Below are 72,089 nucleotides of genomic sequence, written 5' to 3' on the forward strand. Positions count from 1 at the left end.
ACCAGCTTCCACCAAATATTGATTGAGGCCTGCGATACACCAGATTCCACTAAATATTGATTAAGGGGTGTGATATACCGGCTTCCAGCAAATGCTCATTATTGGTTTCTATATACTTGTTTCCACAATATACTGATACAGGGTATTGATATACCGGCTTCCACAAAATATTGATTGAGGCCTGTGATACACCAGCTTCCCACGAATATTGATTAGGGGTTTGATAAGCCATCTTCCAGCAAATACTCATTATTGGGTTCTATTTACCTGCTTCCACAAAATACTTATAGAGGGGATTGATATACCGGCTTCCACAAAATATTGAATGAGGCCTGTGATACACCAGCTTCCACAAAATATTGATTAAGGGGTTTGATTTACTGGCTTCCAGCAAATACTCATTATTGGGTTTTATTTGCCTGCTTCCACAAAATACTGATTAAGGGGATTGATATACCAGCTTCCACAAAATATTGATTGAGGCCTGTGATACACCAGCTTACCACAAATCTTGATTAAGGGGTTTGATTTACTATCTTCCAGAAAATAGTCATTATTGGATTCTATATACCTGTTTCCACAAAATACTAACAGAGTGGATTGATATACAAGCTTCCACAAAATATTGATTGAGGACTGCGATATACCTTCTTCCATAAACACTGCTCTTCTATAGGGACTTTGTCACAGGGTCATTTTAAAAATGACAGGCAGAGGAAGAGGCAGGCCATTCCACAGGGGTGGTAGGGGTCGGGCAGATGCACCAGGTCGAAGCCTAACTGCGAAGTTGGAGAAGGTGATTGCGATTACGTCACAGGACGCACAAGAGTTGGTTGAGTGGCTCACTCAGCCTTCCGCTTCTGTACCATCTTCATCCTCTGTATCAGCACCCTCCTCACTCTCCGCTGTGTGCACCCCCAAAGACACCACCACCACCACCACCATAGCCCCTCCACTTGAGTCAGACTAATTATTTTCCATTCCCAGACCTTACTGATGCGCAGCCATTCTTGACATCGGATCAGGAAGATGAGGTAGCAACGGCCGCCACCCAGCGGTCTGACGACGGTACCCAGATCAGCCCAAGGAGGGTGGTCCCCGCTGTTGCTGCCTACTCCGAGATCTCTATAGTCAGTGGTGGTGAAGGTGATGATGATGACGTGTTGATGGACGTCACGTGGGTGCCCACAAAAGAGGAAGAGGAGAGGAGTTCAGAGGGAGAGATGGAGCAGCAGATAGGGAGGAGAAGGAGGAGAAGCAGGAATAACTCATAGTGCACAGAAGGCAGACAGCAGACGGCAAATTAATCTGGACTGAGCCATCCCCCATGCACGGTCACTTCTGGCTCCGCAGTGTGGGCTTTTTTTACGTGTCAACTGCTGACAATAGTGTTGCCATCTGCAGCCTGTGCTGTCAACGCATAAGTCACAGTAAGCCCAACACTCACCTAAAGATGACTGCCTTAAGAAGGCACCTGGCCTCCCATCACTGAGCCCAGTGGGAGCAACACCATCAGAACCCACAACGCTTCACGTTCTGCCTCTTCTCCTTCTCCTCTCTCCTCCCATTTGTCCTCCAGTCCAACTTCCACCATGCCGTCGTCGCATTCATCTGGCAAATGGTATTCTTCCATGGCCCAAATGTTCGAATGTAAAAAGTTGATGACGCCGGATAACCCTTTTGCCCAACGGCTGACCGCCTGCTTGTCGGAACTGCTAGCCCGTCAACTACTGCCATATAAACTGGTGGACTCGGAGGCTTTTAGAAAATTTGTGGCTATTTGCACACCACAATGGAAGGTCCCCGGAAGGAAATATTTTTCCCAGAAGGGCATCCCAGAGCTATATGGCCATGTTCAGCGGCAAGTGAATGTATATCTGGCACACAGTGTCGGTGCCAAGATATATCTGACCACAGATACGTGGTCTAGCAAACACTGGCAGGGAAGGTACATAACTTTTACTGCCCACTGGGTAAACCTTCTGAGGGCTGTAAAGCATGCAACCCGTGGCACCCATGTGGATTTGTGATTGCATGCAGGCCTGCCTCTTTTTCTCCTCCTTCTACTCCATCCTCCGTCTCCTCCTTGGCTGACTCCTCCTTTTCCACTGCTACCGCCTCTTCCGCTGCACCCCCCCAAGCTCCCCAGAACCTATTCAACGTGCCAGGTGAGATGTTGCCATGCTGTGCTGCGACTGTTGTGTCTGGAAGCCAAGAGCCACACCGGTCCTGAACTCCTTTCAGCTCTGCGGTCACAGGCCGATCAGTGGCTAACCCCTCTCAATTTGACAGTTGGCAAAGTGGTGTGCGACAATGGTGCCAATCTGCTGAGCGTGCTGAAACAGGGCAAAATGACACACGTGCCGTGCATGGCACACGTCCTGAACTTAGTCGTGCAGCGATTCGTTGCCAAGTACCCTGGGTCCAGGACATCGTGCGGCAGGCCAGGAAAATCTCTGGCCATTTTAGAAGATCTTACACGGCCATGGATCGCCTTGCTGACATTCACCACTAGACATCTGCTTTGTGACTGCCAGACGCGCTGGAACTCCACCTTGTATATGCTTGATAGGCTGCTCCAGCAGAAACGTGCCGTTAACGACTTCCTATACAAACTGTGCTGCAGGACAGGTTCTAGGGAGCTTCTTTTTTTTTTCACCGCACCAGTGGATGCTCATGCGCGACGCATGCAGACTTCTGCAGCCATTTGATGAGATCACCAAACTGGTCAGTCGCAGTCAGGGAACAATCAGTGACATCGTACCTTACGCCTTCTTTCTGGAGCGTGCATTGCGTCGTGTCATTGATCAAGCCGTCGAGGAGCAGGAACAGGAAGATGAGGAAGTTGCAATGCTGAATGAAGTCCCAGGGGGGGCTAATCCATCTTAGACAAGTCAGCAGGAGTCTGAAGAGGAGTCAGAGGAGGATGGTGCCTGGGGGGAGGAGGAGGAGGAGCAAGAAGAGCAGGCTTTAAACATTTCTGGGATCCCTGGTGTTGTCCGTGGATGCGGGAAGGAGACAGAGGACGACATTCTCCTGGGCGATGAGCAGGAGCCAGGGTGCTCCACCGCTTCCAATTTAGTGCAAATGGGGGCCTTCATGCTCCAGTGTTTGAAGAGGGACCCCCATATAAAAAGCATAAAGGGCAAGGACCAGTACTGGGTGGCAACTTACTTAGACCCCCTTTACAAGCACAAAATGGTGGACATGTTACCAGCATCACAGAGGGCTGTCATAATGCAGCATTTCCAGGCCTTGCTTCGAGAGATGCTGCATTTTGCTGTTGCAGGCGCTGGCAGAGGAATTTCCACCCACAGAGAAACAGTCGCGGGTACCAATCCTACAGCGCATACAAGAGGGCATTTTGAAGATGTGTTGGTCACTTCTGATATGAGACCATACTTGCAGCCAACCCATCGACAGCCGCCCTCCGGATCCAGCCTCAGGAAATGCCTAGACCGACAGGTGTCCGACTACATCGGGTTAATGGCTGATGTGGATGCTCTAAGAAGCGAAGAACCCCTTGACTACTGGGTGTGCAGGCTTGACCTGTGGCCAGAGCTGGCACAATTTTCCATGGAACTGTTGGCTTGCCCCTTGTCGAGTGTCCTGTCCAAAAGGATGTTCAGCGCAGCAGGTGGGATCGTGACCGATAAGCGCACTCGCCTAGCTCACGACAGTGTGGACTACCTCACATTTCTAAAAATGAATAAGGAATGAATCTCTGAGGAATTCAACACCTGTGACGACCACGTTTAATTGAATTTCCTAATGCCAGCCCACACATGTCCGCCACCACCCAGAACAAATAATGGTCAATGTCTGATGTAAATACAGCTGCATAAAATGCCTTTTCTGTCCGGTGAATGCCTAATATTTGGGGAACTGGAGGAATTCAACACCTGTGACGACCACGTGTAATTGAATTTCAACTATTATCATTTGTTTTTTTTTCCAAAAGGGGGCATTTCTTTAGGCATGTTTTTAATCTAATTTAATATTATTTGTTATTTGAAACATATGTATTTGTACTGGCCTGCAGTAAAATTGATATCCAATGTCTAATATACCTCCAGCCACATAATAACTTTTCTGTACATTAAATTAATAATTTTTGGGGCCTGTACTCCACTGGCCTGCATTAAAATTGTTTTCCAATGACCGTCTAATATACCTCCAGTCACATAATTTCTTGATGTTTTCTGTCTGGTGAATGAATAATTTTTGATGCCTGTAGTCAACTGACTGGCAGTAAAATTTATATCCATCGACCGTCTAATATACCTCCAGCCACATAATCACTTGATCTTTTATTCAACCCCCAATGTTGTAAAGGGTTTTAGGGAATTTAGTGTACATTTGTAATTGTGTTCAGAATGAAATCTTACAAGGACTTTTTAAAGAACCAAATGCAACTAAAATGACATCAATTGTTTTTGTAATACAGTATTAAATGTTTTTTTTTTGTGATTTCTTCATTGACACAATTATTCAACCCCTTAAAGACTACCACTCTTAAGAACAGAGGTTCATTCAAGTGTTTTCGATCAGGTATTGAAAACACCTGTGGATGTAAAGGAGCAGCAATCAAGCATAATAAGCACCAATTAGGCAGATTTAAAAGGACTGTGATACTCAGCTCCTTCTAGACATTTACTGGTGTGTTTACAAACATGGTGAAGTCAAGAGAATGGTCCTGGAAGACAAGAGAAGAGGTGATTTCTCTTCACAGGAAGGGCAATGGCTATAAGAAGATTGCAAAGATGTTAAACATACCAAGAGACACCATAGGAAGCATCATTCGCAAATTCAAGGCAAAGGGCACTGTTAAAACGCTACCTGGTCGTGGCAGAAAGAAGATGCTGATTTCGACTGCTGTGCGCTACCTGAAGCGCAAAGTGGAGAAAAGTCCCCGTGTGACTGCTGAGGAACTGAAAAAAGATTTGTCAGATGTGGGTACTGAAGTTTCAGCTCAGACAATAAGGCGCACACTGCGTAATGAAGGCCTTCATGCCAGAACTGCCAGGCGCACCCCCTTGCTGTCTCCAAAGAATAAGAAGAGTCGACTGCAGTATGCCAAAAGTCATGTGGACAAACCACAAAAGTTTTCTGTGGACTGATGAAACAAAATTAGAACTGTTTGGGCCCATGGATCAACGCTATGTTTGGAGGAGGAAGAACAAGGCCTATGAAGAAAAGAACACCTTGCCTACTGTGAAGCATGGCGGGGGGTCAATCATATTTTGGGGCTGTTTTGCTTCTACAGGTACAGGGAAGCTTCAGCGTGTGCAAGGTACCATGAATTCTCTTCAGTACCAGGAGATATTGGATGAAAATGTGATGCAGTCCATCACAAACCTGAGGCTTGGGAGACATTGGACCTTTTAAATCACAGAAAAAATGCACCAAACGGATATACCACTGACTATACTGGCTAGTCATAAATGCAGATATTAAAAGCTGAGACTTTCGCCAATATATTCCTGTCAGGAAAATATCGGAGCCCATCATTGCACCACGTCACGGTCACTCAGCATGGCAAAGGGTCCTACCACTACGCTACCTATGGTGTGTGTCGGCGCGGTCCACATGCACCACAAGGACATCCATTTTTTGCTGGGGATATCTGCATTTATGACTAGCCAGTATAGTCAGTGGCATATCCGTTTGGTGCATTTTTTCTGTGATTTATATGATTGTATTTACATTCGCACAATGCTCCGTTTTGTGTAGGATGCCCTTGTGGTGCATGTGGACCGCGCCGACATCCTCCACCGTATGCATTTTTTGCTGGGGATAGTCGTTTGCTGCGGTCCACATGCGGTGGGGCTGCTCCCCCAATGTAAAACACGCTACAGTGTTAGGGGTTGAGCCGCTCCTCCAGTATTGCCACTATATTTCTGTGTTTGTGTCTTGTTTTATATGTAGTGTATGTGCCGTTACCTGGCATTCAAACACTCTTTTGCACCTGGTGACCTCCATCACATTGTCTGATATGGGCGTGGCTTGCAGTCTTGGCTTTGTTCACATTGCACTAGTTGTCCTGCTAGGCGTTTGTGTGGAAGCTTGGCTGCGAGCTGGATTACATCACCTTCAGACCCTGTTCACACCATAGGTAGCGTAGTGGTAGGACCCTTTGCCATGCTGAGTGACCGTGACGTGGTGCAATGATGGGCTCCGATATTTTCCTGACAGGAATATATTGGCGAAAGTCTCAGCTTTTAATATCTGCATTTATGACTAGCCAGTATAGTCAGTGGCATATCCGTTTGGTGCATTTTTTCTGTGATTTATATGATTGTATTTACATCCGCACAATGCTCCGTTTTGTGTAGGATGCCCTTGTGGTGCATGTGGACCGCGCCGACATCCTCCACCGTATGCATTTTTTGCTGGGGATAGTCGTTTGCTGCGGTCCACATGCGGTGGGGCTGCTCCCCCAATGTAAAACACGCTACAGTGTTAGGGGTTGAGCCGCTCCTCCAGTATTGCCACTATAATCTGTGTTTTAGACATTGGACCTTTCAACAGGACAATGATCCCAAGCATACCTCCAAGTCCACTAGAGCATGGTTGCAAATTAAAGGCTGGAACATTTTGAAGTGGCCATCGCAGTCACCAGACTTAAATCCGATTGAGAACCTCTGGTGGGACTTAAAGAAAGCAGTTGCAGCGCGCAAGCCTAAGAATGTGACTGAACTGAAGGCTTTTGCCAATGAAGAATGGGCGAAGATACCCGTAGATCGCTGCAAGACACTTGTGTCAAGAATTGATCTCTCTCTGACATTGGAGTTCTGGCAATCTCTGTGTTGGGATCTGAGCCTTGTGCCAGGCTGGAGGCCTAAATCCGGGAGGACTGCTCTGTTCTGAGCTATGCCCTTCGGGTGTGGATTAACACCCAGGACAAAAGGAGACTGTTTTGCTTTTTTTTAGCTATCTGGGTGTGAACTAACATCAATACTGCAAATGAACTGTCGTACTGTATACTTGCAACAAGTGTGAATAAACACGGACGTTTTTGAGTTATAAACTGGTCTTTGCCTTTATACTGCATCCGCTTGTCCTGACTACCAGAGCGAGTCCCCACAGTGTTCTTCTAGGATCATAGCCTTCAGCTCCCCTATTTTTCTAGCTAGACTTCTGGCATTTGTGAAAATACATTTTAAATGACTATTACTTGTAAAGTGAATATCCGGGATTTTTGGGTTACCTTCGTTGATGTTTGTATGTAACAGGTTCTTGTTACCAGCAGCTCTATTTTTCATTGGTGCAGAGTTCCACCCAGTCTTCTCCCTGCTTTTCTCACTAACTTCAGCCCCCACTAAATCCCCACTGTCCCATCCTATATCCCACTTTCCATCTACACTAACTACCCCCTTATTAGTATGACCCCCCCACCCGCCCCCAGATCCTAGTTTAAAAGCTCCTCCAGCCATCTAACGATTTTTCCCCCAGAGCAATTGCATGCTCCCCATTAAGGTGCAGCCTGTCGGCCCAGTTCTCCATGGACCCAAACCCTTCCTTCCTGCACCAGCTTCTGAGCCACTTATATAACTCCCTAATCTCCCGTTGTCACTCTGGTGACGCCCGTGGCACTGGTAGTATTTCTGAAAACACTACCTTGTAGGTCCTGGACTTGAGCTTCTCTCCTACTTCCCTAAAATTATTTTTAAGGACCTTCTATCTCCCCCTGATCTTATTATGACCCATATTATGATCTGTGGATGACGCACTGTTATTGGGGGATCTGTGGATGATGCACTGTTATGGGGGGATCTGTGGATGACGCGCTGTTATGGGGGGGATCTGTGGATGACGCACGGTTATGGGGGGATCTGTGGATGACGCACTGTTATGGGGAGATCTGTGGATGACGCACGGTTGTAGGGGGGGATCTGTGGATGACGCACTGTTATGGGGGGGATCTGTGGATGACGCACTGTTATGGAGGGGATCTGTGGATGACACTTATGTCATCCACAGATCCCCATAAGTGTCATCTACAGATCCCCCATCAGATGCATCAGTGTGGAGGGAGGATGCGGAGACACTCATGGTGGGGCCTGGTGCAGTGATTCTACTCTAATACCCCGGGCCCCGCCGCAGCTGTTAAGTACATTGAATCCGAATGGGTCCGCAATTACTGTACTTACTGTAATACCTTATGTATAGCATTAAGACGGCGCAGACCAGCAGCTCCCTCGGGCATGCGCCGCCTGCCGCAGCTCCCTCCTCATGCGCCGCCTGCCTGCTTATCTCACTTTATGAATGAACAGGCAGATGGGCAGGCGGCGCATGAGAAGGGAGCTGCGTCAGGCGGCGCATGACCGAGGGAGCTGCCGGTCTGCGCTATCTTAATGCTATACATAAGGTACTACAGTAAGTACAGTAATTGCGGACCCATTCGGATTGAATGTACTTAACAGCTGCGTGGCCTGGCGTATTAGAGTAGAGTCACTGCACCGGGCCCCACCATGAGTGTCCCACGCTCCTCCCTCCACACTGATACTTCGCTGGCCGCGCTGTGCAGCATAGCAGCCAGCGAAGTATCCGCAATCTGCTTTATAAGACGCACGGCCATTTTCCCCCCACTCTTGGCGGGAGAAAAGTGCGTCTTATAAGGCAAAAAATACAGTAAATAATAAACATATTGCATTGTCTACTGACTACTTACCACCAGGACAATAAGATGAGCTGGTCTATGGCTGCAGTCTGGCTCTTGGTCTGGCTCTGGGGACTGGAGACAAACATGGTACTTACACGGCACCATTCACCAATGTCGTCCTGGGGAAGAAGAAAGCAGCTGCACCTGCAGGCTGCACTCCAATCCAGGTAGGAGCCCACTTCTGTTCTTTCCCAGAAGGAGAAGGCACTGCGGCTGCTGCCGCACTGGGGGTCGGGGGAGGCAAATTGCTGGTCCAGAGACTGTCTCTCTGGTCCGTCTGCTGCTCCGGTGCACCCCCGCCCCACCCCACGGCTTCACTGAGGCAGGCGGCAGTGGCTCAGCCTCTGCCCCCAGTGCCCCGATTCTCCGACATGTCAGACAGCTGCACAGAGCAGACACAGACAGCAGGCGCAGCGCAGGCAGGCTGCGCAGCACTGAGCCGGCGGCCGGAGATTCTTTAGAGCGCTCAGCCTCAGCCGCTCATGCGGCGCAGCCGCAGCATGAGGGGCGCCGCCGGCCGGCCGCCACTAAAGTTAACTTATATAACCAACATTTTTTTTGGTTTTTTTTAACCGCAACGGGCGCCCCCTGCTAAATGGCGCCCTAGGCGACTGTCTAGGTCGCCTTACTGGTGGCGCCAGCCCTGCCTTTACCCTGAGTTTATTTAGCAAGGCAGTGGTCGTCCTGGAGGTGTTTTTGGGGTCATTAACATGTTGGAATACTGCCCTGGTGTCAATTTCCAAAGGGAGGGGATCATGCTCTGCCTCAGTATGTCACAATACATATTGGCATTCATAGTTTCTTTAATGGACTGTAGCTCCCCACAGCCGGCAGTACTTATGCAGCCCCAAACTATGAGACTCCCACCACCACGCTTGACTGCAGGCAAGAGAAACTTGTCTTTTTACTCCTCACTTTGTTGTCGCCACACATGCTTGACACCATCTGAATCAAATAAGTTTATCTTAGTCTCATCAGACCACAGGACATGGTTCCAATAATCCATGTTTTCTTAGTCTGCTTGTCTTCAGCAAACAGTTTGCGGCCTTTCTTGTGCATCATTTTTAGAAGAGGCTTCTCTTTGGGACGGCAGCCATACAGACCAATTTCACGCAGTGTGCAGCATATGGTTTGAGCACGGACAGACTGACCCCCCACCACTTTAATCTCTGATGCAGCACTCATACATCTATTTTGAAAAGACAACCTCTGGAAATGACAGACAACGTGCACTCAACTTCTTTGGTGGACCATGGTGAGGCTTGTTCTTAGTTGAATCTGTCTTGTTAAACCACTGTATGGTCTTGCCACCGTGCTGCAGCTCAGTTTCAGGGTGTTGGCATTTTCTTATAGCCTAGGTCATCTTTATGTAGAGCAACAATTCTTTTTTTCAGGTCCTCAGAGAGTTATTTGCCATGAGGTGCCAGGTTGAACTTCCAGTGACCAATATGAGAGAGTGTGAGAGCGATAACAGCAAATTGAATACACCTGCCCACCATTTACACCTGAGACCTTGTAACACGAATGAGTCATATGACACTAGGGAGAGAAAATGGCTAATTGGGCACAATTTGGCCATTTTCACTTAGGGGTGTACTCACTTTATTTGTCAACGGTTTAGACATCAATGGCTTTGTGTTGAGTTATTTTGAGGGCACACCAAATGTACACTGTTTTATACAGGCTGTACACTGACTACTTTACATTGTATCAAATTGTCATATCTTCAGTGTTGTCCCATGAAAAGATATAATCAAATATTTACAAAAATGTGGTGGCTGTACTAACTTTTGTGTGATACTGTATATGGCAACACCAGTCTTCATAAGTCTCCTTCATTTTGCCATTGCTGTAAGACACATACAGTATAAAACAGTTATTAGTTGCAATGCGGTAAAAGGCATAGGTCTCTTAAAGAAACAGTCTGAACCCAAACTAAGCTGCTCCACTATTAGCGAGTCAGCATGAAATGCTTTCTGGTAAGATACTAATCAGTCAGTGTAATGAAGATTTCGCCAGCATACCATAGCTATCTCATTTTAAATCATGATTAGGTGTGCATTCTTTTTTGTACAGTCTGTTTTCCTTTGCATATGTAGACTATAGATTTCCTTTTTCTCTGCTCCAAACTTACAATGATGTTATGTTAAACTGTCTCTTACTGTCTAGCGTGAATTAGTTTTACATGCTTATCCAACCAGTGGCGGATCCAGAGCCTGGTCTCGGGAGGGGCACTTCCAGATGATTTCCTGTCCGCCGCCACAAAACAATGGAGCTTATAGAACAGATTACACAGTGTAGAGGTATACTGGATATTGTGTGGCACAGTGTATGCTATATGTGTATAACATAAACATATTTCACATGAAAACTTACAATTACTTGGCTTGGCCCTTGGGGATCTCGGACGTCACTTCAACACTTTGGCTGGGGGCTCGGTGGAGCTGATGTTGTGTTTCATCCTAATAAGAAAGATTTGATAATAAGGATTTGGAGAAGGGGCAGAGGGATAGCAGAGCATGGAGAGGCTGGTGCTGCTACTAGGGGACTCATACCATGGGGGAGTAATAAAGCCCACCATAATGCCCCCCCCAGTAGAAATAATTCTCCTTATAATGTGACAGTGCAAAAAACACCCCCTTGTAATCCCCCCAGTTGAGCTAATGTCCCCATAATGTGCCAGTATAAAATACCCCTATATAGTGTCCCCAGTAAATTCCCCCATAGTGCTCCTCTCCCCCTTCCTCCTAGTGCCCCCCATAATGTACCAGTATAAAATGCCCCATATATAGTTCCCCAGTAGATGCCCTCAGTGTCCCCCATAATTTGCAAGTATAAAATACCCCTTCTTAGTGCCCCCCGTAGATGACCCCATAGTACTCCTCTCCCACCTTCCCCATATTACCCACCATAATGTGTCCCAGTATAAAATGCTACTGTACAAAGCCCCCCATATAAAATACCCCTTCTTTGTGGCCTCAGTAGATGCCCCTATAGTGCCCACCAAAAATGTGCCAGTAAGAAGTGTTCCCAATAATGTGCCAGTAATAAGTGCCCCCAAAAATGTGCCAGTAATAAGTGCCCCCACAGATGCCCCAATCATGTGCCAGTAAAATGTGCCCTCATAGATTCCCCCCAATCATGTGCCAGTAGCAAGAGCGCCCCAATCATGTGCCAGTAACAAGAGCCCCCCAATTTATGTGCCAGTAAAATGTGCCCCCATAAATGCCCCCAATCATGTGCCAGTAATAAGAGCCCCCCATCATGTGCCAGTTATAAGAGCCCCCCATCATGTGCCAGTAATAAGAGCACCCCATCATGTGCCAGTAATAAGAGCACCCCATCATGTGCCAGTAATAAGAGCCCCCCATCATGTGTCAGTAATAAGAGCCCCCCATCATGTGCCAGTAATAAGAGCCCCCTATCATGTGTGTTGAAGGAAGTGTTATATTTAAATATATATGTATATATGCCCTGACATATATACATGTATATTGGCCCTTGACTGTGGGCCCGTCCAGGTGGGACCAGGGGATATACATGGAAATGTATGTAGGCCTCCTTGACAGGCATACATCTCTATGTATATATATATATATATATATATGTATGGATGGGCTTATTGTCACGTGTGGGTGTATGCATATTTGTGGATGTGCCCCAAACATCCATGATTGTGCATATACTTATAATATAACTGTATTTATGTATATATATGTGTATGGATGTGCCCCAAGCATCCATACACATATAGTATAGGAACCAGACGTGCCGCCCCCCCCCCTCATGCATCCCTGCAGGGGATGAGAAGGTCTCCAGATGGCTGGACAATTATGTCCAGCCTCTGGTGACCTCAAAAGGCATGGGATCAATAGAGATCCGATGCCTTTTGGTATTTAACTATCCCCAACCGTTGGGGATAGTTAACATAACAGAGAGAGGAACAAACGTCCCTCCCTCTGTTATCTGCACACCTCCGGCGCGATAATTATCGCACCGCATGGTATGCAGATGCGCTACAGGCGGAGGATCAAAGGAACCCTCCGCCTGGAAGCGCGCTCCGGGATGCGCGGGCCGGCGCGGTGACGTCATATCACCGCGCCGGCCCACGTGTTCTGGCCGGCGGCGCGCACGTGCACGTCCGGACGTGCTGCCTCGGGAGCGAGCGCCGCCAAACTTAAATAGTCAGGCGGCGCTACGCTGAGGCACTTCTGTACAGAGCCCCAGCCGGAGAGGATCATCCCTGGACGAACGAGCAACCCCTGGACAACGAGCATTATACCTAAGTACCCCTCTGATACCCCCTATTACTATATACCCCATTACTCCTTATATACCCCACTACGCTCACCCTCACTGTATACCCCATTACTCTCACTCCCTATATACCCCACTATATACCCCACTACTCTCACTCCCTATATACCCCACTATATACCCCACTACTCTCACTCCCTATATACCCCACTACTCTATATACCCCACTACTCTCACTCCCTATATACCCCACTATATACCCCCCTACTATATACCCCACTACTCTCACTCACTATAACCCTACCCTATATACCCCTGGTATATACCCCTGGTAACCTTACCCTATATACCCCTGGTAACCCTAACCCTACCCTATATACCCCTGGTAACCCTATCCTATATACCCCTGGTACCCTACCCCTTATTACCCCTGATAATCCAACACCCCTAGTAATCCCTTCCCTGATTTACCCTAATCACCTCCCGCGGTATATTTATGCTTTATGGTTGGCTTACACTCTAGTAAGACCACCGTCAACCTTCGTCTACCCCATAGGGATAGTTTATAGTACTAGGTGGGTGGGCTGTTAATATTGAATGTGTGTATCGTATAGTTAGTTTGTGGGTGGAATTGGGACTGTGTAGTGTAGTTGAGTACTGTATATCTAGTGCTGTATTGTAAATGTATTGCGTAGTGTATTGTTAATAAATACTGTTATATTTGTATCCGTCGGTAACGTGTAGTTATTGGCGATAGTTAGTTAGTAAGGCGCATGCAGCTAGTGTAGCGATCAGTGTAAGGCATAGTGAAGGTATTGTTATTATTATATAAAGGTATAAATAGGCGGAGTTATCAATAGACGGCTCCTCCTATTTATGAATATTAAGTATCAATATTTGCATAAATATTGGTGAGTAATATTCCCCCTTTTACATTGGCGAGCCAGGCCCACTGCTAAGAATTTGTTTTCTGTGTTTGGTTTTGGCGAAAAGAATCGCTTACGCTGTGAACTAGTCAGGCGGGAGGGACGCGGTCAGTGGATTCTGAGCGTCCATTGCCTGATAGTTCGTATAGGTAAAGCGGTTTGTTCAATCAGAACCAGACACAGAGCAATCTCTACAGCAGAGAATCTAAAATCTTTTCTGATTTTTCTGTATTAATATTTTCTGATTCCCTTACACGCCCACTGGAGAGAAGTCATCACCTACACCACTGAAGAGAGAACCGTCGTCATTGAAGTCGAACATAAGTCGTCTGGCTGGTCGGGAGAAGGCGTTCCGAATATTGAAGGACCTCCTCCACGCAGCAACACAGCACAACAAACGACACCAATGAAGATGGCCTCTCGTCAAAAAGTAAGTATGAACTTCGCCACACTGCAACACCTCAGCAAACATAGCACATACAACCCCATCATTCCCACCACCTACAAATCCACTGAGCTGCTATGGTCCACTTTATTGGACCAGGCATACGCTCATGACAAACTCTGCATTAATCGCAGCATGTTTAAAAAAAACCAAAAAACGGCTCCAAATGTTAGCCAAATTGGTTCACACCTTTGAGGATATCATTTGGAAGCCGGAACATCTGGAAACACTTAACAGCACGGCAAAGGCAGAGGAAGTTTCCAACACTGCAAACTTCCACTGCAATTGTTGTGTTGAGAACATTAAACAGTTACACACATTACAAACACAACTACAAGAGAAATCCCAGTGTACGGTCGAGAGGGGCAGGGAAATTTGCGTGTTAGAGTCTAGACTCTCGGACAAGGAGAGTTTCTACTCTGACATGGATAAGGAACTGCTCAGACTGTACACTGAGATAAACCAGTTCAGGAACAATACGGTATCTATGGATAACATGATTGTTCAACTTCGAGAGGACCTGGCTGCAAAAACGCAAACCATTGCGGATTTGCAGCAGGTCATCTCGAATCTGTCACGGCCTGGTGCTAACAGTATGGTGCCCACGAAACAGGTTTGTGTTTCGGAAACGGCACAGGGGGAGATAGCGGCGACAGCGCCAAGATCTTCCACGGATCAAACATCCGATACAGTAGACACTAGGGGACAGGTGGAACGGACGCTACAATTCACCCACACACCCAGGGAGAATAGTAGCAACCGATCCCAGGAACAGGGCAACGATTGGAGAGAGGAAAGTGGTTGGCCATTTACCACTTCCAATCCGCCAACGCGTCCGGAAAGACAGGAAGATTTTTATCCTAACCATTCCAGTATGGAAAGGATAAACTTCCTGTTACGGATCTGCAAGGAGATCCCAAAATACGATCCCAGTGTAGATCCGTTTACTTCATGTGATATCTTCGAGGGTCACTGTAACAAGTATTCAGTGGCTCACGAATATCGCATGGAGTTATTCAAGTTATGGTTACCTACACACCTAAACCAAAGGTATGAGGTAACGGGGAGGACGCAACCCATGAATGGACAGTTTTATGACAAGGAGGAACGTCTCTCCATACTCATGAGACTGGCAACGGGCCATTGGGACGTCACTCCGGATATCCTGTCCAAGTTCAAACCCACTATACATGACGAACCTCTGTCTATGTGTAGTCGGTTTGAAGCAATGTACAGAAGGGTTACGAAAGATCACGGTATTGGAATTCCACAGGGTATGATACGTATGTTTGTGGAAAAATTTCCATACCTTGACACTGCAATCCGGTTGAGTGCAGCTAGGGAGCCATCCCTCACGGATGCTGCTATGATTATTGAGCAGTGCAGACAGGATACACTGCTCAATAAGAAATCCGTCAAAGTGACGGAGCGTGCGCCTGTACACGATACATCTCAAGATGAACGGGTACAGCACACAAAAGGGAACTCGGCTATTCGCCCCACAGCCCCGCCATTGGAAAGGATGGGAGGCATTCGATGCTTCCTATGTTTACAATACGGGCACATAAAGAGGAATTGTCCACAATGGTCACGTAACAACCGGACAAATCCTGAGAGAACAGGCAATAATAACGGTTTCAAGATGAAACCTAATTATGCCAAACCAGTGGGGGAATATCTGGGACATTCACAGGTCCAGACACCAAAACGTGTGGCTGTTGTGAATGACCCAGCGCGTTCGGTAATGAGTGTGGAATCCCTGGAATCCACACGAAGGGTTCATAGCAAGAACCCACAAGTGGCAGTATGTACCTCACAGGTACCTACTGGGAGTCTGGTAGAAATTGATTGAAGATCAGGGATCCCTAAAGATCTGGCGCCAGTATGTCCCATCATACTGGATTCTTCAGGGAGACCCCACATAAAGGCCAAAATCAAAAATCAGGACGCCGAAATCATGCTTGACACTGGTGCGGAAATTTCCATTACCAATGTCAAACATGATTTACATCCCAACAGCCCTCAGTGTGTGGTGATCGGATTTGATCACCAACAAGGGGGGGTGAGGGCCCACAGAATAGAAGAAGTAATTGTCCAGATTACCAGTCACACGACCCTTAGGATCCCCATGTGGTATTACCCCGGTTCTGACAACATTATTGGAACCGACGTAATGACACAAAATGGGTGGATCTTAGATCTGGCAAATAGTATTGTATGGAAGGGTCCCAGACAATCCAAGGTGTTTGTCATCCAACGCCAGTTTCTGGGACTACCATTGCCAACAATAGATGACTCTACTGAAGTACTTGAACACAAATGGCCTGATATCTCACATAATCCAGACCTTGAGGCTATTGTGTATGAGTACCCCGATCTGTGGGCCCAGGGAAAAAACGATTGTGGCAGACTGATTGGTGTTCAGGTGGACATACAGGGTCCCGACCCTCCACCTCAACGCCAATACCGCTTTCCGCCAGAAGCCACCCATTCAATTTTGGACACCGTCCAAGAATTAAAAACTAGGGGGGTGGTCATAGAGGGCAATTCTAAATGCAACAATGCCCTCTGGCCAGTAAAGAAAAAGGACACCAATGCATGGAGGCTCACCATAGACCTCCGGGTCCTCAACAAATACACCCCAATGTCCGCTCCAGTGGTGGCACAGACTCCTGACATCATGGCCAGAATAAGCGGCAAAAGTCGCATATTCTCAACCATAGATGTTGCCAATGGGTTCTTCTCAATTGAACTCACTGAAAACTGTAGGTACAAATTTGCCTTTACAGTAGGGGACAAACAGTACATGTTCGGTGTACTCCCCCAGGGGTTCCACAGTAGTCCCACGTATTTCCACCAGGCATTGGCGGCCGTTCTGAGTGTATTCTCACGGCCGGAATGCCTTCTGCAATACGTGGATGACCTGCTCTTACACACAGAAACCATAGAAGAACACTTGGTTCTGTTAAAAGAACTATTGGGACTCCTGGCCAAGTCAGGACTCAAGCTGAGTCCCCACAAGGCAAATTTGGCCAGAACAGAGGTAACTTTCCTTGGAGTCCAAATTTCTTTTGGAGCCAAAGGAATCGTGGCAGCCAGAGTGGAAGCCATGGTAAAGTTACCTAGACCGGGCACTCTACAAGATTTGAGAAAATTCCTGGGAGTTGCTAATTTTATGAGGGAGTTCATAGAGGATTTTGCTGCCAAAGCAAAACCCCTCTATGAACTCCTCAGAGGAGAAGACCCCTCAATCAAAGGTTGGTCTGATGCACAGGAAGGGGCCTTTTCTACTTTGAAAAGGGACCTCTCCTCTGCCCCTGTATTGGCCACTCCCCATCCTGAAGGGGAAATAGCCATACAGGCGCATGCAGGGACGGAGTCTATCTCAGCGGTCCTCCTACAGCAGATAGGGTATGACACTAGACCGCTGGGATACTTCTCCAGGTTACTTTCGCCTGTTGAACGAGGGTTCGATGAGTGTGCCAAACAACTGGCAGCCATACACTATGCCGTCAAAACCACTGAGCATATTGTAGGCTTCAGGCCCCTCACTTTACAGACTCCACACTCTCCATTGGCCCTCTTGCTCCGTGATACACTCCCTGGAGTCTCCCAACAGAGATTCGGGAGGTGGATTATGGATCTCAGTGGCCGGAGTCTGCAGGTGAACCACAAAGCCAAGTATGTTCTGTCCCAGTTATTGAACCTAACTGGCACCGAACATGACTGTGGCCAACCAGCGCATATCAACGCGCCACAAATTTTCAGGACCGATAAACATCCAGAAGACAGAGTCATCTTTGTGGATGGCTCTCGATTTTTCATGGATGGGACCTATGTCACAGGTTTTGCTGTGCTGGATGAGACCACAGGTACCCAGAATCTGGTCAAGTTACCAGGTCACATGTCGGCACAGCGGGCGGAACTGGAGGCGGTCAAGGAAGCCTTGCTTCTTCAACCCCCAGGGAAACGAACTATATATAGCGACAGTTCATATGTAGTTCGTTCTCTCACCCTGCACCTGGACACATGGAAAAGACGAGGATTTGTGGATAGCCAAAACAAACCTCTGGCTCATTTGTCGGTCCTGAAAGAACTTTGGGAATGGGGCATGGCACACACGGCGGAAGCAGCCATCATAAAAATCCCTGCGCATCAGAAAGGGGATGAGCCTTTGACGTTGGGTAACAACAAGGCGGATGAATTGGCCAAACTAGCGGCAGTGTCTGGGATCCTTCAGGAAACAGACACTGAGCCGTTACCAGCCTACCAGATTGCAGTTCGTACCAACCTGAGTAAAGGCCCGGTGTCATTTGAGGAGGAACAAGCAAAAGATCCTCTTCTAATGACACACCTCACATCTCCACAGCATCCCTGGTCAATACAGCAGGGGATCCTGTGTTACGATACCGGTACACAGCAACTTCCTCTTCCCGTGGTTCCACAGCATCTGCAAGCAGAGCTAACCAGATTGAACCACCAACTGTTTGGACACCTGGGCCGGGATAAACTCTTGTCTCTCCTGAGAGACAAATTATACTGGCCGGGAATGTCCAACACAGTAGAGGAAGTAACACAACAGTGCCTGGTTTGTGCTCAGGTTAACCCAAGGGCGTCAGCCCTGAAGCCGGTGTTGCAGCGAGTTCCTCCTGCAGATGGTCCATGGTCCGCACTACAAATAGATTTTATAGGACCTTTACCAACAGGAAGTCGTAACTATCGTTACGCACTGGTGGTAGTGGATGTCTTCTCTAAGTGGGTAGAAGCCATCCCCACGGTTAATGATTCGGCTACAACCACTGCCCGTGTTCTCTGGGAACAGGTTCTGTCACGATGGGGTATCCCCAGATTGATAGAGTCGGACAGAGGGACCCATTTCACGGGTAAGGTAATGAAAGCACTTTGTGGTCTTTTAGATATAAAGCAAAGGTTTCACGTGCCTTACCACCCTCAGTCTGCGGGCATCGTGGAGCGGATGAAACGGACCATAAAAACACGAATTTCTAAAGCACTACTGGAGAAAGGTTCCTCATGGGTAACCTCTCTGCCAGCCGTGCTAATGGGAATCCGAGCTACCGAGGCTACTAGTACCGGTATCACCCCATTTGAACTAATGACCGGACGCAAAATGCCCCTATGCCTACCCAATGAACCCCTAGTGTCAGAACCAGTGAAGAACGCCATCGCCAGAGACCTGTTTCTCCAACAGGTACAACTAAACCTGAAGGAGTTATTGCCTCATGCAGCGATACGGCTACACAGACCGTATCTACAGGGGGAAACGCCAATGCCCTCTGTAGGAGAGCTAGTGATGGTGAAAATCTTCCGTCGGGCCGGCCCCTGGGATGCAAACTGGGAAGGACCCTATCAGGTCCTTGAAGTAATGGGTGACACCATGCTAAAGGTGCAAAGGCCGATGACGACCAAGAAAAAGTCACGTAGGCGACAGGGAGTTTTATGGATCCATATCGACCAGGCCAAAGCCACCCGAGCCTCCCCAACTCAATAACATGAACCCTCACAGAGTTGGGTGACCGGGGGGAGGGGGGGGTGTTTTGGTGGGGTCGAAGGTGGATCCATGAAGCTAATTACATTCACATTGAATTAACAGATCACGGGAGGGAGACTCACCAAGGTTACGACTAGCCTGAAAAGATATAGAAATCCTCTGAACATGGCATATCCCGAACTTGTGGTACTGGTGGTAAGCATGATGATGGCAGGTTCAACCTCTTTGGGGGAGGGCCTGGGAGTTAATATAGATATGGCTGACATATCTATGAATAAACCCGGCCTTTTAATGGTGGAATGTTTGGAGGGCAAAATCCTGACACCATACGAGAACTTTTCATTTACACCAGGACAGTGGTATCTGTATGGTTTCCAGAGGGAGAGTTTTGCCCAAGGTGTAATTCAACATTATACCCCTGTGGAGAATGTGTCTGCCATACAACATGATTTACATGCACTCTGCCTCAAAGAATTCAGACATTTTCGGGACTCTGACCCTACTCCTATGAGATCCTTAAGATGGGTGTCTAAGGACCCTCACTTACATCCTTACAAACAAGTGGAAGCCAACACTACCACAGTGTTGTGTACCAAGGAGGGGGTTCTGAGTCCCGAGGATGTCACGGGTGCAGAGTATAGTGGCTGGTATATCCTTAAAGCTACCTTCATAAGGAGGGATAGCCAAGATGGGCTGAGGGTAAGGACATATTTTGACAGACCCATTCCGGTAAAGGGCACCCTAAAAGCTTATTGTATGTTAAGAGATTCCCAGATGATTATCACTAGGGAATCCAGTTATGTTCAAGGACATGTGTCCACAGATTACATACGAACCAGTATAGTGATGCTAAAGTTAAACTGCAGTAACTCTGGCCAGGCCTTATGGAATGACCAGAGTGGTCCGGTAAAACTGGAAGGCTTTTACCGAGCCACCGTTTTAAAAGTACGGACAGATGCCAAGGATCCCAGGTATGCTCAGTTAAAGGGATCTCCATCCATACGGTCCTTTATGATCACCATCATGAGAGACAATTGTGTTCAGGAGGTGACTGGATATTATTTCGTCACCTATGCCCACTGGGAACAAGATACCCAGATGGTAACCTTGGACACTAATCCCTGGAGTTGGGATTTAGTGTGCAATGGGGTGGATACCCCTACAGTGGATGTATGGATGGACGGTACCCCTATGAATGAGGAATACCGGGGTAGGTATGTGTCTTCCGATTGGAAAGACCCCAGTGGCAGGGATATTAACTTTGACATCAATATAGATGGTTCGTTTAGATGGCCTTTTTGCGAGGCAGTAGATGAAGGGTGCTGGACATTTACACAATGGGCCTATCTGTCTAAATCCAAACCCGTAGGAAAACTAGTGCTACAGGTTGGAGAAAATGACCAATGGTATCCGTTCAGAGGTAGAGGGCAAGTTTGTGTAACGGTGGTAAGGATCCCCTATGAAGCGACAGGTCTACAACCTGTAAAAATGCATTTAGACTCTTGCAACGCCCCTATCCATCAATTGGCAGATCCTATAGCTCCTCAACTGTCCTCCCCATGGAAGATCATCACGGGGACAAAATTCGTCCTATTTACTTGGAGAATTTCTGTAGATGACTTCCGAGTCGACCAGTGGGATCACAGATGTGGGGAGTTTGTGAGGAACCAAATTGACATGATAAGAGGTTGGATAGAGGCAGGGCAAGAGGTAAGAAAAGACGATCTCATACATAGAAATCACCGGGGAAGAAGAGATCTGATAGCCATGGGACTAGGCGGAGGTGCATTGGGAGTGGGCGCCCTGAACACTATGGATATGGAAGTCCTGAGAGGTAAACTTGGGGATGTTGCGCGACACGCCGGAGAAGGATTCGAGACCCAGCTTGATGTAAACCACGTCTTAGAGGGTTTGCAGCATTCGCACATAGATGCCACTACCTCCCTATCTTCTGCTTTACGAGAGAAGTTTAGAAGGTTAGTTGTGGGTCTCTTGGAAGAACAGGATAGAGCTCAGCTCGCTCTGGCGTGTACGCAGGTCCAGAGTGAACTCTCAGGCAACCTTAAACATATTGTATCATCATTGTACGGCGGCCACTTCCCATTTAACCTCCGCCAACGGGTAAGTCCTCTTATATCTCCTTTTGCAGCCAATCACACCAACTGGTGGGTAGTCCAGTGGCACGGCTGTAGGAATCTCACTTGCACTGCTTCATCATTGGCTCCTGTATCTGGCCATCTTAGACAGGGTTACAGTGCAATTAACTTAGGGATTGTCATAAATAACCAGACGGTGCTTCATCCACAGCTCCCCCCGGGCGTTCTAACCTATGAAAGAGGCCATCCTTATCTGTTAGACACAGAGGGATGTTGGAAGAAAGAGGATGCTATCCTCTGTCAAGGTAGTCAGGATCGGGTGTTAAGACACCAATGTTGGAGCACCGAGGGGTCCTGTGAGATGAAGGCCAGCCCAATACCCTCCTCCCTTAAATACTTGGGACAGGGGTATTGGTGCTGGTACCAAAGGCAAAACATGTCTTATACAATCTATGGAACTAACTGCACTGAGAGAGGAGAGCTCCTCCCTGGAGCGTATTGCACCCTTAGTCCCGTCCTAGGTTTAGATGTCGCAGAGTTACAAGGAAGGACACCAATCACCCCGGAGAAGAGACTCGACATCCGCCCTGACGTACCCGTGAGACTCCAGAAGATCCCTCTTGGCTTTGGGATAGAACTCAAACATCTCCTGCTAGACTTCAGCCAAGAAGACGAAATAATTAAGAATCTTCGAGAAACAGAGAAACAGGCCACCATCCAACTGATGCACGACAAGAATAAAATAACGGCAATCACAACTGCGTTGGACAAAGACTCCAAGATCTCCTGGTGGGAAAGTCTGTTCGGCTACAGTCCAAAGGCAACATCCTTCTTCAACCTATTGATTCATCCGGTGATAGTTCTTCTGGTTCTGGTAATCATCATGTACACGGGACTGTGTCTAATCTACAGGAGGGTCAAGAGACTTGCGGACCAACTAAACCAGAACCAGACAGAACTTCACGAAGTTAATCGTAGGAGGCTCAGGACTTAGCTCCAACAAAGTCCTGGAGCCAGAGATCGCATGGACATACTGTTTCCTATGAGGGTCGGGATGAAAAATCCAAAAGCCATCCTGTGACCTCATAGTATTGTGTGTGGGGGTGGGTGTATATAAATATTGTGTTGTAGTAGGTTTTTCCTATGAGGGTTCAGGGTGAACATCCAAAGCCATCCTGTGACCTCATAGCATTATGTACATGTATATCACGTATTGTAGAAGATTTTCGTAAGAAGGATAGGGGTATAATCATAGGCCACCCTGTGACCTCATCATATTGTGTATAGATTTACATTGATTATTTGTATATATGTGTCCTCATGTACCCATGGACACTCTAGGTGTAGATGTGCGACAGCCATACTACAATATGGCTGGACGCACACTTGCATCCTATAGTCGTTTCCCCAAGGACACAAAGGTCTGTTAACTACCAGTGTCTTGGGAGGTATAGAGAGTAGGCCAAGGCATGAGTCTCTATGGGTACTCACTGAATTGAATTGGGCTGTATTGGGAGGGATATGACATGTTCGTGTGAGTGGGGTAGAGTAGATTCCCTAGGGTCAGGCCCCTCATCTACTAAAGTATTTGCCGCTTCAATATCGACAATGGTGACTTTTTGTAGGGGTTGGATTGAATGATGGTAGTGCGGGGTTCTTTCCCGCAGGTAGAATTTAGGTACTATGACATCACCTCCCCCCCCCAGAAAATCTGACCTGCCTTGTAAAAACCTAGGTATCTGTCCATGGGAGAACCTCTCTAACAACTCAGTCTTCAATTAAGATGAAAATCATACTGGTGTTAAAAGGTACGGCCGTCCATACCCCATAAGGAGGTGCTACATGAATTACCGGCACTAACATTGGGGGTAACGGACGCCAGAAGAACAACACTGGCCAAGAGAGAGACGGCAAGGGTGAAGCCATTCCGGAGTCAGAAATAGACTACATAGGGAGTGGCTGACACCTGAGGAACATAATGTAAGATGCCGAGGAAGTTATCCAAGGAAAAGACGGTGTATTCGGTGGACGGAGGCGTTGGTGAAGGGCAGGTCGGAGATGTTAGTCATGACAGGTGATGTCTAGGTACCTAAGGGTCATACTACTTCAGTCCTTCCTGAATTGTCACCTAGAGTGCGATTGAGAGGGGGTAAATACCTCCCAACCCTTCCCCCAAAATGTTTATTGTCGTATTCCCGACAACAGGGGGATTGTTGAAGGAAGTGTTATATTTAAATATATATGTATATATGCCCTGACATATATACATGTATATTGGCCCTTGACTGTGGGCCCGTCCAGGTGGGACCAGGGGATATACATGGAAATGTATGTAGGCCTCCTTGACAGGCATACATCTCTATGTATATATATATATATATATATGTATGGATGGGCTTATTGTCACGTGTGGGTGTATGCATATTTGTGGATGTGCCCCAAACATCCATGATTGTGCATATACTTATAATATAACTGTATTTATGTATATATATGTGTATGGATGTGCCCCAAGCATCCATACACATATAGTATAGGAACCAGACGTGCCGCCCCCCCCCCTCATGCATCCCTGCAGGGGATGAGAAGGTCTCCAGATGGCTGGACAATTATGTCCAGCCTCTGGTGACCTCAAAAGGCATGGGATCAATAGAGATCCGATGCCTTTTGGTATTTAACTATCCCCAACCGTTGGGGATAGTTAACATAACAGAGAGAGGAACAAACGTCCCTCCCTCTGTTATCTGCACACCTCCGGCGCGATAATTATCGCACCGCATGGTATGCAGATGCGCTACAGGCGGAGGATCAAAGGAACCCTCCGCCTGGAAGCGCGCTCCGGGATGCGCGGGCCGGCGCGGTGACGTCATATCACCGCGCCGGCCCACGTGTTCTGGCCGGCGGCGCGCACGTGCACGTCCGGACGTGCTGCCTCGGGAGCGAGCGCCGCCAAACTTAAATAGTCAGGCGGCGCTACGCTGAGGCACTTCTGTACAGAGCCCCAGCCGGAGAGGATCATCCCTGGACGAACGAGCAACCCCTGGACAACGAGCATTATACCTAAGTACCCCTCTGATACCCCCCTATTACTATATACCCCATTACTCCTTATATACCCCACTACGCTCACCCTCACTGTATACCCCATTACTCTCACTCCCTATATACCCCACTATATACCCCACTACTCTCACTCCCTATATACCCCACTATATACCCCACTACTCTCACTCCCTATATACCCCACTACTCTATATACCCCACTACTCTCACTCCCTATATACCCCACTATATACCCCCCTACTATATACCCCACTACTCTCACTCACTATAACCCTACCCTATATACCCCTGGTATATACCCCTGGTAACCTTACCCTATATACCCCTGGTAACCCTAACCCTACCCTATATACCCCTGGTAACCCTATCCTATATACCCCTGGTACCCTACCCCTTATTACCCCTGATAATCCAACACCCCTAGTAATCCCTTCCCTGATTTACCCTAATCACCTCCCGCGGTATATTTATGCTTTATGGTTGGCTTACACTCTAGTAAGACCACCGTCAACCTTCGTCTACCCCATAGGGATAGTTTATAGTACTAGGTGGGTGGGCTGTTAATATTGAATGTGTGTATCGTATAGTTAGTTTGTGGGTGGAATTGGGACTGTGTAGTGTAGTTGAGTACTGTATATCTAGTGCTGTATTGTAAATGTATTGCGTAGTGTATTGTTAATAAATACTGTTATATTTGTATCCGTCGGTAACGTGTAGTTATTGGCGATAGTTAGTTAGTAAGGCGCATGCAGCTAGTGTAGCGATCAGTGTAAGGCATAGTGAAGGTATTGTTATTATTATATAAAGGTATAAATAGGCGGAGTTATCAATAGACGGCTCCTCCTATTTATGAATATTAAGTATCAATATTTGCATAAATATTGGTGAGTAATATTCCCCCTTTTACAATGTGCCAGTAATAAGAGCCCCCATCATGTGCCAGTAATAAAAGCCCCCCATCATGTGCCAGTTATAAGAGCCCCCCATTATGTGCCAGTTATAAGAGCCCCCCCATCATGTGCCAGTAATAAGAGCACCCCATCATGTGCCAGTAATAAGAGCCCCCATCATGTGTCAGTAATAAGCACCCCCAATCATGTGCCAGTAATAAGAGCCCCCATCATGTGCCAGTAATAAGCAACCCCCCATCATGTACCAGTAATAAGCACCCCCATCATGTGCCAGTAATAAGAGCCACCCCATCATGTGCCAGTAATAAGCACCCCCCAATAATGTGCCAGTAATAAGAACCCCTATAGATGCCCCCAATAATGTGCCAGTAAAATGTGCCCCATAGATGCCCCCAATCATGTGCCAGTAACAAGAGCCACCCCAATCATGTGCCAGTAACAAGAGCCACCCCAATCATGTGCCAGTAACAAGAGCCCCCCCAATCATGTGCCATTAAAAAGAGCCCCCCCATCATGTGCCAGTAATAAGAGCCCCCCCATCATGTGCAAGTAATAAGAGCCCCAATAATGTGCCAGTAAGAAGAGCCCCCTCATCATGTGCCAGTAATAAGCACCCCCCATCATGTGCCAGTAATAAGAGCCCCCATCATGTGCCAGTAATAAGCACCCCCCATCATGTTCCAGTAATAAGCATCCCCATCATGTGCCAGTAACAAGCACCCCCATCATGTGCCAGTAACAAGCACCCCCATCATGTGCCAGTAATAAGCACTCCCCCATTATGTGCCAGTAATAAGCACCCCCCATCATTTGCCAGTAATAAGAGCCCGTATAACCAAAAAAGAACCGAACCATTAACCCCATAAGAAATGAGGAGAACACTCATATAAAATATATGAAGTTTATTAAGACATAAAGTAAGCATACAATAACATAAGGCACAAGGTACAGGGAGGATGGGGCGCCCCGTATATCGGAGCCGCAAACCCTCACCGTACTGACAAGAGAACGTGCCAAGAATGCTTATACTTACCTTCATGTCAGCGATGCGATGCAGGCCACTTATACCAACAGCACATCTACCTCTTTTGATACTTTTTCCCTGATATTGACTGACTGATGATACTCCTAACAGTTTGCCATATAATAGAACAGAGTGAATGAACCATAGTGACACATTCATGTCATTAGGGACACGTATAGTTAAAAAGCATTGTACCAGGTTGGTGACAGGCCCTGTGCTGCATGTGCTTGCCAGCTGTTACATTAAATGATTCCCATTACCATCACAATCCTGTTCACTTTTAGTATTTTACCAATGCACAAATGGCAGTAAACTTGAGGTCATTCGATTTTCCTCTCATGTGGGAAATGGAAAATAGTTTGCCACATATGCTAGGTTTATATAGATATGTATCTTTCAGGAGATAAGAGTTACAGGGTGAGCAATCAGAGAGCCTGTCTGATGGATTTCACTGTGAACGGTACTGAGCAGCTATCACTGTATGCAAAGACAAGTAAGCTGCAGAAGAAAAAAAAATCCAAATTATTGACTCAAATCAACTATCAAATTTATTTTTATGCCATAATAGTTTTTTTTTATGTGAAGGTACTCATAGTCTTTAAAGCAGACTAATAAATAGTGTGTAGGAAGATAAAGATGAGGGGAGATATGCTTTGTTCAGTTTCCCTATTTGATATGCGACATTGTCAAGTTCCTACTCTGTTGCCCTGCAACACAAGTTTATGAAATATTTTATTGTCCAAAAAGTTTTGGTTTATATCCCTTGTCCCAGTCAAGGATAACACGTGCAGGTAAAAAGCATTGTACCAGGCTGGTGACGGGCCATGTGCTGTATGTGCTTGCCATCTGTTACATTCCCATTACCATCAGTGAACTAGAGGAGAGAAGTAGGAGAGGAGGACGGGCTAGAGGACTTCAAGAGGATTGGTTATGTGGGCACATCGGAGAGGGGCCTGGGCACTTGCGGCCACAACGTCGCCCCTGGACACTTGAGGGACCTAATTTACATATCTTTATAAAGTGTTTATTTCAGCTTCTGGACGTGGGATAGACACAATAAAGGTACTATTTATATAATGTGCAGCTGTGCTATAATGAGATATGAGCGGTCTAGTGAACCTCTAGTATGCACCTACACCCTGTACAGAATTATTAGGCAAATGAGTATTTTGACCACATCATCCACTTTATGCATGTTGTCTTACTCCAAGCTGTATAGGCTCAAAAGCCTACTACCAATTAAGCATATTAGGTGATGTGCATCTCTGTAATGAGAAGGGGTGTGGTCTAATGACATCAACACCCTATATCAGGTGTGCATAATTATTAGGCAACTTCCTTTCCTTTGGCAAAATGGGTCAAAAGAAGGACTTGACAGGCTCAGAAAAGTCAAAAATAGTAAGATATCTTGCAGAGGGATGCAGCACTCTTAAAATTGCAAAGCTTCTGAAGCGTGATCATCGAACAATCAAGCGTTTTATTCAAAATAGTCAACAGGGTCGCAAGAAGCGTGTGGAAAAACCAAGGAGCAAAATCACTGCCCATGAACTGAGAAAAGTCAAGCGTGCAGCTGCCAAGATGTCACTTGCCACCAGTTTGGCCATATTTCAGAGCTGCAACATCACTGGAGTGCCCAAAAGCACAAGGTGTGCAATACTCAGAGACATGGCCAAGGTAAGAAAGGCTGAAAGACGACCACCACTGAACAAGACACACAAGCTGAAACGTCAAGACTGGGCCAAGAAATATCTCAAGACTGATTTTTCTAAGGTTTTATGGACTGATGAAATGAGAGTGAGTTTTGATGGGCCAGATGGATGGGCCCGTGGCTGGATTGGTAAAGGGCAGAGAGCTCCAGTCCGACTCAGACGCCAGCAAGGTGGAGGTGGAGTACTGGTTTGGGCTGGTATCATCAAAGATGAGCTTGTGGGGCCTTTTCGGGTTGAAGATGGAGTCAAGCTCAACTCCCAGTCCTACTGCCAGTTTCTGGAAGACACCTTCTTCAAGCAGTGGTACAGGAAGAAGTCTGCATCCTTCAAGAAAAACATGATTTTCATGCAGGACAATGCTCCATCACACGCGTCCAAGTACTCCACAGCGTGGCTGGCAAGAAAGGGTATAAAAGAAGAAAATCTAATGACATGGCCTCCTTGTTCACCTGATCTGAACCCCATTGAGAACCTGTGGTCCATCATCAAATGTGAGATTTACAAGGAGGGAAAACAGTACACCTCTCTGAACAGTGTCTGGGAGGCTGTGGTTGCTGCTGCACGCAATGTTGATGGTGAACAGATCAAAACACTGACAGAATCCATGGATGGCAGGCTTTTGAGTGTCCTTGCAAAGAAAGGTGGCTATATTGGTCACTGATTTGTTTTTGTTTTGTTTTTGAATGTCAGAAATGTATATTTGTGAATGTTGAGATGTTATATTGGTTTCACTGGTAACAATAAATAATTGAAATGGGTATATATTTGTTTTTTGTTAAGTTGCCTAATAATTATGCACAGTAATAGTCACCTGCACACACAGATATCCCCCTAAAATAGCTAAAACTAAAAACAAACTAAAAACTACTTCCAAAAATATTCAGCTTTGATATTAATGAGTTTTTTGGGTTCATTGAGAACATGGTTGTTGTTCAATAATAAAATTAATCCTCAAAAATACAACTTGCCTAATAATTCTGCACTCCCTGTATATGGTCTGAAGGGTACCTGGTATCTCCAGCTAAATGGTTACCATAAGGAGACCAGGAACCTTTCACCCCAATAACTGGCAGTTGCATTCTCTGTTGAACCAGCAGTAGCAGGAGCTGTGAGACTGGGACAAGGTAGTGTCAGAGGATAGGTTTTCTGGTCCTTTCATTAACCCCATAGGGACACAGCCTTATTTCACCTTAAGGACCAGGCCATTTTTTGCAAATCTGACCAGTGTCACTTTAAGTGCTGATAACTTTAAAACGCTTTCACTTATCCAAGCCATTCTGAGATAGTTTTTTCGTCACATATTGTACTTCATGACACTGGTAAAATGAAGTAAAAAAAATATATTTCTTTTGCACAAAAAAATACCTAATTTACCAAAAATTTGGAAATATTTGCAAATTTCAAAGTTTCAGTTTCTCTACCTCTGTAATACATAGTAATATCCACAAAAATTGTGATGACTTTATATTCCCCATATGTCTACTTCATGTTTGAATTATTTTGGGAATGATATTTTATTTTTTGGGGATGTTACAAGGCTCAGAAGTTTAGAAGCAAATCTTGAAATTTTTCAGAAATTTACAAAAACCCAATTTTTAGGGACCAGTTCAGATCAGAAGTCACTTTGCGAGGCTTACATAATGGAAACCACCCAAAAATGACCCCATCTAAGAAACTACACCCCTCAAGGTATTCAAAACTGATTTTACATACTTTGTTCACCCTTTAGGTGTTGCACAAGAGTTATTGGCATATGGGGATAAAATTTGAGAATTTCATTTTTTTGTCTAATTTTCCATTTTAACCCATTTTTTCCACTAACAAAGCAAGGGTTAACAGCCAAACAAGACTGTATCTTTATTGCCCTGACTCTACCGTTTACAGAAACACCCAATATGTGGCCGTAAACTACTGTACGGCCACACAGCGGGGCGTAGAGTGAAAGGTGCGCCGTTTGGTTTTTGGAAGGCAGATTTTGCTGGACTGGTTTATTTACACCATGTTCCATTTGAAGCCCCCCTGATGCACCCCTAGAGTAGAAACTCCATAAAAGTGACCCCCATCTAAGAAACGACACCCCTCAAGGTATTAAAAACTGATTTTGCATATGTCGTTAACCCTTTAAGTGTTGCACAAGAGTTATTGGCAAATGGGGATGAAATTAGAAAATTTAATTTTTTTGCTTTATTTTCCATTTTAACCCATATTTTCCACTAACAAAGCAAGGGTTAACAGCCAAACAAGACTGTATCTTTATTGCCCTGACTCTGCCGTTTACAGAAACACCCAATATGTGGGCGTACACTACTGTACGGCCACACAGTGGGGCTTAGAGTGAAAGGTGCGCTGTTTGGTTTTTTGAGGGCTGATTTTTATGGACCGGTTTATTTACACCGTGTCCTGTTTCAACCCCCCTGATGCACCGCTGGAGTAGAAACTCCCTAAAAGTGGCCCCATTTTGGAAACTACGGGATAAGGTGGCATTTTTTTGGGGACTATTTTTAGGGTACATATGATTTTTGGTTGCTCTATATTACATTTTTGTGAGGCAGGGTTACCAAAAATTAAAATTCTGAAATTTCTTCTCCATTTGCCATTAACTGTTGAGGAACACCTAAAGGGTTAATAAAGTTTGTATAATCAGTTTTGAATACTTGAGGGGTGTAGTTTCTTAAATGGGGTCACTTTTAGGGAGTTTTTACTCTAGGGGGGCATCAGTGGGGCTTCAAAAGGGACATGGTGTCAATAAAAAAGGCCATCAAAATCGGCCTTCCAGAAACCATGTCGGGTCTTTCTTTTGCGGCCTCCCTTTTACTGATACAGCAGTTTACGACCACAAATGTGGCATTTCTGTAAACTGCAGTATCAGGGTAATAAATATTAACTTTTGTTTGGTTGTTAACCCTTGTTTTGTTACCGGAAAAAACGGATTGAAATGGAAAAGTGCCAAAAATAGCGGTTTTGGCACCGCTTTTATTTTTTTTTTTACCGTGTTAATCTGGGGGGTTAGGTCATGGGATATTTTTATAGAGGAGATTCTTACGGACGCGGCGATACCTAATAAGTCTACTTTTGTTTTACAATTATTTAGGTTTTTGACTATATTATCCTTTTTGATACAAAAAAAAATTTTTGTATCTCCAAAGTCTAAGGCTGCGTTCACACGAGCGTGTCCGGATTAGTTCCGGATGCGTCCCGGTGTGTTGCGGCAAACCCGCGCGAGTAGGAATGCAATTGCAGTCAGTTTTGACTGCGATTGCGTTCCGATGTTCAGTTTTTATCGCGCGGGTGCAATGTGTTTTGCACGCGCGTGATAAAAAAACGACTGTGGTACCCAGACCCGAACTTCTTCACTGAAGTTCAGGTTTGGGTTCGGTGTTGTGTAGATGTTATTATTTTCCCTTATAACATGGTTATAAGGGAAAATAATAGCATTCTGAATACAGAATGCTTAGTAGGTGATCAATTGAGGGTTAAAAAATATAAAAAATTAACTCACCTTGTCCTCTTGTTCGCGTAGTTCTCCCGGTCTTTGGTTCTTTAAAAAGATGAACTATGGGCTAAAGGACCTTTGGTGACGTCAGATCACATGCTCCAATCACATGGTACATCACCGCGGAGCACCTAAATTTTTTTTATTTTTTAACCCTCAATTGATCACCTACTAAGCATTCTGTATTCAGAATGCTATTATTTTCCCTTATAACCATGTTATAAGGGAAAATAATACAGTGTATAGACAGTCACCTAGCAACCGTGCGTGAAAATCGCACCGCATCCGCACTTGCTTGCGGATGCATGCGATTTTCACGCAACTCCATTCACTTCTATGGGGCCTGCGTTGCGTGAAAAACGCAGAATATAGAGCATGCTGCGATTTTCACGCAACGCATAAGTGATGCGTGAAAATCATCGCTCATCTGAACAGCCCTATTGAAATGAACGGGTCCAGATTCAGTGCGGGTGGAATGCGTTCACCTACCGCATTGCACCCGCGCGGAAATCTCGCCCGTGTGAACGCAGCCTAAGTGTCTTTTTTTTTTATCCGATTATCTTATGTGGGGGCTCATTTTTGGAGGGATGAGCGGACGGTTTTATTGGCACTATTTTGTGGGCTATATGACTTTTTGATCGCTTGCTTTTAAACTTTTTGTTATGTAAGGTGACAAAAAAAATCATTTTTTGCACCTTTTTTTTTGTGACCGTGTTAATCTGGGGGGTTGGGTCATGGGGTATTTTTATAGAGGAGATTCTTACGGACGCGGCGATACCTAAATAAGTCTACTTTTTTACATTTAATTAGGTTTTTGACTATATTATCCTTTTTGATACAAAAATTTTTTTTTGTATCTCTAAAGTCTAAGTGTCATTCTTTTTATTTATTTTTATCCGATTATCTTATATGGGGGCTCATTTTTTTCTGGGATGAGCGGACGGTTTTATTGGCACTATTTTGGGGGCTATATGACTTTTTGATCGCTTGCTATGAACTTTTTATTATGTTAGGTGACCAAAAAAAAATTTTTTTGCACCATTTTTTTTTTCTGGACCTTGTTAATCTGGGGGGTTAGGTCATGGGGTATTTTTATAGTGGAGATTATTACAGACGCGGCGATACCTAATATGTCTACTTTTAATAAATTATTTTAGTTTTTTTGGGTGTCTCAAGTCTGAGAACCAGTTTTTTTTATCCGTTGTCAGTGCTAAATAGGGATATAAATTTAGTACTCCATGGAAGTGTGATACTCCCTGAAGCAACCGTCAATGCAGAGGCCTGGATGATCGGGGCACATGTCACACTGAGTAGTGGTGTCCTTCCGTATCCACCTCCTGCGACACACTCTGCACTTTTTTTGGGTTCGTCCCTTCTTTCCAGTATGGGGGACCACACCTGGAAAGTGTTGGCCAGGGACACTGGAGGAATGTCCCTGTACCAAGTAGACCACAACTTTTTTGTACCATGCCCGGGTTTTGCGCATGGCGTTATATGGCTTGAGGACTTGATCCGAGAAATCAACTGCTCCCATATACCGATTGTAGTCGACGATACAATTGGGCTTGAGGACCGTTGCCGCGGTACCTCGCACAGGGACAGGGGTGATGCCGTTACCATGAATTGTGGACAGCATAAGGACATCCCTCTTGTCCTTATACCTGACCAGCAACAGGTTTCCAGTGGTAAGGGCACGGGTCTCACCCCTGGGGATAGGTACCTGGAGGGGGAGGGCAGGGAGGCCGCGTTGTTTTTTCTGCACGGTCCCACAAGCGGACGTGGATCTGGCGGCAAGGGACTGGAACAAGGGGATACTGGTATAAAAGTTATCCACGTACAGGTGGTAACCCTTATCCAGCAGTGGGTACATAAGGTCCCACACAAGTTACCCGGTAACACCCAGAGTGGGGGGACATTCTGGGGGTTGAATCCGGGAATCTCGCCCCTCGTATACACAAAATTGTAAGTGTACCCTGAGGTACTCTCACAAATTTTGTATAGATTCACTTCATACCTCGCCCGCTTGGAGGGCAGATACTGGCGGAAAATAAGTCTCCCCTTGAACGCAATGAGAGACTCATCAACCGCGACCTCCCTTCCAGGTACATAGGCCTCCATGAATGTGGCCTTAAAGTGATCGATGACCGGCCGTATCTTATACAGACGGTCATAGGCAGGATCACCTTGGGGAGGACATGCTGCATTATCGGAATAATGCAGACATTTCCGGATGGCCTCAAATCGGGAGCGTGTCATGGCCGTACTGTAAAGTGGGGCCTGGTAGAGGACGTCCCCACTCCAGTAATGCCTGACACTGCGTTTCTTGACCAGGCCCAAATGCAGCACGAGGCCCCAAAATGTCCTCATTTCGGCTGCACTGACCGGCGTCCAGCCACCGGGCCTGGCCAAAAAGGAGCCCGGGTTTTGAGCAACGAACTGTTGGGCGTACAGGTTTGTCTGCTCCACCATCAGATTTACCAGTGGGTCACTGAAAAAATGACAAAAAAAGTCATATTCAGTGTAGCCCACTGTAGAAATCTGGATTCCTGATTGGCCTACAAAATCAGGAATCACGGGCTCGTATCGCTCTGGGCTACACCAGACTAGTTCACCGGCAGGGTGCTCCGGTGGATTTAACTGGTGGGCCGGGAAACCAGTACGAGCCCCAGAGCTGCTCGTACTAGGCTGGGCCACAGGGTCCCTAACACGTCTCCGCCGCCTTGGGGTCTCATCATCATCGCTAGATGATGAGGAGGACGCGGTTGACAACAGAAATGTGGGGTCATCCTCGTCCTCACTGGGACTCTCGGAGTCGGAGGCAAGCTGGGCGTATGCCTCCTCGGCCGAGAAGGTCCGGCGGGCCATAGGGGAGTTTGTGTCTGCGTGTGTATGTGCGTGTGTGTAAAACGTTATTTGGTGTGCGTGTGTGTGGGGGCACGGGTGTTCACGAACTCACCCTAAAACTAACAGAAAAAATATATAAAAAAATATATAAATAACAAAAAAAAAGGGCAAAAAATGTGAAAAAAAAAATTCAAAACCAGCGGTGGGGTGTGCGATGCGCTAACAGTGGCCGGACGCTAAGAGTGCCGGCCACAGTCAGCGTACACAAAAAAAAAAGGTCCCATTGATCAAATATTTCTTTAGGTAATTGAACACTAATACGAGGTTTATACGTTATCAGTTTTTATTCTAATATAGATGGGGATCTTACATGTGCAACGTCCGATAGCAGCAAGAGGTCCCTTTTAAGATGAGATAAGTGTTTCATAACACCAGTTACAGTGGAGCAACAAGGGCACGGACCCCCTTTTTTAATTATATACAGTTAGGTCCATATATATTTGGACAGAGACAACATTTTTCAAATTTTTGTTCTGTACATTACCACAATGGATTTTAAACGAAACAATTCAGATGCAGTTAAAGTTCAGACTTTCAGCTTTAATTCAGTGGGTTGAACAAAATGATTGCTTACAAATATGAGGAACTAAAGCATTTTTTAAACTCAATCCTTCATTTCAGGGGCTCAAAAGTAATCGGACAAATTAAATAATTGTAAATAAAATGTTAATTTCTAATACTTGGTTGAAAACCCTTTGTTGGCAATGATTGCCTGAAGTCTTGAACTCATGGACATCCCCAGACGCTGTTTTTCCTCCTTTTAAATGCTCGGCCAGGCCTTTTACTGCAGCGGTTTTCAGTTGCTGTTTGTTTGTGGTCCTTTCTTTCCAGTTGCTGTTTGTTTGTGGTCCTTTCTGTCTGAAGTTTAGTCTTTAACAAGTGAAATGCTCTATTGGGTTCAGATCAGGGGACTGACTTGGCCATTCAAGAATATTCCACTTCTTTGCTTTAATAAACTCCTGGGTTGCTTTGGCTTTATGCTTTGGGTCATTGTCCATCTGTATTATGAAACGCTGACCAATCAGTTTGGCTGCATTTGGCTGGATTTGAGCACACAGTATGACTTTGAAAACCCCTGAACTGATCCGGCTGCTTCTGTCCTGTGTCACATCATCAATAAACACTAGGGACCCAGGGCCACTGGCAGACATGCATGCCCAAGCCATCACACTGTCTCCGCCGTGTTTTACAGATGATGTGGTATGCTTTGGATCATGAGCTGTACCATGCCTTCGCCATACTTTTTTCTTTCCATCATTCTGGTAGAGGTTGATCTTGGTTTCATCTGTCCAAAGAATGTTCTTCCAGAAGTGTGCTGGTTTTTTAAGATGTTTATTTTTTATTTTTTAGCAAAGTCCAATCTAGCCTTCTTATTATTGAGGCTTATGAGTGGCTTACACCGTGCAGTGAACCCTGTGTATTTACTTTCATGCAGTCTTCTCTTTATTGTAGATTTGGATATTGATACGCCTATATCCTGGAGAGTGTTGTTCACTTGGTTGGCTGTTGTGAAGGGGTTTCTCATCACCATGGTAATTATTCTGCGATCATCCACCACTGTTGTCTTCCGTGGGCATCCAGGTCTTTTTGCATTGTTGAGGTCACCAGTGCTTTCTTTCTCAGGATGTACCAAACTGTAGATTTTGCCACTCCTAATAGTGTAGCAATTTCTCTGATTTTTTTTTCTGTTTTTGCAGATGAAGGATGGCTTGTTTCACCTGCATGGAGAGCTCCTTTGACCGCATGTTTACTTCTCAGCAAAATCTTCAAAATGCAAGCACCACACCTCAAATCAACTCCAGGCCTTTTATGTGCTTAATTGAGAATAAAATAATGCAGGAATTGTCCACACCTGCCCATGAAAAAGCCTTACGTTTTAGTAAACAGGTAATAAAAAAAAATTTGTGTCAGTGTCCAAATATATATGGATGTAACTATAGTAGATAGTACCCAGATGTAGGAATGGCCGAGTGGTATAGGGGGGACTATAATGCCCCTTAATGTTTTGTGCACATGTCACGGAGCTCCTACCTGGATACACTGGAACCCCAGGCGTTGTCATTCGAAGAAGAAAAAGTGGAAAAGTTAACTTGGGGATGAAGAATAAATTGAGTCCAGACCTTGTGATGAAGTTGAATAACAGCTTTACTTTCGATAAACATTTCTCCAAATGATTTACAGACTTTATCTTGGTTCCCAGCAGGCTTTAGCATGAACAAAACTGTGGCAGACAAACTCCTCTCTGCTACATCGGTTGCTCTCTGGTTCTGCTGTGCTGACAGGCTTAAATAGAGTCTCTGCTTCTGCAGGATGCTGCAACTTCTCTCTGTAGTTTGACTCTAGCTTAATCCAGAATACTTTTCCTTCTGGCTCCTAAGGCTCCAAGCTGTGGTCTCTGTATCCAGCAGAGCTTAAGGTGCTCTAGCTGGCTTGCTTTGCTGGACATGCCCCTGCTGCACATCCTTCCCCTAGCTGGGGGTGTACTAGACTGCTCCTAGAAACTAGTCCCCTCTCCTCTTTAGAGGGAGAGTTAGAATGGAAAGAAGGGTTCCATTCTCTGTAACGGTAGCACTGCCATGCTTGCTGCCACCTACTGGTAAACCAGATAAATTACATGAACAAGAACAGTTACAAGAAATAAATATGCACAGTGTACAGAACCTGAAATAAATACATAGGATGACATTATATTAGACCATAGGAGACAGTAGCGGGGTGCAGACGTGGTAATGGCCTTCTGGGACATTACACATGTAACAGAACATGATTTAAATCCACAGTGCTTTCAGACACATTTCACAAAGCCATTTCATAAAGAATATGTATGCATCTTCCCTAAGAAGATGCATTCAGCTGTGACTAACAATTTCTGCTCTACATTGCCTTTTTGATGGGGCCTGTAATCACAGTGAGAATATTTAACACATTGAAGCCAGAGAGTTAAATAAAGCAGAAGGGAAATATATAACTGCATAGAGAAACACTGTAGAGAAAGATGTAAAGGAACTCAGAGAGTGGGCTGTGTGATCATGCAAGAAAAGCAGATGGTAATGCATACAGGCCCAGGCACAATTAGATGAAGAAAACATCTGATGTAACTTTCCACATACTGTATTTCATAATGTGTTTCCACGTGTATCTATTTATAATATTCTGCTGTGTTGGTTACAGTGGCGTCGCTACAGGGGGGCAAGGGGGGCAATTGCCCCACCCTTGGTTATTCTTGCCCCCCTGCGTGCCCCCCCTCCCCCCCCCCCCCCGCTGATTCCCGGCGTACCGCTGCCTTTCCCTTTAAAACGTAAGGCTCCGATCTGAATCTTCAGTGATGCGCAGCGGCAGAGCGCACTGACGTGACGTCAGACACACGCCGCCTTTTGATTCGCGCTCCGCCGCCCGCCAGTCAATTCTGGTTTGCAGGCGTTAGGAGGAACAAGAAATACCAGTCAAGTGAGTCAACCAGGACCAGAGTACACAGGAGCGCAGTGCCAACACGACAGCTGCGCTGAGGAGGAGGTAATTCGATAATTTAAGTTGAGGACTGAGGACGGAGAATCTCCTCTATCAAGTTTAAAACGTTTTTATACATTCTATTAAAGTGGGATAGATAGGGTTTGATCCCTTGGGCTAGGAATAAAGATGGGGGTGTCGCAAAGCCTTGGCGTCTCTACAGAGGGACAATTATATATCTCCTCAGGAGTATATTGATATAGTATATGATATAGTATATATAATTCTATAATTTATCTATATGACAGCAGACAGCCTGATTGCAGCTTGCAGCCCATAGACTTGTATTATGACAGAATGCAAAACGGAAGGCTTTAAAAGGCATTCAGTTAGCTTTCTGTTATAATAGAAGTCTATGGGAATCAAAACGGATTCGTCTGGTTCCCTTTATGCAAGACGGAAAACAGACTTTGTTTTCCGTCTTGCGTAACGTGACCCAGACGGATTGGTTATGTTTTCCCATAGACTTCTATTAGGACAGAGAAAAACGCAATGCCTCTTAAAGGCTTACGTCTTGCATTCCATCTGGCCATTCCGTTATATTCCGTTTGAATACACCGTTATATTCTGTTTGACCTCAACCCTGATAACCCTGATAACCCTTAGGGGTATCAGGGTACATTATACAGGGGTAATATAACTAAGGACCCCTGTATAATGTCCCCTGATAGCACTGAGTCCTCCTCAGTTATATTACCCTTGTATAATGTACCCTGATACCCCTTAGTTATAATATTACCCATAATGTCTCCTGATACCCCTCAGTTATATAACTGAGGGTAATCAGGGTACATTATACAGTGGGTAATATAACCAAGGGGTATCAGGGTACATTATACTGGGGGTAATATAACGTATAATGCCTGATAGGCCTCCTGAGTAACTTATATTACCCTTGTATAATTATGTACCCGGATACCCCTTAGTTATATGATCCCGGTGGGGTCATATAACTAAGGGTTATCAGGGTACATTATTATACAGGGGTAATATAACTCAGGAGGCCTATCAGGCATTATACGGTGGCAATATAGCTTACATTACCCCTGTATAATGTCCGATGATAGCCCTCCTCAGTTATATTACCCCTGTGTAATGTACCCTGATATCCCTTAGTTATATAATATAACTAAGGGGTATCAGGGTGCATTATACAGGGGTAACATAACTGAGGAGTGCTATCCTATCAGGGACGTAATACAGGGGTAATGTAAGCTATATTACCCCTTTATAATGTCTGATAGCCCTCCTCAGTTATATTACACCCAATGTACCCTGATACCCCTTAATTATATTACCCTGGCACCAGGGGCGTAGCTGCAGGGAAAGCGGCTGCTTTGGGGCCCTGACCTAGAAGGGGCCCATCCAGGAGGAGGAGGACTAAAATATTTTGTCAGGGCCTTCTCAACAGTATTACACTATGAAAAAATATACAGATAGTACAGACAGAGTAGGAAAAGGATGGAACAGCTGCCGGGGCTGGTCAGAGAGAGAGATCTTTACTAGCCACAGGAATGGGGGTGGCATGAAAGGAAGGGGTTGCGAAAAAGTTAGTGGGGGAGAGGGGCCCCATTCAAAAAATTGCTGTGGGGCCCAGTTATTTCCAGCTACGCCACTGCCCGGCAGGGTCATATAACTAAGGGATATCAGGGTACATTATTATACAGGAAAATTATTAGTGCACCCCCATTTTTGACTGTGGATCTTCTGTGCCTCCCCTATATATTGATCGTAGAGTCGCCACTGGTTGGTTAGGATTTGTTCACAACTCCATCATTCTGCTCTTCTGTTTACATTATAGAAACAGGGAAATGGAATGCAATCCAAAAATGGGTCCCTCATGTGATAAACACCAAAAGCACCTTATGGACCCCATTGAATATAATGTAGTCCTTTGGGTTTTTGTTGTGGTGTTTTTTTAATTTTACAGGACAATATACAGTAGCACAATATGCAGCACTATTTTGTCCTGCATTTTTGACGGAATTTGCGACAGAAGTTCCAAATGGAGCCTTCGACACAGATGTGAAGGAAGCCATAGGAAAAAATTTCAGGTGGGACGACGAATCTGTCAAATCCACAAATCCCTCGAATCTTTTTGGATTCGAGGGATTTGTGGACTCGAATCCCGAGCTCATTTACTAAATTCGAATCCGACGAATCCATGACAGCGGGGACCGGTGCAGTCCCTGTATTCTAATGCACCAGCCGTGCTCACTGTAGTATAATCTTATGATCTAACCTGCATTGTTAAGATATAATAATCCATCTGTATTACTTACATTACAACATTAAGTTCCATAGCAGAAAGGAGGGAGGAGGCAGGCCGGGAGGACTTTATGAATGAAGCAGGCGACACGCGCACGTGACGTAGTGAGTGACGCGCCGCCCGCCCATCCTCCCGGCCTGCCTCCTCCCTCCTCTCTGCTACGGAACTTAATGTTGTAATGTAAGTAATACAGATGGATTATTATATCTTAACAATGCAGGTTAGATCATAAGATTATACTACAGTGAGCAGGGCCGGTGCATTTGAATACAGGGACTGCACCAGTCCCCGCTGTCATTCCTAATCCAGATGCCGGCCCCCAGCCCTTGTATTGTGGGTCATTCACACTGCAGGGACACTGTTATGGGGGGATCTGTGGATGGCACATAGCATAAGATGCTATATATGTGTCATCCAGAGATCCCCCCATCACAGTGCCATCCAGAGATCCCCCATAACAGTGCCATCCAGAGATCCCCATAACAGTGCCATTCAGAGATCCCCCATAACAGTGCCATCCACATATCCCCCATAACAGTGCCATCCACAGATCCCCCATAACAGTGCTATCCACAGTCTCCCCCCATAACAGTGCCATCCACAGATCCCCCCCCTAACAGTGTCATCCACAGATCCCCCATAACAGTGCCATCCACAGATCCCCACCCATAACAGTGCAATCCACAGATCCCCCCCATAGAAGTGTCATCCACAGATCCCCCCGATAAGTGTTTGGATCACTTTGTTTCTTACACCATTCACACAAATCTTATGTACAGGATTTGTAGGATTTGAGATTCGAAAGATTCAATAGATTCGACAACCTTTTCGGATTCGGAAAAAATGGGATTCGTCCCACCTCTAGAAAGGATATAGCATGCATTGTCTATATGGAAATCTTCCCTCAAAAACAGTTTTTTGCAGTATATGTGTGATCCAACATCAGACTGGCCCAACAGAATACCATAGGATCCTCCAGCGGGCCCAGGTTCTGATGACATAAGGGGCCCCAAGGGTGCAGGAGAAAAAAAAACTTGGAGCTGCCTTTAGAGCTGAGCACTTGCCTCTAGGGTCATTTTCTTTGAAATTAAAATGTATTAGACCTGATTGATACTATGAAGGTTGGTGCCCAAGAATAATTTCTTCTAGTGGGCCCAAGGAACCTCAGTCTGACCATGGTGTGATTACAATAATTATTATGATTAAAAACTATGAAAAGTCTTTGAGTACATTTCTCTAATAGATTTACTGATACTAAGAAATTAAGGGTTTTGCCTTAAGTCTTAAAGTAGTTTAGTGAATATAAACCTTTATGATCTGTCATAAAATGCATTTCGATAATGCTCTAGGAGCTGAAGGAGGTTCCATTCTTTGTTTTTAAAGGGCTTCTGTCAGCCCACTAAACCGTTTTTTTTTTTTTGCTTAATAATAACCCCTACACTGCGATTTATCCATACATAAGTAAAATAATAATTTTGGTTCAGTAGAATTTGCTAAAACCCTATTTTTATAATATGTAAATTACCTTGCTACCAGCAAGTAGGGCGGCTACTTGCTGGTAGCAGCCGCATCCTCCGATGGTAATGACGCCCCCTCTGCTTGTTGATTGACAAGGCCAGCGGACGGGATCTTTCTCCGCTGGCCCTGCCTGTTTTCATTCAATATCTGGCGCCTGCGCCGCGGCCGTACCTATCTTCAATCGGCGCAGGCGCACTGAGAGGCGGCCACTCACTCGGCCGCTTCATCCTCAATGCTCCTGCGCCGGGTGTAGATGTGACGTCATCGGCGCAGGCGCATTGAGGATGAAGCGGCCGAGTGAGTGGCCGCCTCTCAGTGCGCCTGCGCCGATTGAAGATAGGTGCGGCCGCGGCGCAGGCGCCAGATATTGAATGAAAACAGGCAGGGCCAGCGGAGAAAGATCCCGTCCGCTGGCCCTGTCAATCAACAAGCAGAGGGGGCGTCATTACCATCAGAGGATGCGGCTGCTACCAGCAAGTAGCCGCCCTACTTGCTGGTAGCAAGGTAATTTACATATTATAAAAATAGGGTTTTAGCAAATTCTACTGAACCAAAATTATTATTTTGCTTACGTATGGATAAATCGCAGTGTAGGGGTTATTATTAAGCAAAAAAAAAAAAACGGTTTAGTGGGCTGACAGAAGCCCTTTAAAGCAAAAGTGGTTGAGCATGTACAATAATTAAATATATAAGAGTTATAGAGAACATCAAATGTCTGGATTCTACGTTGTAATTTATTTTTTTCCACCATTCCACTTATAGACTTTTGGGCACATTTATTAAGACCGGTGTTTTCTAGATGACGATCTTAATAATGGCCCATAGCTGACGTTGGTTCCGCCAAATTTATGAAGAAGCACAGGCCTCTTCATAACTTCGTTGCATCCAGCACAAGTTCTAAATGTAAGACAGCTTCCAAGCTGACTTACATTTAGACCATTTTCTAATTCTAAATTAGGCTTAGAAAATGATGAATGAGACGGACCTGCTGGCCTCTTCCCGACCCACGAAACGCCCACAAATTTAGACCTAGCGTGAGCAAGGAGAAGTTACAGATTGTGGTGCAACTAACTGTTGGGACACCATCTGCACCTGAAATACGCCTAATTTAGGTATATTTCAGATTAGTAATTGAGCCCCTTAGAGTATATAACCTGGCAATACAACATATATAAATTTGATGGCATAAATATATTTTTCAGTCCATTGCATACAGAAATGTAAAGAGAGAAGACAACCACCTTAAGAGTGCTGCCCCGGTCAAGAATCCACACATTATAGGTGCTCCTTCAGGTGCTTTCCAGGAGAACTCACTTATAATTTATATGGTTTGAAGTGCCACAATCTAGCCACTAAATTGTGCCATTACACCACAAATGGAGACATAGCACTGTTCTATGGCTAGCACCACTTAGAAGAGAGTAAAGGAGGAGCCCCATTTAAGCACTTTCCAGGTGCTATGTTCCTCAGTATGACTGTGGGCCACGTGTCATATTTGCCTCCCTCCTTTCCACTGGCAGTGCAAGCAATTGAAAGATGGGTAAGTACCAGGGGCCACTCCATGTCTAAGGGAGAATCTGACCTAGCAGAAATGGGATAGTAGCACCAAATGAAGTGTGCTTCTCCCAGCTTGTGATGCTCTGTTACCACAGCTATAATTAGCAGAGATGATACCTGATGACAACATGGCAGATAAGATATCTGCAGCCATGGGACGATGGTGAAGACTGGGTCTACAAAGAGACTGCAGACTAGGCCCAATGTCGAAAAGGACTGGATGTACCAGGTGAGAGCTGAGTTCTCTTAAGAATAAGCAAAAGAAGGGTAAGTGCCACCAGACCAAAGAGGAGCCAAAGCCCTGGTCCATGAGTCAGCCCCTTTAAACACTATATTCTGTGGGTGTGTCAAATGTAGTGATTTCCTGCCAGTTCCTGAGAAATAGTGTGTGATGTCACGCTGTGATCCATGCCCGCCACAGTCTTGCTGTCCCAGGCATGTGCGGACGTGTGAATTTGGATTAGAGTTCTGTGAATGTTCCTTCAGCACTGAGAGAGTTAACGCTTTCCCCCTGCCCCTGTCCAGGTGCTGGTTAAGTTGCTGATCAGTCTCCCTATTTAGCTGAGCTGTGGTTCCACCTTGTCATTTGAGCTTTGAGGTTATTCCTTGCTAGTAACCAATGAAGGTGATCTCATCTGGGTATCTGTGTACCAAACCTTGTTTGTCTTCCGACTCAACTTTTTTCTGCCTTCCCCAACCTTGGAACTGTGACCTGGATTATGCTTGTACTCATCTTTCCTGACCTTGGAACTGCTATTTGGAATATGCAAGTACTCACCCTGCCATGACTATTGGACTGTGCTCAGACTCTTTTGGCTGTGTCCTTGGTGCTTCGCAACGGTGTCTCTGACCCTGCGAATCATCTGCCAACTACACTGGGACTACTCCAGGAGGTAGCGGCCTGGTTGGTTTGTTTCAGTGAAGTCTAGATCCCTGTACAGGGGTTAAAGAATGAATACCAAGGAACTGTCAGGACAATGCCCCTTAGGTTTAGGCCAAAGCCATATTGGTTAGTTGGCACAGTAGGTCCACACTCACTGTCCGTAACAAGCCATGACTCCAAACTAAACAACTGGGACCTACTGGCCTAACATCACCCTTATACTTAAAGACTGTGCCTTTAAGAGACTGTACCTCCATGTGAGAACCAGCAAGAAAGAAGTGCCTTTTAAGAGACTGTAAGTTTGTTTATGAGGCAACATTTGGTAAGTCATGCATAGCTTTGACGACAGAAAAGGATGAAGCCTTGTTGTGGTAAGTTGAAAGAAGGAAATCCGGCACTCAAAATTGATGAAGTCGTAGGTTCCTTTATTTGGTCATGCGATATATCAGGTACAGAGGTACAGAGTGATTCATAATCAGTGGTGCCCTTGTCAGTCTACGCGTTTCAAACGACAACGTTCTTATTCATGACTGAATGAACTTTGCATTTTATATCTTCTTTTCTTTATTTAATTTTTGATCAGCCATCTGTATTTGGATTACCCTTTATCAAGTTGTTGCCTCGTTCCTCATGGTGTGTGGTTGCCAGCTTGATAAAGGGTCAAATACAGAACCGAAATGTTTCCGATGTTTCGATTGCTCCGCATGTTAATGCTTTACTGCACCTCATATGGCTGAACAAAAATTTAATAAAGAAAAACAGATATAAAATGGAAAGTTGGAGTGCCATCTGAATTTTTTTTTTATAATATTGTGTTCCTAGGGTGGATAGGGACTTTGAAAAGGGACGAGCACCTAACATCCTTTGGATGAGTGCTGTGGCCAGGAATTGGTCAAATTCTTTATACTGAATGATGGCTATCACTGATGACATGGAGCACCAATACACTTACTGGCTGTGTGGAACTAATGATCTCAGCAGAAGAATTTTGTGCACAGTTGCTGACCCTTCTGTAATGCTGACATTTCTTTTATATGACCCTGACACAGTAGTTATGTCCACTAAACACGTTTGGATGGACGTTATATTCAGCACTACCAAACATACAAGAGAATGCAGCACCACATACCTATTATATTCAGTGATGTTTCCTATGATTATACACATTCTATTTCCTCATCTTCTCCATTTAGACCAGACTACTATGATGACTTCTCTCAAGCACATCTCGTCTCTACAGAGTTTACAACACAGACATCTTAGTTTCTTGATTTTTACCCCCTCCTGGTTCACCTATTCTACATCTACCCCCAATATTCTGCACATTTTGCTTCTCTTTGCCCCCAAATACAATACTGTAGAAATAATATACAGATAGTCCCCCCGTAATAATAGCAAACCCAAAAACCCCTCCGACTGTAATAATTTTCTTCCAGAGTGCCCTTATTATTAACAGTGCCACCTACACTGCCTCTAATACTGACAATGCTCCGCTAGAGTTCCCCCTTAGTAGTAGTGCCTTAGATATTGCTTCCTATAATAATGGCTCCATAGTACCCACAGTAGTAATAATGCTCCCGTTAGTATACATTATTTTCCCCAAAGTGCCCCCAATAATGTCCACTATAGTAGCCCAACACGTAGAATAATGCCCCCTATAGGGGCTCAGTGCTTACTCAGACTGACAGCAGTACAGAGCAGCAGATCAGGAATCGGCCAGCACAAGGTTCAGTGATTCGGTTGAAATTTTAACTATTGGATCCGGAGAACCTTTCCAATCCCACACCTGCTTGTGCTGCTTATTACAGGCTTTAGGTGTAATGGCTATTGTTTCTAAGTGCAGGGGAAGCCAGGCAATTAACATTAATACACATGTGGATCATTCTGCCAGCAGCACCATGTACGGACACACTAAGCGTGGTAACGTAAGTGCAATAATAAGCTTGATTAATATAAATCCATACTATCACAAACAATTGCACTGTATAATATAACATTTCACATGTTAAGCATATGCCTTAAAAACGCATTGAATATTTGAACCAAAATTCAGACAGTGTTAAACTTTAGCTGATACCACAACAGCTCAACAAGTAAGTTCTACTTTTTAATTTACTGCACTCATTTTGTTTTTCCTGTATTGTTGTGTCTATCAGCATTGTGTATTGAACTATTATTATGTTTAAAGCCTAATAAATGATTTTGCTGTTGCCTACATTATGTTTCATTTCAGTACTTTAAATATTTAACAGTTATCATCACTGGACATGGTTATGGCATTCAGAGCTTTCCTATTCAACAGAAGCAGAACATTGTGTATGAGTTGTCATCTAGCTTGCTGTTTGCACAATACATTTATTGTACGGTATATGAAAAGGCACATTACTGCCTCTGTATTCACTCTTCTGGTATGTAAATTGTTCATTATTATAATGTGAATGTCTGAGAAAACACATAGATATCTTCATAATGCACATTGCTATTTCTTTCAGGGGCCATGGCTATTAAACACAAACCTATGCGACACACACTGTTCTGTCTTGCAAACAACGGTAGGAGAAGACATTCTTACAACTATAGCAAGGTTGACAAATTGTCCTGAAGCCTACGCAAGCTCAGGTCAACTTTTACCTCTACTATTTCATATTATACCCAATAGTATTTTATGTACTTTATGGGGAACCAATGTTCCTCTAGATCACTTAAATTGGCAAGCTAAAAATTCAGAACCCATTCTTTTCAGGAGTGTATCAGTTATTACATGATGTAAATTGTCATGTTATTTATGTAATCTCCTGTGTACCAGGCCTGTAGGGGTGTAGTTCCTCCTCCTAGACAGTAGAGGGAGCTAGGGAACCCCCTAGTATATATAGCCAGGTCCATACCAGAGAGATAGGAGAGTGTGTACAGAAGCCAAGAGTCACCTTAGCCAGAGAGTAGCTGAGGAGCAGCTTCTGACATGCAGCTAGATAGCCCAGGCTTCTAGCTTGCTACCAGGAGAAGAGCCTGCCTCCTGAGAAACCTGAAGTTCCTATAAGAGTACAGAGCAGAGCTATTGTTCCAGCCAAACAGAGAGCTGAAGGGCAGAAGGATATATGTGCAAAGCAAGGATATAAATACCTGAGGAAGTTTCCCTAACCAAGGATGAAGCCAGCAATAGGGCATACGGGCCTTGGGATAAAGACAGACAGGATTCTGAGGAAAAGTGCAGCCTGATCTGTAAGTGTTTAACCCTCTGAGTATCTTGCAAGAAGATTGTACCTGCCAATTGATGTAAAGCCTGCCTGTTACCTTCTTGTACATGTGAAACTGAACAAAAAAACTGTAAATAGTTAACTGTTTCAGTAAACAAAAGTTTTGGTTCACTGCAACTTGTGTTCCTCACTTATTACCACAATAAATCGGTGTGCCACCATTACTGGCACTGGCGTCACGATCTTAAAGGGATCTTGCCACCGGCACATTAAACCTGCAACACCCAGGGCACCTCATCTACCATCGGCCTGGTCCCTATACATTGAGAGTGCCCCAGAGGACTCCTGTGCCAGCCTCTCCATCACTGCTGTACGCCTGCCCAGGGTCTTCTATAAACTGTGAGTAACCAAGAGCAACCCTCGTTCTGCCTATTAACCGTGACCTCACACTCGCTCACCCTGCAGGGCTGCGTACTGCAATTATTCACATATACAGTGAATATGATATAGAATCTATTCCTCACCATTTTCAAATGCTATTATCAACAGCCCTACATGCAGTTCAGAGTCCTGTCCCTTGTGTTCATTGTAGAATACTTTATGGTATTATATGCTATATTAATATTAACCATAAATACAGTAAATAAAATATAAACAAATCTCTTGTGCTTTAACAGTTAAAGGGGTTGTCCGGGTTCAGAGCTGAACCCGGACTTGAGCATCGGAGGAGTTCATGCTCCGATGCTCTTCTTTGCCCTGCGCTAGATGGCGCACTGCAAAGGCATTTTTTGGAGATCCGTTGATGTACCAGGGCTCTCCATGGGGCTGCCAGGAAGCGCGGGATTTAGCACTGCCTTAGCCAGTAAAACGGCTAGGGAAGCGCTAAAGCCCGCCCATCAGAGCGTGTGTTATTGAGTGTGTTATTGAAAACAAAAGAGACCTTGCCCTGCACGATTTAGTGCAGGAGCGCATCGGAGAATGAGATGCTCCGATACCAACATCAGGGGGGCTGCCTGGGTGAAAATAAGGGTATGTCCGGGTTCAGCTCTGAACCCGGACAACCCCTTTAACAAATTATACAAATGATCAATAATAATTGTAATCTCAGACACAATATCTCAAGCTCCTATCACCATAAATAATAAAAATAATTACTAAATACTCAAATCCACCCAGTCATTAACCCTTTCAGTTATTTTCTTTTTTTGTGTGTGTTTTCATTTTTCAATTCCTGCCTTCCAGAAGCCATAACTGTTTTATTTTTCAGTTCACGTAGCTTGGAGTATTTTGCAGGACAGGTATTACTTTCAAATGGCCCAATTTACTATTGCATACGATGTAGTAGAAAGCTGGAAAAAAAATCCAAATGGGGTGAAATAGGAAAAAAATGCAATTCTGCCACAGTTTTAGGAGTTTTGTTTGTATGGTGTTACCCTATTCAGTAAAACTGACATGTCAGCTTCATTCTGTGGGTCCGTACAATTGCAGCAATACCACATTTAGTCTAGTTTCACATATGCAGTAAGGGCTCTTGCAGACAAGCGTTAGTCCGCAGCGTAGTACCCGGCCTGAACTCCCCCCTGCTGTCGGGGGGGTCACATAGCATTATATTGATTTATGATGATATGTAACCCTTACAGTTCTGGAATGTATTGGATAACACTGGCAGCATTATGTCAGTGTTATCCAATACATTCCAGAACTGTAAGGCCTCTTTCACACGGGCGTGTCCGGATTAGGTCAGGATGCGTCCCGGTGCATTGCGGCAAACCCACGCGAGTAAGAACGCAATTGCAGTCAGTTTTGACTGCGATTGCGTTCCGATGTTCAGTTTTTATCGCGCGGGTGCAATGTGTTTTGCACGCGCGTGATAAAAAACCGACTGTGGTACCCAGACCCGAAGTTCTTTACAGAAGTTCAGGTTTGGGTTAGTTGTAGTGTAGATTGTATTATTTCCCCTTATAACATGGTTATAAGGGAAAATAATAGCATTCTGAATACAGAATGCATACTACAATAGGGCTGGAGGGGTTAAAAAATAATAATTTACCTCACCTTAATCCACTTGTTCGTGCAGCCCGCATCTCTTCTGTCTTCATCTGTGAGCAATAGGACCTTTGATGACGTCACTGCGTTCATCACATGGTCCATCACATGATCCATCACCATGGTGATGGATCATGTGATGAGCTTAGTGACGTCATCAAAGGTCCTATTGCTCACAGATAAAGACAGAAGAGATGCTGGCTGCGCGAACAAGTGGATTAAGGTGAGTTAAATTATTTTTAATTTTTTTTTACCCCTCCAGCCCTATTTTACTATGCATTCTGTATTCAGAATGCTATTATTTTCCCTTATAACCATGTTATAAGGGGAAATAATAATGATCGGGTCCCCATCCCGATCGTCACCTAGCAACGGTGCGTGAAAATCGCGCCGCATCCGCACTTGCTTGCGGATGCTTGCGATTTTCACGGAACCCCATTCATTTCTATGGGGCCTGCGTTACGTGAAAAACGCACAAAGAGGAGCATGCTACGATTTTCACGCAACGCACAAGTGATGCGTGAAAATCACAGCTCGTGTGCACAGCCCCATAGAAATGAATGGGTCAGGATTCAGTGCGGGTGCAATGCGTTCAACTCACGCATCGCATCCGCAAGGAATACTCGCCCGTGTGAAAGGGCCCTAAGAGGTCCAGCAGGCTGTTCTGGCAGAGACGGTATCGGAATGCCAGCTGGCCTCATTAGCTGTAATGGGATCCTGCGGAGATACGGTACGCAGCAATTTTTTTTCAGCCGATTCCTGATACTCTTTACTAGAAGGCTGTACTGCATACATGAATGAAGACTTATACAGTTTTTCTTGTGTTTTAATACTGAAAATCATGGAAAAGAAGCTGCACGAGGGCTCATTTTTTGTACAGTGATCTGTACTTTTTATTGATATCATTTTGGAGTGTATAACACTTTTTATTCAATTGTTTTGGTAGTAGAAGAGATAACAAAAGCAGTGAATCATCCATTTTGGTGTTTTACGACATTTATGGCGTTCATTGAATAAATGCATTTAATACTACAGGCATTTTAGAATGCAGAGGTGCAATGATCATTATTATTATTTTTTTATTTCATTTTAAAATGGATAAATGGGTGTAATTTGAATTTTTATATTTTTGAAACCTTTTTTTTAAAGTCCCCCTAGAGCACATTAATGTAACATGCAATCATCAGATTCTAAGAATGCAGCCCATGGAAGATTCAATATATTCCTATTGAGTACTGTCACCACCACCAATGAACGCTTCCCTGATCTCAAAGTGGATAGGCTGTTTTGAGAGCTACTCTCCCGGGGAAAACCACCTTAGCTGCCATAGTCACAATTAGGGTCTATTCACACGTCCGTTTTTTCTTTCCTGATCTGTTCCGTTTTTTCAGGAACAGATCTGGACCAGATCTGGACCCATTCATTTTCAATGGGTCCTGGAAAAAAACGGACAGCTCAATGTCTGATTTTTTTCCAGGACCCATTGAAAATGAATGGGTCCAGATCTGGTCCAGATCTGTTCCTGAAAAAACGGAACAGATCAGGAAAGAAAAAACGGACGTGTGAATGGACCCTTAACCATGACGTGAGTGGATACATTTTTGTGATCAGTACTATCTCCAATCACAGGCATTAGCCCTGGGTGTCTACTGTTTAAAACAACAGAAACCTGGCATGAGCGGGCACAATCCTTAAGGACCCAACCAGCGCCATGTATGGCATTGATTGCGAAGTGGATTCAAATTTTGGGAGGGAGGGCTGGGCTCTTGGTCATCCTCATGTAACTGGATACTTCTGAGAAAAATCTGATACTATTTATAGATTAGATTCCCACCAGAAAGCCTCTTCATGCAATCAGGACAAGATTTCCACATTCATGAGCTGCTGAAAGAATCTTCCAGGGATGCCTTGTGTATTCAGGGTACAGTTAACCTATTAATTACCATGCAAAATATAATAGTAAAATTAGGCTACAACACAGTCGTGTTTTGTGCGGATCTGTCATGGACGGATCCGTTCAGATAATACAACCGTCTGCATCCGTTCAGAATGGATATTATCTTTAACATAGCCAAGACGGATCCGTCTTGAACACCATTGAAAGTCAAAGGAGGACGGATCCATTCTCTATTGTGCCAGAATGTGTCAGTGAAAATGGATCCGTCCCCATTGACTTAGATTGTGTGTCAGGACGGATCTGTTTGGCTCAGTTTCATCAGACGGACACCAAAACTCTGCAGGCAGCGCTTTGGTGTCCGCCTCCAAAGCGGAATGGAGACTGAACTGATGCAAACTGATGCATTCTGATCCTTTTCCATTCAGAATGCATTAGAATGCAAACTGATCTGTTTTTGACCGCTTGTGAGAGCCCTGAATGGATCTCACAAACGGAAAGCCAAAACGCTAGTGCGAAAGTGCTTAAGTGGTTTAAAGGTGCTGTCTGTTTATCCTACGCCACTGACCACTGGCCTAGTAAAAGGCCTAAGTGCTCAAGGAGCTGATCAGCATGGCTGCTATGAGCCAGACCACTTTCAGAAAAAAATGACTGTCAAGTCAACCCCTGTGAGAGTTATAATGCCAGACTTATTTGTGGTTATCCGGTTTTGCAAGAAACAGAGAAATTGAGGCAAAATTGAACACTTGGCGACAGATGTTACAAATAACAGCATATTGCTTCAGGAGACATTTTATGATCTGTCTATTGTCAGTGGGCCTTTTTAACAAGCAAGGATTCTCCAAAGAGACAATCCCTTCAAGAATAGTACGGTAGTAAAACTGAACTTGTTTCCAAATGACATGAGATGAAGAACAATCCAAATGCTCCATCATACTACATCCATATCATTATCTCTGAGCTGTACTGGTCTAATAAGCAGACTCTATGTATAGTTTTATTTAGCTTTTTTTTAAACTTAAACAATAAAGTGATTTACAGCACAAATGACCTCCCTTAACAGCCATAAAGTATATGAGATAGAATACTTGTCACACATCTGCCTTACACAGCAGATAATACCAATATTCACCTGCTTATTATACAAATAAAATTATGCTTTATCCAAAACACTCTGTCCACTATTAAATATGTTGAGAAATCAAGTAATCCCCCTCTTTAATCAATATATACTAACCATTCTGATAGGTACATACATGTATGTATTCACCGATCCTACATCTAAATCTCCAAAACAAGTTCAACACACAAAACCATGTAATTATTTGCTTAAAATATCAACTGCTATACTATGCTGGTAGTTTTTAGTGCAAAGCTAGAACAATAATGCCATAAATCAAAGCCAAACTTACCCGTGCTACAAAAAGGACAAAACATGCAAGATGAATAAATGAAGTCAGTGCCAAATTGAAATGAACGGAAATCCCTATGGTGGCTATTAAAATACACATGAAAATTGAAGAGCAGAGTTTTCTTGTGACAACTAATATCTATCAAAATAGAAGAGATGTTCATATCCTAGAGAAACATGAAGGAGATGGCTGAAGCCCCATTTATAAAAGTTTTACTGCATTTTTGCATCAAGGTAACCATCTCGTTTTCAGTCGAGGCTATATAAATTACCAGTGGGATTTGCTTTGGAAATGTACTAACTCCGACACCTGAGAAAAAAAGTCTTCAAATGTTTTATGAAGACAGAGCAAGAACATATTGCTTCTCATGCTTTCCCATAAATCTTAAAAATCAGAGCAGAGAAGAGGTTATTGCTTGTTGAAGACATTTCAGTGTAGTTTTGTATATATTAGGAAATTATTTTTGACTAAATATATTTCTTATTTTTGGTGTACTCTAGAAAACAATAGAATGTTTAAAGAACTGCTAAACTTCACAAATGTCCATTATCAAGTAAGTGCAACAGAGTCAGAAAACTTTGTTTACTGTTGATATAACATTTTATAGCAGGAAGACAAGAAAATGATCACCCACCATACTGGTATTTTTTATATTGTAAATAATTCAGTGTGCAATGTTATTCTTGCCACTGTAACGGATCTCCTAGCACCCTGACCGGGTACCTCCATCGATGGATGCTCCTAGCGCTTCCCGAGGACTCCAAGCACTTAACTTGACACCATAACCGCCACAGACCCCACGAACCGCCGAAGCTTGGTTAGGGTCTCGCCGTCTCCTACCCACCCTGGACCTACGACAAGGCTCCAGGCTCCAGTGGGTGAACCTTTCCTAAATCCAGAGAGCAGGAACAGCTCTTACAAGAGCTAATAGTATAGCCAGGGGAGTATAGCAAATCTTCAGCGTATAGCAATCCCCAGTGTCGATCAGTTACCCAAACACCAGGCTCAACATGATGAAGGGTAAAACAGGAACTCTTTATTGAACACACAAGCATTGACTTATACACATTTTCCAACAAGGTTACCCCCCACAGGGTTTTGTAAAAACAACCAATAAACACGTACAATACATTCAGACACTCCCACACAAAATCCTCCCCTCTGCCTGTGATACAATTACCTCACACAATGGGTTGATGTAATTATCACAGGCAGGAGAATACACAATGTCTTCTGTCCTGGAGACAACCGAGGAGTAAGTCAATTATCTCTCAGGACAAAGGGAAATCGCCAATACACACGTGGGGACAATAGGACAGACATCACTACTCAAATATACAATGTCCCACCCTTTACAGTACACATAGACATTTAACATATCCCAAAATGGCACTAATTAGACCAGGGGTTCAAAAGTTAGTAAAAGTCCTTTGTGAACAAAGGAAGCATGGCTGATGAGAGGGCCCATAATCCTGGGGCAAGAGGCTGGTAGCCAGGCTTCTCCACCACCCAGTGGCGAGGTTAATTTTGTCACAGCCACCAATACTATCAATCTCAATATATGTTAAAGGGATCTGTCAGATTTGGTTGGGAATGAGATGTGTTAGAAAACACATCAATCATTGATGTCATAACGTTGTTAAAAATGCTTTAGGACAGTGTACTGACTGGATATCTTAGTACCCGTGGTAATAAAATATAAAAAAATAGCAATTTTTTGTGCATTCTCCTAACTATGTATAACAAGAGGTTCTGAGTCTCCTATCCCATTTTCCTTTTTCACTTTGTTTGCTACCACTTATAGTGGATGACATGCCTATGCAGGCTCTCACCTAAAGTCTAAACTACCTAACTGCAAAATAATTCCTAAGTAGTTATGAATGAATTCTTGAAATTTGATTTATATTCAATTCAGATCCGAAGAAATATGGTCAAAAACGAGAATGCTCCAAGTGCCCAGAAAAGTGGATGATAAGCTGTCCATAAACTTCAAGCTGACTTGGACACTTGGAGTGTTTGGGAATTCATAATTATATGTCTGGCAAATGAGAGTCAATGCATTATTTGTCTGGGAGGGAGGTTGTAACACTTAGTCTTCCTGCACTCTCCCTTCTCCAATATTCTTCTATTAATCATTTTCAGCAACACTGTCCCTAGCTCATGAGTGCTTGCCATGTCCCTCCCTATGCTCAGCTCACAGGACAATGGTGGGTTTTGTTGGCTGTGACATCACAGGGGATGGCTGACATTATGGGTGATCTCCCGTTCCCAGGCGTCTTACTTTCAGTTTGTAACACATGCAGACGCCATTTTAGGTAAAACTGATTCGCTACCACGAAGCGAGAGGAAATTCAGATTCATTGAAAATCAGAGTTTTCCTAAGCCTCAGACCGAATTCTGCATTGAATGCTTCGCTCAACACTATGCTCATTCTGATGGATTAATGTGTATTGTATAGAAGGATTTGTTCTAACGATTTTACTCCTGCTCCTCTTTACAATCTTGGTAGACTATAAAGTATACAGAAACCAGAAAAAGGGGTACCCAGTAGGACGATTGACTTGAGGCAATATCAAGTGACAAGTTCAGTATCGGATTGTAAAGTGGGTGATCACATTTATGCTTACCGTACATGCCTTCATGGATTGCTCTAATTGTATTTGTTCTGTGACTTTAGTAAAAGAAAACATGGCTAAAAGTACATTCAACCCCTGTATCCTGACATACAGTCAGGTCCATAAATATTGGGACATCGACACAATTCTAAAATTTTTGGCTCTATACACCACCACAATGGATTTGAAATTAAACGAACAAGATGTGCTTTAACTGCAGATTGTCAGCTTTAATTTGAGGGTATTTACATCCAAATCAGGTGAACGGTGTAGGAATTACAACAGTTTGCATATGTGCCTCCCACTTGTTAATGGACCAAAAGTAATGGGACAAATGGCTTCTCAGCTAGTCCATGGCCAGGTGTGTGTTATTCCCTCATTATCCCAATTACAATGAGCAGATAAATGGTCCAAAGTTCATTTCAAGTGTGCTATTTGCATTTGGAATCTGTTGCTGTCAACTCTCAAGATGAGATCCAAAGAGCTGTCACTATCAGTAAAGCAAGCCATCATTAGGCTGAAAAAAAAAAAAAAAATCAGAGAGATAGCAAAAACATTAGGCGTGGCCAAAACAACTGTTTGAAACATTCTTAAAAAGAAGGAACGCACCGCTGATCTCAGCAACACCAAAAGACCCGGAAGACCACGGAAAACAACTGTGGTGGATGATCGAAGAATTCTTTCCCTGGTGAAGAAAACACCCTTCACAACAGTTGGCCAAGTCAAGAACACTCTCCAGGAGGTAGGTGTATGTGTGTCAAAGTCAACAATCAAGAGAAGACTTCACCAGAGTGAATACAGAGGGTTCACCACAAGATTTAAACCATTGGTGAGCCTCAAAAACAGGAAGGCCAGATTAGAGTTTGCCAAACGACATCTAAAAAAGCCTTCACAGTTCTGGAACAATATCCTATGGATAGATGAGACCAAGATCAACTTGTACCAGAGTGATGGGAAGAGAAGAGTATGGAGAAGGAAAGGAACTGCTCATGATCCTAAGCATACCACCTCATCAGTGAAGCATGGTGGTGGAAGTGTCATGGCGTGGGCATGTATGGATGCCAATGGAACTGGTTCTCTTGTATTTATTGATGATGTGACTGCTGATAAAAGCAGCAGGATGAATTCTGAAGTGTTTCGGGCAATATTATCTTCTCATATTCAGCCAAATGCTTCAGAACTCATTGGACGGCGCTTCATAGTGCAGACTGACAATGACCCAAAGCATACTGCAAAAGCAACCAAAGAGTTTTTTAAGGGAAAGAAGTGGAATGTTATGCAATGGCCAAGTCAATCACCTGACCTGAATCCGATTGAGCATGCATTTAACTTGCTGAAGACAAAACTGAAGGGAAAATGCCCCAAGAACAAGCTTCTGGTGATGTCTATGCGTTCCAGACTTCAGGCTGTAATTGACTGCAAAGGATTTGCAACCAAGTATTAAAAAGTAAAAGTTAGATTTATGATTATTATTGTGTCCCATTACTTTTGGTTCCTTAACAAGTGGGAGGCACATATGCAAACTGTTGTAATTCCTACACTGTTCACCTGATTTGGATGTAAATACCCTCAAATTAAAGCTGACAGTCCGCAGTTAAAGCACATCTTGTTTGTTTCATTTTCAATCCATTGTGGTGGTGTATAGAGCCCAAAATTTTTGAATTGTGTCTATGTACATTCCTGATCAAAAGTTTAAGACCACTTGAAAAATGGCAAAAAATCATATTTTACATTGTTGGATCTTAACAAGGTTCCAAGTAGAGCTTCAACATGCAACAAGAAGAAATGAGAGTGAGACAAAACATTTTTTGAGCATTCAATTAATTGAAAATAACGATTAAACTGAAACAGGCTGTTTTTCAGCTGATCAAAATTTTAGGACCACATGCCTTTAAAAGGCCAAATCTGTGCACAGATGTGGATTCATTGTCATTTTCTGTCAGGTAGTCACACGTTGTGATGGCAAAGGCAAAAAAACGATCCCTTTTTGAACGTGGTCAGCTTGTTGAACTGCATAAGCAGGGTCTCTCACAGCGCGCCAACGCTGCTGAGGTGGAATGCAGTAGGACAGTCATTTGGAATTTCTTAAATGATCCTGAGGGTTATGGAACAAAAAAGTCAAGTGGAAGACCCAAAAAAATTTCATCAGCACTGAGCCGGAGGATCCAATTGGCTGTCCGTCAAGACACTGGATGATCCTCAACCCAAATTAAGGCCCTTACTGGTGCTTACTGCAGCCCCATAACCATCAGGCGGCATCTGAGACTGAAGGGCTTCAAAAACAAAAAACGTCTTCAAAGACCTTCTCCTTGAACGCCACAGAACTGCTCGTTTGGACTTTGCAAGAGAGCACCAAACATGGGACATTCAAAGGTGGAAGAAAGTTTTATTCTCTGATGAGAAAAAATTTAACCTTGATGGTCCTGATGGTTTCCAACGTTACTGGCATGACAAGCAGATCCCACCTGAGATGTTTTCTACACGCCACAGTGGAGGGGGTGCCATAATGGTCTGGGGTACTTTTTCCTTCAGTGGAACAATGGAGCTTCAGGAAGTGCAGGGGCGTCAAACGGCTGCTGGCTATGTCCAGATGTTGCAGAGAGCATTCCTCATGACTGAGGGCCCTCGCCTGTGTGGTAACGACTGGGTTTTTCAACAGGACAACGCTACAGTACACAATGCCCGCAGGACAAGGGACTTCTTCCAGGAGAATAACATCACTCTTTTGGCCCATCCTGCATGTTCCCCTGATCTAAATCCAATTGAGAACCTTTGGGGATGGATGGCAAGGGAAGTTTACAAAAATGGACAACAGTTCCAGACAGTAGATGGCCTTCGTGCGGCCGTCTTCACCACTTGGAGAAATGTTCCCACTCACCTCATGGAAACGCTTGCATCAAGCATGCCAAAACGAATTTTGGAAGTGATAAACAATAACAGCGGAGCTACTCATTACTGAGTTCATGTTTGGAAGTTGGATTTCTGTTTTGGGGGGGTTCATTTTTTTTTTTGGAGATGTGGTCCTAAACTTTTGATCAGCTGAAAAACAGCCTGTTTCAATTTATTCGTTGTTTTCATTAAATTGAATGCTCAAAAAATGTTTTGTCTCACTCCCATTTCTTCTTGTTGCATGTTGAAGCTCTACTTGGAACCTTGTTAAGATCCAGCCATGCTAAATATGATTTTTTGCCATTTTTCAAGTGGTCTTAAACTTTTGATCAGGACTGTACCAATACCTATGGACCTGACTGTACATGGGAAGATAGGACCTATAGCCATTTTTATTTTCATACTTTTTCTTGTCCAAATGCAATAAATAAAGAGTGGAAGGAGATTGCAAATACTAAAGCCTATATTCCTCCGTGGATTTACCATACAGAACACAATAGTGTCTGTTCTTTGTCAGATGAAGATTCAGGAACAGATGTGTGAGGTGTATATAGCCATTACACTAGGAGCTCTGCTATTTCTTTTTGTGTGCTTCTACTTGTGTTACCAACAGTATCAGAGTAGAAAGAAGGTTTGTGTTGGCAAATTGTTGTCTTAGAACAACCTGATAGTGACATTTGATTCAGTGATTTAGAATAGGACATAAAGAAACTGATTTTAATGTTTTATTCAGGGGATTTGAAATCTACATAGCAGATTAACTGAAAAGAGAGATCAGTATCCTTGACAGTTGCTAGCAAAATGTTTTCATTAAATCAGGACAAGGATCCCACACCTGGAATCCCAGTAGAACAATACAGGATTTAGTGAGGGCAGAACATGGAAAATGGGCAACTTTGAATGCAGGTACTATCTGAAGAAAGCAGAAATGTACTCTGAAGGCAAGCAGATAACAAATAACTTATCAAATGCAATTCAGCCAGGATCTCAAATGTTGTCTCAGGGTTCTACAGCACCTGACGCTTCTATAATGCCACAGTCACCTCCAGCATATACAGGATTCAATCTACTTTGTACCTGCCCCTTGAGTGCTAAACAACAGCTGGATGGAAATGTGATATATGTGGAAACTGTAGTACGCAATCAAGACAAGTATGCTTTAATTGTAGGAATGTTAGGCATAGGGAGCCTAAGTGTTCTATGATGAAGAGTGTTACACTCCCTTGAAGAAAAATGAAGGCGCCTACTGTAAACATTTGAGGGGTAAGCTCATTGATGGCAAGTATGTATCACTGAGGGTTCTGGTCTCCGTGATGTAAGTCCCAGAAATATTTTGTGACCAGTGATGTTAAGTCACTGAGTCTGTCGGTTAGAGCTGGAGTTTGGGTCCAGGATTTAAGAGTGACTGAAGAGATTGGGTGGGAAAGTCACTCGTCACTCCCATACTCCATCCCGGGTGTTCACTGCCTCAACCAGGTGCAACTTCAATGGGCAGTGTGTGTATGCTGGTCTGAAAGTAAGACCCACTGAGAAGACCAATGTGCCAAGTGGAAGTACCAGGTGAGCCTAAATCGTGTGATAAACCTGTGTCACATCTGACTTTAAGGACATTTATTGTTCTTGAACTTTTACTTGTTGCTGAAGCAAGCCTGTATAATTAGCCATAAATCTTGGACAAGGAAAATGCATCTATGCCAGTCTGTGCCTGTATTGTCTGACTAAGATCTGAAGGGTTTGCTTTCACACTACAAAGTAAAATAGTAAGATAGTAGCATAGTTTACTTAATTTTTTTTATTTTATTTGGGGGGGGGGGGGTGGTAACTGTCGACCACCAAACCTTGAGAGATGACAAAGAAAATGCACAAACTGCGTTTACAAGGATGAAAAAAGACATCTGTCCATCCAGTTCAGCCTGTTATCCTGCAAGTTGATCCAGAGGAAGCAAAGAAATAAATCTATGAGGTAGAAGCGAATTTTCTTCACTTTCGGGAAAAAAAATTCCTTCCCGACTCCAATCAGGCAATCAGAATAACTCTCTGGATCAACAATCCATCTCTAGTAGCTATAGCCTGTAATAATATTACACTCCAGAAATACATCCAGGCCCACTATTTTAATGAATTTCCCATCACCACCATCTCAGGCAGAGAGTTCCATAGTCTCACTGCTCTTACCGTAAAGAATCCTCTTCTATGTTTGTGTACAAACCTTCTCTCCTCCAGACGCAGAGGATGTCCCCTTGTCAAAGTCACAGTCCTGGGGATAAATAGATGATGGGAGAGATCTCTGTACTGACCCCTGATATATTTATACATAGTTATTAGATTGCCCCTTCGTCATCTTATTTCTAAAGTGAATAACCCTAACTTTGATAATCTTTCAGGGTACTGTAGTCCACCTATTCCAGTTATTACTTAAGTTGTCCTCCTCTGAACTTTCTCCAGCCCTGCTATGTCTGCCTTGTTCACAGGAGCCCAGAACTGTACACAGTACTCCATGTGTGGTCTGATAATGATTTGTAAAATGTTAGGACTATGTTCTCATCATGGACATCTATGTCCCTTTTGATGCAACCTATTAACTTATTGGCCTTGCTAGCTAGCTTCCTGACACCTAGCTGCCTGACACAGTTTCCTAAGTTTAGTTTCCACTAAAATTCCTAAGTTCTTCCATTCCATGTCAGTGTTACCCAGTGTTTTACCATTTAGTATGTACTGGTGACATGTACTTTTCTTTCCCATGTGCATGACATTACATTTGTCAGTGTTAAACTTCATCTGCCACTTTTCTGCCCAAGCCTGCAATCTATCCAGATCCCTTTGTAGCAGTATTCTTTTCTTTTCCATATTAATTACTTTGCACAGTTTAGTGTCATCTGCAAAAATAGATATTTTACTGTGCAAGCCTTCTACAAGATCATTAATAAATACAGTATATATATATATATATATATATATATATATATATCCAGGAAACTGTTTCTGAAACGTTTGGTGGTTTAGATTTACAAAATGAATAGCCAAACTAAAACAAACCAAATCTTTGACTTCGGCATGTAAACTGAAGGACTAATTAACCTCTATGGCTTTGATTTATGAATTTTCTATTTATCATTTATAACAGAAGGCTCAAGTGAAACATAATTATCAGAGAAGGAACAATCACATTGCCAAAAACCTATGCTCACAAATCCTTCAAAATATCTCCATTCTCCAAAGAGCAGAGCTTTGTAAAGCACCAACCTTAATCCTACAGACAGAGGGATCCTAGGCTATGAACTGACCTTCAATGGGATTTTGGTGTTTAATGAGAAAATGACTTTACAGCTGATACAAAATGTGACAAAGAGAGATAGGCACTACAGGTAATTATTTTACAAAATGCCTTTTCCAACAAGCTGTGTTTTTAAACACAGTGCAAAATAAAGAAAATGATGTTGATTTTTCTGAAGCTACAAAACAAGATCCCATAGCCAAATTGCTTAGAGAAGCAGAAAATTGATTAGTGACATTACTGTTATTATTAGTAAAAGAAGTAGTTTTGCAGTGATTGTCTCTATAAAGTCGATCAGATGTGTCTTTGGGAACAATAATGTTGTACAATAGCGGTTTGAGTAATTCAATAGATAATATCGTGTACAGAACAAATGCAGCAGGTTAGGCTACATTTTTTATATCTTAGTAAATTCTACATTTTTGATACCTAAAGATTCCATTATATATGTTGAAAATGAATCAGATATTCTGATATTCTTCAGTATGTTTCTGCTATCATGTATGTATTAGTTAAGGGTTTGAATTAGAATATGTATTTCATTTAGGTTTGATTACTCAGTTTTTATTGTAGACCATTTACAGTATATAGAAGATAATGAGGGTCATTTATTATCCAGAAATATGCCTATATTAACTGTTGCACAACAATCTGCTACTTTTCCCCACTCATGCCAGGTCTAAAAGTGGGCATAGTGTGGGCAGGGAGGGGGACGAGCTCTCAAGCTCGTCTCTTTTATCATTTTCTACACCTGTAGCTGGCTTACATTTAGACTATCTATCCAGACAGAACCTGCATAGAACACATAGCCATTAAAGTAAATTGTGGAATTCATATGTCAGTTTTTCCACATGAACTTTTAGTCCATGCAGAGAAACTTGCAGCATGCATCATTCTTGTCTGCTTTTCATCTGAGAATTTCATTTATGTGCCTAGGTCTGGAAACAAAAATGACTCATCCAATCTGAGCCTGCCCAATCTGCTCCCAATCTGAGGCTGCCCAACTCTCTGCTGTTCTCAACTCCTGCTGCAACGATCTTTCACCATGAGGGATGAGCGGACCTGTGGATGTGTGGATTCGCCGGATTCACCCGAACTCGAACCCGAACCCCATTGAAGTCAATGGGGACCTGAACTTTGGTACACTAAAATGGCTGTAAAACAGTCGTAGTAAGGGCTATTGGGCTACAAAAGGAAGCAAAATGGGGGTAATAGCAGGACAGTTGCGCTGCAAACAAATGTGAATAAGGAAATTACTTAAAATAATATACAATAAAAAAATAACAAATTATAATCTTGAATTAGGATGCAGAGGTCAAAGAGGAGTAGGAGGTTGAGGAGGCGGTGGACGGGGCTGTGTAGGTGGAAGCGGCAATGGAGGAGGAGGAGGTGGGCCAACACTGTTTTTGTTGTTTTTTTTATTATTTTTTTCCCTTTTATTTATTTATTTTAATTTTATTTATTCTATAAATTTGGGAAGACCCCAAAACTTTGGGAAATAGAAAAGACAATGCAAATAGAAAGTGCGCTGGAGTATAACAATGGCGTAAATTGCAAGCTTAGGCCACATGCCCAATTTGGAGACCCAGAAGTTGAATGGGGCAGACCTATCAGTCAGTATATGTAGGCATGTGCACATGTACTACTCCACCATGTTGCTGAAATGCTGCCTCCTGCGGAGACGTTCTGTATCAGCTGGTAGTGCTAGTTGTTGAGGCGTGCTGACAAAGCTTTTCCACATTTGGGCCATGCTAACCCTGCCTTCTGAGGTGCTGGTGGTTCCCCAGCTGCGTTGCCGACTTCCTCCTCCTCTGCCTTTGCCTTGTGCTTCCACTGAGCCCCTGTTGTCAGGTGTGAATGCCACCAGCAGCGCGTTTACCAGCGTGTGCTTGTACTCGTGCATCTTCTGATCACGCTCCAGTAACGGAATTAAGGACAACACATTGTTCTTGTAGCGGAGATCCAGCCGGGTGGCCACCCTGTAATCGGTACTGGTTAGAACGGTCGTTGTGCATGCACTGCAGCATGTAGTCGCTCATGTGTGCCAGGTTGCCCAGAGTCAACGACAAGCTGTCCTCTGTGGGAGGTGTAATATCTGTGTCCCAGACATGCTCCATTGATGCCCATAAGCTGCTTTGGGTGCAACCCTGCTGTGAACACGGTTCCTCCTCTAGCCTCTGTTGGTGCAGGAACCCACCCTCCGAGCCACTTATGAATGACTGGCCTGATAACCGTGGAAATTATCCCTCTTCCTCCTCCTCTTCCTTCTGGACCCATCCTCTTCCATTATTGCCCGAAGTGTTTTTTTCAAGGAGACACAGAAGTGGGATACTAACGCTGAGGACTGCGTCATCGGCACTGGCCATGTTAGAGGAGTACTCGAAACAGCGCAGTACAGCACACACGTCCCACATGGAGACCCACTTGTTGGTGGTGAAGTGGTGCTGTTCCGCAGAGCGACTCACCCGTGCATGCTGCAACTGAAACTCCACTATCGCCTGCTGATGCTCTCTCCAGCATGTGCAAGGTGGAGTTCCACCTTGTGGGTAAGTCGCATATGAGGCGGTGAGCGTGAATGCAGAAGTTACTCTGCAGCGCAGACAGGTGAGCAGCAGCAGAGTGAGAATGCCAAAAGCGTGCACAGATGGCCCACACTTTCTGCAGCAGCTCTGACATATCAGGGTATTTTTTTTGTAACCTGGGGGATGTGCGTCAAACTGACTAGTCCCAGAGCTGCTACGACATTTCGCCCATTATCGCACACCACCAGGCCGGGCTTGAGGCTCACTGGAACCAACCACTCATCAGTCTGTTGTTCCATGCCCGTCCACAGCTCCTGTGCATTGTGGGGTTTTCCCCCCAAACAGATCAGTTTCAAAACAGCCTGCTGTAGTTTCCCCCTGGCTGTGCAGAAGTTGGTGGTGAAGGTGTTACGCTGACCGGATGAGGGGGTGGTAGAGGAGGAAGCGGAGTAGGAGAAGGAGGCAACAGGAGGCAATGAGAAATGTCCTGAAATCCTCGGTGGCAGTAGGATATACGCCAAACGACCATCCGCCTCAGGCCCAGCGCCACTGCATTTACCCAGTGTGCAGTTAGGGTGATATAGCATCCTTGCCCATGCTTACTGCTCCACATATCGGTAGTTATGTGGGCCTTGCCACAGATGGCGTTGCGCAGTGCACACCTGATTTTTTCCGCCACTTGGTTGTGCAGTAGCAAAAAATCTTAGTGAACAGTCTTTGTCTTCAAAATATCTATTTCTTTATTACATCAATGCAGATACATATTGAGGACGCGTATCGGTCCGTCCAGCCTTCATCAGCTCATTACAAACAGAGTAATGTGTAGCCTTAAAAACCTAAAATCCAAACTCCTCCTCCTCTCTGACATAAAACACGCACAGCTGACTGTGATAATGAATTGCTATGCTAGTGAATCACTCCACTGACCCATTGTAACGACACCTCAGATGAACAACAACATACAAAATAATCAAAAATAAATAACATCTATACAAAAATCAGATGTGTAACAAAGATCGATGTAAATATTACTTGCTTGTAGTAAATCATCGCAAATTCCCAGTCTGTAAGAAAATCCAAAAATAACCCATAAATGAACATATTAACTCATAAGGATAATAAACATAGATCTTATATCAGATGTGTAATTTCATATTCTCGATTCAATCCCCTGGGTTGTAATGTCCCCAGGGTATGAATCCAGAACGTCTCTCTGCACAACAGTTGTGTTTTAATATCACCTCCTCTCCTATGTCGTCTAACTTGCTCCAAGACCTGGAACCAAAGTTGAGATATCGAATAACGTGATTTATGGAAGTGAGCTGGCAATGGTAACAGCAAATTGCCAGTACGTATGTTTGACTTGTTTTTACATATGCGATCCGTAATCGATTGTATTGTTTCCCCTATGTAAGCCAAACCACACGGGCACTTGATCATATAGAGTATATTACATTAGCTGAATTGTATAAATTCAGGAGAAAAAAGAATACCGAGATAAAAGCCGCAAATCTATAAAAGTATCAAATGTATTGGAGACAACAGACACAACAAAAAATGAATTAAAAACATTGTATACAATGAAACTGGGCCATGTAAGTGAATCATATAACATGCCCTACCTGACTCACCACAATTCCATAAGCAAACCCTCACACATACAAATGAACAGAAGCATATAATGCATGTAATCCATCAACAATGAAATGAGTGGAAAGCTAAATACTTATCATTAAAGATGACATGGTGGAGGTATGCGTGGTGGTCAGGAAACAAGCCCAACGTGTATCGCCAGACTCTGCTGGCTTCCTCAGCGGTGCCTGTTTCTGAATGCCACAATGAATCCTTATATACACACATAATAATCACTAATAATAGTCAAAACATCACCTGTGCTGAGGCGGCAGAGGAGGAGGGGGAGTTAGGGAGGGAAAAAGGGGAGGGCGTAGGTCCTGCAGCCCTCCATACATGTGGCCAGAAACACAGGAGGGAAGAGGAAAGAAGGAGGAGAGAGGAGAGAGCTCCGTATATCACATGTGTGCTGCAAACAAATGGCAGCCATGATTCGCCGGCAGCATGAATATTGGCCAGGAGTGGTGCGCATCTATGTGCGCCGCCGAACCAGTGCGTCCTGCGTTCCAAAACCCGGAAACAGCAGGGCGCGCATGCTCACAGGCTATGACCTGCGTGTCAAAGACCGGAAGTACTCCGGAATGAATGAGATCGGCAACAGCGCACATAGAGGGGGGGCTCTGCGGACAAAAGCGGCATGCAGACAGAATAAAAAGAAGGAAAAGAGGAAAAAAGTTTGTAGAAAACAGGGAGAAAGGGAATCAAATTATTAGTCCAACCTAAATTAAATATCTTGATGCATAAATATGCAGCAGTGGACCGTGACATCATTCATACCCCTAATTAATCAATATAGCAACATGCCATCTACCCACATGCTCAGTCCAATGCTGCATATAAAACTACAAACCATATCTATATATACATGCAATCAAAAATTGAAGATCTATCCCTTCATTATTCAATAAATATATAATCATAAACTCAATTAAGTGAGTTCTCCATTGTGTTATTTTATGCTCTTAAATTCAATATAATTTCAATCTTCTATTTTAATTATTTAATTATGATTTTATTTTAATTGTAATTAAACACTATTTTAATATTATTTATTTTGATATTATTTCCTATATTTTAGATATTATTTTATATTGTATTTATTTTTTATTTTATATTATTTATTTTTTATATTTTTTATATTATTCATTATATTATTATTTTTTATTTTATTATTTTTTATTTTTTATATATGTTTTATATTTTATATATTTTATTATTATTATTAGTTATTTTATTTATATCATTTTTTTATTTTTTATTATATTATTATTTATTGTTGATACCATATTGGCACCATATTGCATTCGATTCTGAATTTCATTTAAGATTATAATTCATTTTGAATAAATTTTTACACAAAAAAAAAAGGGAGAAAAAGAAGAGATGAACAGGGAAGGCAAGCCAAAACGTCCACAGAGCCCCCACTCACATCCCACAAATAAAAGGGGGAAAGGGAAGGGGGGAGAAGAAGACCGGAAAGAAGGGAAGCAAATGAGGGAGATCCTCTATAACAATTTTATGATGGAATTATTCCATGTATTGTCCCGAATTGCAATTCAAGGTACTATTCAAAAGTCCATAACAAGAGCAATGAGTCTTTCAAATTGCATCATCCAAAAGAAACCACAGACAACGATCCAGAGACTTCTTGGTACTTCAGATTGGGCTGTTCCGGGTAGGATAGGAGAAATATTATAAATTCCGGCCAATGCCGAAGTGAGGAAACAGTGATCAAAGTGGAGGAGTGTACACTACATATAGACATATAGAAAAAAGGGAAAAGGAAAAGAAAAAATTATTTTATTATTATTGAAATATAATGTGTGACAACTTTTTTACCCAGAATAGAAACCTGTGAATAGAAGTTCCTCATTAAGACCCCGAGGGGATAAACGGTCTAGATTGAAAATCCACCGGGATTCAGCTTTGAGTAGACATTGTGACATATGTATGCCCCTAATATTAGACTGAATCTTTTCTAAACCCACCACCTCTAAACCATTATACTTACCAGCGTGATAATCCAAAAAATGAGTGGCCACAGAAGTGAGAGGTTTCTCGTTTTCAGACCTATCCCGGGCAGCCAAAGTGATATTAGACATATGTTGCTGGATTCACTTCCTTAGTTCCTGTGAGGTCTGCCCCACGTATATTTTCTTGCATGGACAGATGATACCATATATGATGTTTCTTGTGCGGCAATTGATGTAATGTTTGAGACGTATGCATTGTTCATCCTTTGTAAACGTGTCTTTGCCCAACATAAAAGGGCAGACATTGCATTTACCACACGGATGTGTGCCCTTCAATCTGACCCCCCCTCCCCAAACCCCGTGTGGGGCGCTGAAAGTAACTCCGTACAAGTTGATCTTTGAGAGAAGGTGCCTTGCGTGCAATAATTTTTGGTTTTTCATCTATATAGGGTACCAGTTTTTGGTCGGACATGAGTAAAAACCAATGATTTTACAAGACCTTGTAAAGTGCTGTCCACTGGTTATTGTAGGGAGTAATAAGATATATCTTGCCATCCCTGGTTTTATGTTTTGGAATAAACAGATTTGTTCGGTCGGAACTCTTGGCATCCTCGTAGGCACGGGATACAATTTTCTTGGGGTAACCACGGTCCTTAAAACGTGAAGATAAATCTTCTGAGGCTGTCCTGAAGTCGGTCAAATGCGTACAGTTGCGTCGTAGTCTGAGGAATTGGCCTTTCGGAATTCCATTTCTCATATGTGCCGGATGAAAGCTCCCATAATGCAGCAAACTGTTAGTTGCAGTGCTTTTTCGAAAGAGGGAAGTGCTGATCCATCCCTCTTCTCTGCGTATTTTTAGGTCCAAGAAGTCAACTGAAATCTTCGATATGGTATATGTTAGACGAATATTGAGGTTGTTGTCATTCAATGCATCAATGAATTTGATGCATCTCTCTCTTGGGCCCTGCCAAAAAACAGATTGTCATCAATATAGCAGAACCAGCCCACCACACACTCATGGAAAGACGGCGACGGGTATACGTGCACCCCCTCCCACCAACCCAGAAAAAGGTTGGCGTACGACGGCACGCAACGCGCCCCCATCGCCGTTCCGGACTCCTGCCTGTAAAATTTACGATCAAAAACAAAATAATTATGATGCAAAACAAAATGTAGGAGACTCACCAAGAATGCGCGGTGGGCTGGCTCCGCAGAGACCGACCCCTCCAGGAAATGAGAAACAGCCCCAATCCCATCCTTATGCGCTATATTGGTATATAAAGACTCTAAAGACGTCACAAGTTACCAATAATACGTCCGATGGAAAAGACACATGTTCCAATGTCTCGATCAGATAAAGGGAGTCTCGAACATAAGAAGGTAGCTCCAGGACTAGGGGTTGAAGAAAGAAATCAATGTAGGTGCAGGCCTGCTCACACAGACCCCCAATGCCGGCCACAATCGGTCGCCCTGGTGGATCCTGAAGATCCTTGTGGACCTTAGGGAGCATATAAAAATTTGGAACAATCGGTTGACTCACCTCCAAAAATTTATATTCCTTCTTAGTGATTACAAACATCTCCCGTGCTCTTCTTAGTAGCTGATCCAATTTTTTCTTGAAGACCATAGTTGGGTCGGAAGGCAGAGGTGTATAAAAATTCTGATTCTTGAGCTGTCGATTCGCTTCTCGCGTGTATAGATCAATATCCCATAAGACCACGTTACCGCCCTTATCCGCTTCTTTGATGATAAAGGTGGTATTTGCCTGTAGTTTACGTATGGTATCAGATTCCGAATTGTTTAAATTTCTGCCATATATGGAATCAGGTTTTAATTTACGTATTTCATACACCACCTCTTGAAAGAAAAGCTGAATGTTTGGGAATAGTTTTAGGGAAGGAGTAAGAGAGGAGGGTCTGTTCAAAATGAAACACCTCCTACCTGTATCGGATTCGCTCTCCCGCAATAGGTCCATGAGATCCATGAATACACCGCGCTCATCGTCAGCCAAATTTTGTAATATTGATGGTTGATTGTATAAGAGCTTGAAACAAAGCTGTCTGCAAAACAAATATGTATCTTTAACAAATTTCAATTTATCCAAGGTCCGCATTGGGGAAAAGGAAAGACCCCTTTCTAAAACTGACTTTTCAAGGGGGGTCAGATTATGCCCAGACAAATTAATGACCTGAAGGGTGTTAGCTTCCATACCATTTAATATTGTTGTAGTCGTCTTTTCTGGAAGAGTGGATAGTTGCTGTTCATGCAATGTTGAGGTCCTCTTTTTCTTGGATTTGCGTAGTCCCCGCCTTGACCTCCATCGTCGCTGGTTTCGGATAAAAAATACCCCTCACTTAAGCTCTGATCACTTAACTCAGAATGACCCCCAGCATTTCTTGTTGATGGATTCATGGCCTTATTTCTGCATGGACCCCGCATGTTCCCTGCATGTTTCCATTGGAAAACCTGTTTATTTTCGAAGTCAGTTTTATCACGTTGGAATTTGGATTTCTTTCCCAACATTATCTCTTTGTCATATTTATCTAATGTTTCCCTTAGTCTGATATAATAACTATCAACTTTAGTTTTGTCATGTACTACCAGCTTGGTCTCAAGCTCAACCAATCTCTGCTTTGTCCGACGCAACAGGTCCTTATCATGTTCAATAAGCATTCCCATAAGTATTTTGGAGCACTGGGATAGGCCTTGTTCCCAAGTGTTCCTGAATTCAGAGGTAACCTCCCAGGCAGGAAATTTCTGCACTCGAAGGCCCCTAGGAATCAGACCATGTCTGATATATTCTTCTAAACTCTTGACATTCCACCAAACCCTGGAAAAGAGTTTGTGTGCCTCAGTAAGCTCACCTGTCAGAGCTCTGAAATCCCCACCATCCTCCTGAAAGATTGTGGCCACCTGAGAATTCCACACCGCCTCCCTCTCCTCCACATAAGCCGCCATCTCAACAACAGATCATAAGAATTTAAATATATTTAGTGAGAGTGCCACACCCAAGAAAACAGTGTGAGAACACACTGCTAAAGAACAATTATATAATCCAAAAAGAGCGGGGGCACATCAGAATTAAAGTAAGAGTGCCGGCACACGGTATAAAAAGCACTGTATAAATTCAGGAGAAAAAAGAATACCGAGATAAAAGCCGCACATCTATAAAAGTATCAAATTTATTGGAGACAACAGACACAACAAAAAATGAATTAAAAACATTGTATACAATGAATCTGGGCCATGTAAGTGAATCATATAACATTAGCTGAATCGTAGGTGAAAAAAAAACTAGAGGTGGGACAAATCCAATTTGTTTCGAATCCGAATCCGAAAAGGTTCTTGAATATATTAAATCTTTCGAATCTCGAATCCTTCGAATCCTGTACATAAGAATTGTGTGAACGGTGTAAGAAACAAAGTGATCCAAACTCAATATTCTTTAAATATGAAAAAATAAAGAGTCCTTACTTTTTTAACAAAGTATTCATCAACACAGAGAGAAAGTAACCTCAGGGACGGCGGCTGAAGAGGCTCAAACCGCGTCTGTTTGTCTGAACCTCCTCCTCCTCCCTCTTTTGTGGGTGGAGAAAAAAAACTTGGCAGGAGAGCTGTGCAAACAAGTCCAGAGAGTGTCACCCGCTGCCCGGGCATGGCAGAGGCGGCCGCCCGGGACCCGAGGTGAGTGCGCTCCTTAGGCTGCTGTTATGCGGTACTTGCTTAGGGTTTTACTAGGGAAAGTTCACGGGTAGGGAAATAGTAGTCGTCTCAGGAGGAGCGGGGATGTGGCCAGTGGCAGATCCAGAGCCTGGTCTCGGGAGGGACACTTCCAGATTCTTTTCTGTCCGCCGCCACAAAACAGTGGTGCTTATAGAACATACTACACAGTGTAGAGGTAT

This window comes from Bufo bufo, chromosome 1, assembly GCF_905171765.1.
Source record: "Bufo bufo chromosome 1, aBufBuf1.1, whole genome shotgun sequence".
NCBI lineage: Eukaryota > Metazoa > Chordata > Amphibia > Anura > Bufonidae > Bufo > Bufo bufo.